Source organism: Amblyomma mixtum, chromosome 5 (assembly GCF_055824585.1).
Source record: "Amblyomma mixtum isolate Tamu chromosome 5, ASM5582458v1, whole genome shotgun sequence".
Taxonomy (NCBI): domain Eukaryota; kingdom Metazoa; phylum Arthropoda; class Arachnida; order Ixodida; family Ixodidae; genus Amblyomma; species Amblyomma mixtum.
In genome coordinates this window covers 190,404,434-190,476,522 of record NC_143016.1, presented here as the reverse complement: position 1 = coordinate 190,476,522, position 72,089 = coordinate 190,404,434, and the positions used below count along the sequence as shown (strand labels likewise).

Below are 72,089 nucleotides of genomic sequence, written 5' to 3'. Positions count from 1 at the left end.
GAGCATAAGACGGCGGCAGACCGGGGGAAGCGGCGCGGGCGCTTTTCTGACGGTGCTGGTCGTGAGAAGTAAAGGAACGGGCCAGTTGACGGCATTCTTCGGCGTACGCAGCGGCTTGAGAGACGGTGGTCAATTCGGACTAATCGGGGCAGTAAGGGAGTATGGTGTCCATGATGGAGGAAGGCTCGCGACCATAGAGAAGAAAATACGGGGAAAAACCAGTAGTGGCTTGCGTTGCAGAATTGTAAGCGTAGGTAACGAAAGGGAGAACTCGGTCCCAGTCTGAGTGATCGGCAGAAATGTACTTGGCCATCATATCGCCGAGGGTCCGGTTAAAGCGCTCGGTCATGCCGTTGGTCTGCGGATGGTACGAAGACGTCGTGCGGTGAACGATATGACATTCCCGAAGTAGGGCTTCCACGACGCCGGACAAGAAGACGCGACCCCGATCGCTGAGCAATTCCTTAGGTGCACCGTGACGAAGAATGATGTTCTGAAGTATGAAACCGGCTACCTCAAAGGCGGTCGCAGCTGGTAACGGTGCAGTTTCCGCATAGCGCGTGAGATGATCAATGGCGACGATGATCCAGCGGTGGCCGGCGGCAGTGAAGGGAAGAGGGCCATAAAGGTCAATTCCAACACGGTCAAATGGCCGGACGGGACACAGTAAAGGTTGCAGAGGAGCAGGTGAGTGCGGTGGTGGGTTCTTGCGACGCTGACATTCCAGGCAAGAGCGTATGTACTGGCGGACAAAACGGTACATGCCCCGCCAATAATACCGAAGGCGTAGGCGGGTAAAAGTTTTTAGCAGACCGGCATGACCGCATTGCGGGTCATCATGATAACTGGCACAAATGGCGGAGCGTAGATGCCTAGGAATCACGAGCAGCCATTTGCGACCATCGGGGAGGTGGTTCCGACGGTACAGCAGCTGGTCACGCACGACAAAGTGATGGGCTTGACGACGGAGCGCTCGAGAAGGGAGGTGCGCTGAGCGGTTGGCTAGGAAATCCACAAGAGAAGTAATCCAAGAATCCTTGCGCTGCTCAGAAGCCATATCAATAGAGTCAAGAGAAGGTGTGAGGCCGGAAATAGATGGTGGGTCAGGCTCAGAGGTCACAGGGGAGCGCGAGAGAGCGTCGGCGTCGGAGTGTTTACGGCCGGAACGATAAATGACCCGAATGTCGTAATCTTGTAAACGCAGAGCCCAACGAGCGAGGCGGCCAGACGGATCTTTGAGTGACGACAGCCAACAAAGGGCATGGTGATCGGTAATGACATCGAACGGGCGCCCATATAAGTAAGGACGAAATTTTGTGATCGCCCAAATAATCGCCAAACATTCTTTTTCTGTGACGGAATAATTAGTCTCCGCTTTTGTGAGCGCACGGCTGGCGTAAGCAACAACGTACTCATTGAAACCGGGTTTCCGCTGAGCTAGAACGGCACCGAGACCAATGCCGCTGGCGTCTGTGTGCAGTTCTGTAGGCGCGGAAGGGTCGAAATGGCGCAAGATCGGAGGAGAGGTGAGGAGCTGGCGCAGCGTTGCAAAAGCTTCGTCGCATGCAAGGGACCAAGCCGACAAGTCGTTGCTACCAGCGAGAAGTTGCGTCAGCGGGGCGATAACGGCAGCAAAATTCTTGATGAACCGGCGAAAGTAGGAGCAAAGGCCAAGAAAGCTTCTGAGTTCTTTCAGGGATGTGGGCTTCGGGAAACCAGCAACTGCGCGGAGCTTGGCAGGGTCCGGGAGTACACCATCCTTGGACACGACGTGGCCTAGGATAGTCAGCTGTCGGGCGCCGAAGCGACACTTTTTCAAGTTTAGCTGCAGTCCAGCGTCACTGAGGCAGCGAAGAACACTCTCGAGGCGAAGAAGATGGGAAGGAAAATTCTGGGAGAAGATGACAACATCGTCCAAGTAGCAGAGGCAGGTCTGCCATTTAAGCCCACGGAGGATGTTGTCCATCATACGCTCAAATGTGGCAGGCGCGTTGCAGAGACCGAAGGGCATCACATTAAATTCATACAGCCCATCAGGTGTGATGAAAGCTGTTTTCGGGCGATCGACTTCGGCCATCGGCACCTGCCAGTACCCAGAGCGCAGATCCAACGAAGAAAAGTACTCTGCTCCCTGCAGGAAATCCAGCGCGTCATCTATACGAGGCAGGGGATAGACGTCCTTCCGAGTAATTTTGTTTAGCCGGCGGTAGTCTACGCAGAATCTAATGGAGCCGTCCTTTTTCTTCACGAGCACGACCGGAGAAGCCCACGGGCTGTGAGAGGGCTGGATCACGCCGCGGTGTAGCATGTCGTTCACCTGTTCATCAATGATGCGGCGCTCGGCGGAGGAGACACGGTAGGGGCGTTGGCGCAAGGGTCCATGGGTGCCAGTGTCGATATGGTGGCGAACCGGTGCTGCACGACCCAACGGTGCTTGAGGGGAGTCGAAGGATGCGCGGAAGCGCTGCAGCAAAGCGATGAGCTGGGCGCGGTGGTGAGGTGGTAGAGCGGCATCGACAGAATGGGAAAACATACCCGAGAAGGACGGGTCGGCGATGTCAGCGGGAGGAGTGAGGGCGTTGATGTCATGGGCGGCAGGCTCATCAAGGACAGGAGAAGCGTCGTCGAGATCGATGACATCAACTGTGCCAAGCGATTCTCCCCGAAGTAAAGTGGTGGGGAAAGGCAACAGGTTCGCGACGTACAGGGCACCACAACCACCAGAAAGTGTGAGCACGGCATGAGGGAGCATGACAGATTTTCGGTGCGCACAAAGAGGAGAGGGTGAATAAAGGACAGTAGCGTCAGAGAGGGCAGCACAAGTCAGCGGCACGAGAACAGATGAGAAAGCTGGCACGTCGACGTCGTCAGCGGCGAGAATAGGCGCGGCGGTAACAGGGGAGGCGTCCAGAAGAGCATCACACAGCGGCGACAAATTAATTTCAGCACGTGCACAGTCAATGATGGCGTGATGCGCGGACAGAAAGTCCCACACGAGGATGATGTCATGAGAGGAGCAGGTGAGAACGAAGAACTCAATGGTTCATTCATTATTACAGCGCAAAGACGGCACAGAACAAGAAGGGGACACAACAGCGCTGTTCAGCGCTGTTGTGTCCCCTTCTTGTTCTGTGCCGTCTTTGCGCTGTAATAATGAATGTAAGTAACCAACTCGCCCAAAATGTTGTATTATGGAACTCAATGGTGTAGGAGAGGCCATGGATGACGAGGCGGGCAGTGCACGCTGCCAGAGGGCGAATGGGGTCAGCGCTGGCGGTGCGAAGCGAAAGGTCCGAAAGCGGCGTCATCACTTTTTTTAGTCTGCGGCACAAGTTGCGACTAATGATGGACACGGCAGCACCAGTGTCAATGAGCGCGTCAACAGTAACACCTTCAACGATCACTTCAATAACATTCGTAGGAGCGGTGATAGGACTTGAGACGGTCGTCGACGGCGCAGTTCTTGCCTCCGGAACTGCGGCGCCTAGTTTTCCGCTTGGAGGGGTGGTGACCGGCGGCGCATAGGAGAGAGCGAACGGCGTCGAGGAGACGGCGACCGATGGCTGCGGTTGTAGGAGTCGGAGCTGGACGGGGAGGGATTCTGAGGAGGCAGAGCAGAAGAGACAGGTACGGAAGGCAACGGAACGTCGTACGTCGGCGGGCGCCCGTAGTCGTGAGAACCGGATCCGCGCGTGCGGCACCAGCGGGCCACGTGACCAGCGAGACCGCAAGCATAGCATATCGGGCGGTTATCTTGGGTACGCCACGGATTCATAGGGCGGGGACCGGTTCGAGGCAGAGGATGCTGAGTGAGTGGCAGTGCAGGGGCGAGCTGCCGCTGAGGGTACACGGTGACAGGTGGCGAATAAGCAGGCACAACTGGCTGAGGTCGTGGCCGGGCGAGTGCTTCTGCATAGGTCAGCGGTGCAGTGACCAGAGGGGGTGGATTAGTGGGCGGCAGGACCTTAGCTACCTGCTCCTGGATGACACGCTGAATAGATGGCGACAGCGATGGCGTTGGGGTGGATTGGCAGGTAACGAGCGATAATTGACGAGCGACTTCCTCCCGCACAAACTGCTTGATGTGCTGAAGAAGTGCCGGCTGATCGTGGGCAGGACTGCCTGCTGTCAAGCTCGAAATGGTGTCGTCCGAGCAATTGGTACGGCGGGTGACATGTCGCTGTTTGCGAAGCTCGTCGTAACTCTGACACAGACACCACGTCGGAAACGGTTTGGGGATCTTTGGACAACAACATTTGAAACGCATCGTCCTCAATCCCTTTCAGAATGTGTCGGATTTTGTCTGCTTCGCTCATAGATGGATTGAGCCGCTTACACAAATCAACGACGTCCTCGATATAGCTCGTGAAGTTCTCGCCGTTCTGCTGGGCACGACTGCGCAACCGTTGTTCAGCACGAAGTTTTCGGACAGCGGGGCGGCCGAAGACGTCAGTCAGGCTGGTTTTTAGAGCCGCCCAGGTAGTAAAATCCGCTTCGTGGTTGCGGAACCACAAATTGGCGACATCGGTCAAGTAGAAGATGACATTCGTGAGCTTTACGACGTCATCCCACTTGTTGTAAGCACTCACGCGTTCGTAGGAGGCCAGCCAATCTTCTACATCGGTGTCGTCAGTGCCGCTGAAAATCGCAGGGTCGCGCTGACGGACGGCACCGGAACAGATGACAGCGGTGGGGACAGGTTGGGTCGTAGTTTCGGTTGTCGTGGTAGAGCCTGGTAGCCTGGGCATCGTGGCGTAGCTCCAGGAGAAGAGCAAGCAGCACCTCCACCAAGTGTAATGAGACGACTCGCACAATTAGTGTGAACGGCCGGTCTTTGTTCAAGCGGTGCTGTTCAGCAGGCCAGCGTTCGCAAGCGCGCTCCCGAGCTTCGTCAGCTTCGTCTTCTATCTTCTTCGTCTCCTTCGTCGGCGCTAGCCGCTGGGGCAGCAAACCCCAACTCTCTTTATTACTGTAAAAACAACCTTAGGCTCATCAGTGGTGGTGATTTTAACATAAACATGTTAGAGGAAAATAACTGTGTTCGTGACTTTAGCACAAAACTGGTTTGATCTGGTTTCATAAATGTGATTAAAACACCAACTCGAATTACATGTTCTAAATCATCCATGCTAGATCTCATTGTTAGGAATCTTGACACTGAAATTTACAATGCAGGCACAGTTGCCTGCGACGTTAGTGATCACTGTCCTACTTTCTTAACATATCGCATTGATTCACTGGACAGGAATGTGAAAAGGGAAACATTTTTTGTTCAGCGCGTTACCGAAGGAAAGCTAATCTCGTTCAAGAATGAAATCATGAACCAAAATTGGTCTGCCGTGCTAAAAAATGTGGATGCGAATGACGCGTATAACGAATTCATAAATCGTTTTGTGTGCATCTATGCTAAACATTTCCCTTTGCAAACTATCGTGCCAACAAAAAAGATCAAGAAACCATGGGTCACTCGAGAACACTTACAAATGATCAAAAATAAAAATAGTCACTTTCATTCTTTCTTGCGTACACGTTCAAAAGGAACTCTAAGGAGTTTAAAATATTGCGGAATAAGCTACACGCTGAGCTTTGGAGAGCCAAATCTTTATACTATGAGCAGTTATTTGCAGATTGCGCTCGACAACGCCCGGATGCTGCATGGAAAGCAATAAACACTGTTTTGGGTCGTAAAAGTAAAAATTCCCTTCCGGATGTTTTAACACATGAAGGTGGTGAATTGAGCGGTAAAGCGCTTCCTGATTACCTTAACAATCATTTTGTGAGTATTGCAAATCCTTGTGACTATCCTCCAGATACAACTGGAATCTCCACTAGTACAATGAAAACAATATACCTTCAGCCTATTGATGAGCACGAGATTTATAACACTTTCATGTTGCTCCGAAACAGTAAGGCGCTTGATATTGAAAACATTCAAATCATGCCGATAAAGTATGTATTGACCTTACTTACATCCGTACTTGCTTACATATTTAATTTAATACTGGATTCGGGCGTCTTTCCTGAAAAAATGAAATGTGCCAGGGTTTCTGTAATCTTCAAGGGCGGCGACCCAAACTTGGCAACAAACTATCGCCCAATTTCAGTCCTCCCTGTATTTTCTAAGGCACTATAAAAAATCATTTTTGCTCGTATAACTTACTTCTTTGACAAAGAAAACATAATAACAAATGCACAGTTCGGTTTTAGGAAGCACAGATCGACGGAAACTGCTTTACTAAACGAAAATATTTTACGAAACATAGAAAGTAATTTGTTCTCGTTGGCTGTTTTCATAGATTTCAGCAAGGCTTTTGACTGCCTGGACCATAGCATTCTTCTATCCAAAAGACAAGCTTACGGGATCCGCGGTACGTGTCTAGCTTTGCTGAAGTCCTACCTCAGCAACAGGTTTCAGAGAGTGTTTGTCAAAAACTGCAGCTCATCCCTTTTTCCGATAAAGAGTGGCGTACCCCAAGGAAGTGTGTTAGGTCCGCTGTTGTTCAATACATACGTTAATGACTTGGTGAATATTGATAATACAGTAAAACTAGTGATACATGCTGATGATAGTACTATTCTTATTTCTGGCCCTAATGCTGATGGTTTAATCATGCAATGTAATGAATTTTTAGCTAAGCTATCTACATGGTCCAAGTTAAACAGACTTCAAATCAATTGGACTAAAACTAAAGCTATTATATTCCGCTCTAAAAACAAATTAGTTGAAATAAATCACACTATAACCTATGATCACCAAGAAATTGAAATCGTTGACAACCATTGTACATTTTTCCTCGCATCTAACCTGGGATGCTCACATTGATCACCTTCGTAAAAAACTTTCCTCGATTACAGGAGTTATATCGCGCTGTCGTACAGTACTTCCACCCAAGATAAAACTTCAAGTATATCATGCTTCGTTTAACTCCCATTTAAGATACTGCAGTCTAGTTTGGTGCACAACCACAAAAACAATTTATATAAACTCCTGGTTTTACAGAAAAAAATCATCCGTTACATAGCAAATATTGAGCCCATGGAAACTACAAAGGGTGCATTTGAATCATTCAGTATCATAAGTGTAGACAAGCTGTATGAATTTCGCCTATTAAAGTCAATCTACTTTTCCTCCCCTGAAGTTACTAACCTTCTAACGTCCTTGGCATCCTTAGAGCGACGAAATATTAGCGTGCAAACAAGAAATGTTCATGCGTGGGCAGTTCCTCATTTTCGTACATTTTATAAATATCAGTCACTTACCCATAACCTCCCTACAATACTAAACAAATATGAACACACAGTGGGCTTGAACAAAAAACAATTACATTCCTATTTTGTGCAGTTGTGATCCATTAATTTTTGTTTGTTGTTTCCGCGTATGTGCTTTTCAGTTGTTTTATTTTGGTTTCAGTTCATTAGTGGTTGCTTTATGTGATTGACATCATTATTACTTGTCACAGTAACTGTTTTATTCTTACCCTATTACTGTCTACCTATGTACTATTCATCTATTATGTTTCTATTCTTTACGCTGCTGCCTTGTAATGGTCTCTTGGGCCTCGTCAAGCTTTTGTGTAGCTTTTAGCCCAAGAGACCATCCAGTTATTTTCTGGAAAATAAAGATGTATTGTATTGTATTATTGTATTGTGTCAATGAGGGGGAGCCAAGTGCATACTGCACTTCTTCGCGGCTGATTTCTGCAAGGTTCGCAACTTCAGACTGTTTGGAAGACGGCAACAGGCGGGGCCGCTCCTCCCGTGCAATGTCGCCGATGACATCCCGCAGGTTGCCTCCGAATGCTGTGCCATCCGAGAGGGTGGTCGATGTCACTTGGGGCTGTCGCGGAAAATGCCGGGCTCATGATTCAAAGTGTTATTCCAAGTGCTCCCGCGACTAACCAGTTTGTTACCGCTGTGGTCTGATCGGTCACATCTCTAGCTTCTGCCATTGCCGGGGTCAATTTTCCTGCTCCCAGCAATAATGGTCGCACCTTGGTCCGAGTTTCAATGCGCCTGTTTACGACTGCGTCTTTACACCATCTCAGCGCCCATCCAGTTACGCGCCACTACAGAACGACTCCCCTGCTCGTGACCGAATGACTCCATGTCCGCACCGCTCGCGCCGCTCGCCTTCTCGCGAACGTCGTTCCCCACCGTCACCGGGACACTAGCGTGTGCGGCCGGTGGAGGTGCGGTCGCTGGGTCATCGATAGTGCCAATTCCTCTGCCCATTGTTATGTTAAGGAACCGCGTTGAAGCTTTAGTGGATGGCATTTGCTTCATGGCCTTAGTGGACACTGGTGCCACGGTGTCAGTAATGAGTTCAGCTTTCAAGAACCGTCTGGGTAGTAAAATAATGTCCGCTTGGGATGCTGTTATATTCCGTGGTGTGGGGGGAGAATCTATAGTTCCGAATGGTATTTGTTTTGTGAAGGTAGTGATCGCTGGCCACGTGTTCCGAACTGAATTCACGGTGCTCCCTCGTTCTACGCATGACATCATCCTAGGTATTGACTTTTTGCACTAATCCAGCGCCACTCTCGACTTCCGCAGTAGTGGCACATGATTAAGTCCTGGCTTTCGGTCAGCTCACATAGAAGACTCGCCGGTGGTCGCCCGAGCATTTTATGTCGCTGAAGATACCGTCGTTCAAGCGATGTCTGTTATATTCGTTCTCGTTGTGTCCTCGAGCACGATTTCTGATGCCTTCGATGCTGTGGTGGAACCTTCTTCTCTTAACTGTACAAAGAAAAGTGTGCTGGAACCCTATATGATTTGGCAGCGGAGGCAGTGGCCTGAGCGGAACCTAACGGCTACCTATTTCACAGGCGTTCAACGTACACCAGTGCTGTGTGCCGTCTTCTGTCCCGGGAAGTGCCCCTGCTTTCCTATCAACCACATCGAGATACCACGCCCTGGCTATCTCGACCCCGGACCACGTGACCTTTCACTGCAGCCTGAACTGGGTTTAAGACAGCGCCGACCGTCATCACCTTCATTTGGCAGCGGAGGCAGTGGCCTGAGCGGAACCTAACGGGTACCTATTTCACAGGTTGGACCTGATTTGTATCATTTTTTCTTTTTTGTTTTTACTTCTGCCACCACTGCCTACTGCTGCCTACTGATCTTTATGTTGTATGGTGCTGCTTTCATTTTCTTTTTTTTTAAATACCTTTTTGCAATCAGTTTTCGATTCTGGGTATGGGGACCGACATAGAAAGTTTCAAGCGCGAACGTCGGAAAGAAATTAGGGAGCTGAAAAGTAGCCTGGAATTTATAAACGACGAGTTTGAAACCCTCAAGACCGAGTGTAGTGATGTGAAGAGGGAAAACTCTGAGTTACAAGCGTCTAACAAGTTACTGATGCAAGAAATTGAAGCTCTGAAAAAACAAGTGCAAGAAAATGCTTTGAAGATCACTGCCCAAGACCAGTATTCAAGAAACAGAAATATAGAATTCAAGGGAATACCACTAAACAAAAATGAAAACTTGATTGATATAATTGGCAAAGTTGGCGACACTCTTGGTGAGCCAATAACGCAGGAGGATGTTGAGGCATGCCATCGCGTACGTGCATGGAATCCATCTGAGGGCCAAAACATTGTTGTGGCTTTCAACCGCAGAGCAAAACGGGATGCGGTTGCCGAGAAGGAAAAAAAGACGAGGTTCACGACTGAAGACTTGGGATTTTCCCCCACCCAATCAGTGTTTGTAAATGAGCACCTGTGCCCGCAACTGAAAAAACTGCTCGGAGAAACTATCAGAAAGAAAAAGGAAATGGGCTGGAAATTTGCCTGGTCGAAGGGCGGAAAGATTTTTGCGCGGAAAACAGAAACTTCCACTGTCGTCCCAATCACATGCGAAGCTGACTTAGCAAAGATATCTTGAAGTGCCACCCTCAAATGTGCTAGCTTATCTTACCGATTTTCGCGATGACCGCAACACGCGATGTCACACTCCCAAACAAAAATGGCTATCTTAGTTTTTTGCAGACTGCAATGCGCAGTCTGCAAAAAATAAGAATGACGAACTGACAGCTTTCTTTGACAGCTTTAGCTTCAAATTTGACGTCATCATGGTAACAGAAACCTGGTTCACTTCACAAGAAGACGTACTTAGCATGGATGGCTTCAACAGCTTCTACTTAAACAGATGCCGACGCCGAGGTGGCGGCGTACTGCAGCTTGTCTCCAACCGCCTTACTTGCAATATGCTCTCCGAATTTTCTGCTATGACAGCTGATTATGAAGTGTTAACACTACAAAGCCAAAACACGGTTTTTTCCGTTATATACCGCCCACCGGACGGTAAACCTGACCTCTTTTTCACGTTTCTAGATAAGTTATTAAGCTTTACATGTTCCAATCAATTGAATCTCATTATTGGTGGCGACTGTAACATAAATTTTCTTGAAGATACTTCCAGCTCCCATGAGTTTCAAACACTTCTAGATTCCTTTCACTGCAGTAACGTCATAACAGAACCCACACGCATCACCTCCTGTTCTGAAAGTCTTCTTGACTTGCTTATCACAAACAAAACAACGGAGTGCGCCAAATCAGGGGTCGTTGCTGCACAGCTAAGTGATCATTTATTTATTTATTTATTTATTTATTTATTTATTTATTTATTTATTTATTTATTTATTTATTTATTTATTTATTTATTTATTTAACAATACTGTCAACCCTCGTGTGAGGGTCCTTACAGAGAGGGTATAAAAATTTCATAGAAAAACAGCACTATTCACAAGCATTGAATACATCAGCATGACACGGTACATCATTCAGTCAAGCATCAAATGGTACTTTCAAGCAGGTGGTTATCCAGAGATCGTTCGAATGCATGCACATCACTCTGTTCCACAACACTCATTGGCAAATCATTCCACATTTCAACTGCATGAGGGAAGAAGGAATGTTTGAAAGTTTCACTACGGGCGTTGTAAGGCTGAATTATCCGACCATGATTTGTTCTAGAACTGCGTTTGCCTGGCGCTTGTATGTATGTTTCCTTCTGAATATTTATCTGTCCTTGGAGCATCTGGAACAATAACTTCAGCCGATTTTTTTGTCGTCGTGTTTCTAATAAATCCAGGTTACAGGAAGAGAGCATATCCGCAACTGAGTCTGTCCTTCGATATCGGCAGCAAATAAAGCGTACTGCGTACCTCTGAACTCTTTCTAATTGTTTCTTTAAATAATTCTGTTTAGGACTCCATACTACTGACGCATACTCAAGGACTGGCCTCACAAAAGCTTTATATGCAATTAGTCTTACATCCCGTGTAGCATGCTCCAATTTTTTTCTCAGAAAATATAACTTCTGGTATGCTTTAGAACAAACCTCTTCTATATGTGTGCCTCAATTTAAGTTTTGTGTTATTGTCATTCCTAGGTACTTAAACTGAGTTACATTTACCAAACATTTGTCACCAATGACATATGGGAACAAAAGAACAGACTTCTTCGTTGTAATGTGCGTGTATGTTGATTTCGAATAATTTATTTCCATGTTCCATTTTTTGCACCATTCGCTTAAAGCCTGTAAAGAGTTGTTAATTCTAAGCTGGTCGTCCTTGCTTCTAACTGTAGAATAAATTAAAGTCATCTGCAAATAGCTTTAGTCGTACATTTGGTTCCAGAACAGCAGAGATATCATTAATATAGACTAAAAATAACAATGGTCCCAGAACAGAACCCTGCGGAACTCCTGAAAGCACTGCTAGTGGGCTGGACACATGACCATCCACTTTGACCACTTGGTTACGATTTGTTAAATAAGCTTTAATCCATTTCACAATATTCAAATTAATTCCAGCTCTTTCCAGTTTAAAAACTAATTTATTGTGCGGCACTTTGTCAAAAGCTTTGGCAAAGTCTACAGCGATTACGTCAATCTGCTGCTTCCCATCAATCGTCATTGCAAAATCATGAATTGTCTCTACAAGTTGTGTAGTGGTGGAAAGGCCTGCTCTGAATCCGTGTTGGTGAGGGTAAAGTAAACCGCTTGTTTCTAGGTGATGAAAGATGTGCTTCGCTATAATATGTTCCATAAGTTTACAAGAAATCGATGTAAGAGATATTGGGCCAATTTATCTGATCTGCAAACAAAATGGTGTTTTTAAAAGCTGTGCCAATCCCCCAATGTCTTTTCTTACACGAAATATTAACCTGAAAACTCTCAATATTTTTCGAAGTCGGGTGGAATGCACAAACTGGACCTCTGTATATGAATGCACAGATGGAAATCTAGCATATGACACGTTTATGACTGTCCTTAAGAATGTTTACGATAGTTGTTTTCATGTGAAAAGAGTAAAGAGTACCAAAAAAATTCGCAAGCCATGGCTCACAGATGAGTGCCTCGAAATGATACGCGACAAAAATGAAATGTACTTTAATTTCGTGAAAACTAGAAATCCTGCAGACTTTTCTGCTTTTAAAAAATACAGAAATAAAGTGACGAAGTTCTTGCGGAAATCTAAGAAAGATTACTACGAACATGTTTTTAATGAGGCATCTGGCCGCAGTGACCTCATATGGCGTGAAATAAATCATTTATTGAAACCAGGTACAAAACAGAATGATAGTCTGAAAATCACAATCAACGATCAGCAATTAACTGGTACGCAATTAGCATCTCATTTTAACGAATACTTCACAACTCTTGCAAATAGCAACTATAATGAAAATGCAAAACTCTTTTTAGGTGCACCTAATGCAAATTCTGCTTTTTTTGAACCTATTACACCACAGGAAATTCACTCAGTTTTTATGTCCTGCAAAAACAGCAAAGCACGAGATATAGACGGGCTGGAAATCAGGCCTACTAAGTTTGTTGTCGACCTCCTGGTAGACGTTATTGCCCATATTTTCAATGTGTGTCTAGACACTGGTGTCTTTCCAGAGAACAAGCAGAGGGCTAAAGTGACTGTCCTGTACAAATCTGGAAACAAAAATGAGCTTTCGAACTACCGCCCAGTTTCGGTGCTGCCAGTTATCTCAAAGGGATTTGAAAAAGTCATCTGTAAAAGGATTATGACATTTTGTAATAAACATAATGTTTTGTCGGAGCGCCAGTTTGGTTTCCGCCAAAATATGTCTACGGAACTGGCTCTTCTAACCCAAAAAGATTTCATTATCAAAGGATTCGAAGAAAGAAAAATAACATTAGGTGTTTACGTTGACTTTTCAAAGGCTTTCGACAGAACTAATCATCAAACTCTTTTCGCTAAGAGCACTACGGTTTTCGTGGCATTGTCCTTGCTCTCCTAAGATCTTATTTAGAAAACAGAAAACAATGCGTTTCTATCGGAGAAGAGCAGTCCACATTACGAAGCATAACATGCGGAGTACCACAGGGCAGTGTCCTCGGACCGGTACTCTTCAATATATACATTAATGATATAACACGGGTATACCCAGAAGACTCTTTGGTAATTTATGCAGATGACACGAGCTTTTTCATTCAATGTGACGATACGACGGAACTAGAGAAATTAGGAAATATTACCCTGAATAAATTGTCAGAATGGAGCAAAATTAATTCTTTAGCAATAAACAACAAAAAAACAAAGGCTGTCATTTTCTCGCCATCACAAAAATTTGTTGACCGTAATCTTAATCTCTATTTAGGATCTGAGAAGATAGAAATGACAAAAGAAGTGAAAACGCTCGGTGTCACTTTTCACGAGAACTTGATCTGGGATATCCATGTAGGCTGTGTGATTAAATGTCTGGCCAGGGCTTGCGGGATACTTTGCCGATTTAGACAAGTTCTTCCACTCAAAATAAAGCTGCTACTTTATAATGCTATTTTCAATCCTCACCTAAACAATTGTAATCTTGTATGGGGAACTACATCACTAACGAACATCAACAAACTCCTTCTTTTACAAAAAAGAGCTCTCCGTCACGTAGCAGATGTTCCATACGACGCTCACACAAGTGACCTGTTCCCCTTACTTGGTGTTGTTCCTGTGACACATATGTACGAGCTGAATGCCCTATTAAAATACAAATATTCCCTGAAATTTAATCGGATGCCTTTTCTACGATTATGCAACTTAACAAAACCACCCGAGGTGCCGTACAATATAAGAACAAGAGAAGTATGGTTGGTGCCGTTTTCCCGCACGAATCATGGTCACAACAGACTACAATACATTATGCCTACATTACTTAACAACTATCATAATTCAAACACGGACATCCACACACTATCGAAACAACACCTTAAGTGTTTGTTCACTCACAATTTAGGGAGGTAACGTCAATGTTTTGAAATCTTGTTTTATTATTGCAGCCTTTTGTGCACGTATTTTTAATGGTGGCTGCATTACAATGTGTGTGGTAAAACTGTGGTCTGTGCTTCTATGCCTGCAAATGTAGCAGGAAATGTTTTTAGTCCTGTATAGCCATATATAAATTTCGCCGTTAGATGTTCTTCAGTGTGCAAAATATTGGTGATTAAGTATTAGTATTCGTCTTATTGAATCCATGTCTATCAGTTACATTGAACCGGTATTATTACTTTGTACTAATATGCAGCATTTTGTGTTTGGAATTACTATGTATTTGATGTATTTTGTGTTTACTATATATTTTGTGTTTATAGTTTCTATGTATACTGCATGCTCTTATCTTCGTACAATTTTAATCGCAGCTTTGTATTATTTCTTCTGTTATCCGTTGCCAAGAGAAAACAAGGGGTAAGAACCGTTGTCAAGCTGCTCGAGAAGCAGCTTTTTGTTCTTATCCTTGTATTTATTTCTGTATTGAAAGAAATGCTAAATAAATTGATTTGATTTGATTGATTTGATTTGAGCCTCGTCCGCGTGACCAAGAGCTATGCCACTCTTTGGACTGCCAATCATTCCAATGAACCTGCAGTATTGCCACGTGGTTTCAACCTTGGCGGCTTTGAAGAACGGCTTTCTGTGCCAGTTGCCGCGCTCCCTGACAACGTGCCTCGTCTAACTAGACGCCGCGACCTGACCGAATCTGAATTCCTAGCCATGGTCAACAAATCCCTACGCACCAGCGACCGCCAGCTACTAGTGGCCGTTCTTATCAAGCATGCGGACGTGTTTGACTTCGGTCGCGACCAGCCACTGCCGATTCCAGCTTTCCGTACCCATCACATAATCAGTACTGGATCTGCACAACCGATTCGACAGAAGCCATACCGCGTCTCGCCTTCCGAACGCCAGAAAATCGATGAACAAGTCCGTAACACTTTGCACCGTGGCATTATTCAGGAATATTCAAGCCCGTGAGCAGCTCCAGTGACCCTCGTCAAAAAAAAAGATGGCTCATGGCGATTTTGTGTAGGCTATCGCCGGCTTAACACTGTCACAAAGAAGGATGCTTACCCGCTTCCACGCGTTGATGATGACATCGACAGCCTCCACTCAGCCTCCTACTTTTCCTCGGTGGATTTACGGTCCGGACACTGGCAGATCCCGATGCACCCGAAAGACGAAGAGAAAACGGCGTTCGTGACCCTTGACGGGTTGTATGAACTTCCTGTTATGCCATTCGGCCTTTGCCACGCTCCTGCCACTTTTGAACGATTCATGAATACGCTTTTACGTGGCCTGAAGTGGCAAGTTTGCATGTGTTATCTGGACGATGATGTTATTTTTGGAAGGACCTTCGCCGGACATAACAGCCGCTTAGCCGTTGTCCTAGGCTGCATAGAGAAATCGGGCCAAGAAGTGTCGCTTCGGTGAACGCTAAATTACTGTGCTTGGTCATCTCGTTGACAAGGATGGCGTCAGGCCCGACCCGCAGAAGGTTGAAGCTGTAAGCAGTGTCAAGGAACGCAAATCAGTGAAAGAGCTTAGGAGTTTCTTAGGACTTTGCTCATATTTTCGGCGTTTCGCTGCCAAGTTTTTTGATTTAGCCTACCCGCTTACAAGTCTCATGCAGAAAGACACTCCTTTCAACTGGACTCCCGAATGCGACCCCGCGTTTCGCCAGCTCACGTTTCTCCTTACCTCGCGGCAAATATTGCGTCATTTGTACCCGACAGCACCCACTGTCGAGCGGCAGAACATTTGCCACAGGCTGGATGCAAGTACTGCAAAAAGTGTCAAGCACGGTTTCATGAGATAAAGATTTTAGGTAAAAAAAAAGACACAAGGGCAAGGGAACTATTGGAAGCATTCCATATAAGGAAGAGAGGTGTATACTGTGTTAGTGATACGTCGGTGAGCCTCTTCAAATCGGAAATGGCGTATCTTGAACGGTTCTGTAGATAGTGTTGTGTGGAAACTGGTATCTCTCTGCATGTGTCCTGGTTTTCCTTATATTTGCTGCGCTGTTAGTGAATAAAGTTAGATGAAGTTTAGCGCAAGTCCTGTGTGGTCCTCTGTTGTGTACGTCTTGGTTGCGCTACAGTTCTTTTCTTACAACATGCACCATCTATCCCAACAAAAAAGTTCTTCTAAACCACTGAACTCCACACTGACGCCTGCGGTATCGGCGTGGGTGCTGTGCTTATCCAACGCCAAGAAGGCAATCAGCACGTTATCGCTTATGCAAGTCGCACCCTCAGCAAGCCGGAACGCAATTCCACTGTAACAGCAAGAGTGTCTCGCCGTTTTTTTCAGCGTACAACGGTTTCGTTCGTACCTTTATGGACATGCTTTTACAGTTGTCGCCGACCATCATTCCCTGTGCTGGCTTTTGAACCTACGTGACCCCTGTGGTCGGTTGGCCCGCTGGGAATTACGCCTGCAAGAGTTGAACTTCAAAGTGTCTTACAAAAGTTGCTGCCAATTAACAAGCCGACGCATATTGCCTCTCGCGGCTGCCGATCACGGCTACTACTTCCGATGATGAAAACTTTGACGACTATCTCGCGGCCGTTTCCCAAGAGTTTCCGGATCATGGCACTTTCCAGACCGAACAACGCAAGGATCAGCACTTGGCACCGCTTTTTGCCGAAGCCCGTGACCCGACATCTTCATGCCCTTTCTGCGTACGCGACGGTTTACTATATAGAACGAGTTACTTGTCCGGAGGTGCGCGCTTTCTCCTCGTAGTTCCGGCTACTCTGTATTCTTCTGTTCTACATGCAATGCACGATGACGTCATGGCTGGGCACTTGGGGTTTGCCAGAACCCTTAACCGCATCAAAGAACGTTTTTACTGGCCAAATATGCATAGCACGGTCCAGCGCTACGTGGCCACCTGCGTGCAGTGTCAGCTGTTCAAGCTTCCCACAACTTCTCCGCCGGGACACTTGCATCCTGTGCGACCTCCAAGCACACCATATGAAAAAGTTGGTCTCGATCTGCTCGGTCCGTTTCCCCGCTCGTCCAACGGTAACCGCTGGGTCGTCGTGTGCGTTACTGTGAAACCACCGCCCTACCTTGCGCCACCGCTGCTGAAGTCTCGCTCTTTCTTCTTCATGCTGTTACCTCTGGCATGGACCTTGTCGAGTCACCAGTGACCGTGGTCGCCAGTTTATAGCAGACGTTGTGGAAGAGCTTCTGCGCCTTTGTTCATGCTATTTTACCCACTCGACGCCGTACCACCCCCAGACGAATGGGCTCGAACGTACCAATCGGACACTTACGAACATGCTTGCCATGTATGTCGATTCCCGCCAGAAGAACTGGGACGACACTCTTCCCTTCATTACATGTGCCTATATCACGTCGAGGCATAAAATAACAGCCCGTTCTTCCTTCTTTATGCCCGTCCGCCATGAAGCTCCCTCGAGAGCATCTTACCTTTCTCTCTCGACACCTAGCCTTCTATTGCATACACCCTATGTCGCACTAAAGAAGCCCGTAGGATTGCCCGAATACGCACTCTGGCATCGCAGGCTCGCTCTAAGCAGCGTTACGACCGCCGGCGCCAGGATGTTTGCTACCTTCCCGGTGACGTTGTATGGACGTGGATGCCTCTCCGCAAGCGTGGCTTATCCCAAAAGCTGCTGTCCCACTACACAGGCCCGTTCATCGTTCTAGCTCGCCTCAATGCCTTGAACTACGAGGTCTCTCCCCAATCTACGCCAGGACGCCGCTCAAGGAAAACCCAAGTCGTGCATGTCGCACGGCTAAAGCCCTTCCACTCTCGCGACCCAGATTGATTGACTGGCCCAGAGGGCTTCGCCTGCGAATGGGGAAGTGTCACGTGCTATGTATGGGCCCTGAGGAACAACGAAGAAGTGCGCACGCAGGAAAAGAGGAAGACCAGCATCCTGCCGCTGGCGCACCAGGCTCGGGTCGACCTGCCTTGAAAATAGCCCTTGCGAATAGAACCTGTAACAAAAGGTTTTCTCAATGGTGTCCGCTTCGGTAGTGAATTCAGCGACGGTCCTAGGTGGATTGCGGGTCAGACGACCAATAAAGGGCCTCTTTAGCACCTCGCACCAATGATCCACCTTCTCCCGTCATGTCAGGATCGGCACGTCGAAAAAGCCGCTGCATGTCTTCTACGTTTGCAATCAACGTGCCATTCAGGTTCTGGTTGCGTGACCGTAGAAGAGCTTGCACTCTTTCTTTCCTGATGATGCTTGTGAATGCCTTCAGGAACTCTCGCTTGATGGATTCCCACGTGGCCAGAGAACCTTCGCGGTTATTAACCAAACAGTAGCTGTTGAATGCAGCGACACGCTGAAATTTTTCCAGGCATTCTTCAGGATCATCACCCAGTGAACCGTTGAACGTGGGCGGCAGTCGCGGCAGGTGCAAAATAATGGAGGATGGTGTCGTAGCCATGGTTGACTTCAGCGCTGAGGAGTCCTTCTGTACTCGCGTGTGGTCCGTTAAAACCCTTCTGTTGTCCAAGTTCTTCGTTGTTCATGTTGTTTGCGCTTGTACGTGTCTGCAATGCACCAACTAGCCCAAAGGTCTGCGCTCTTGGTCCGTTTATAGTCCGTATTCAGGTTAATGCCTTAGGAGGCGACGGCAACTACGCATTTCGTCTTCGGTTGGGACAGCTTCTGTGGCTAACTCGTGATCTGCTTCTTCGGACGGCTGGAGCTTCTTTGGTGGCTCCCATGGGTTAAGGGCGACAAGGGTATACGTTAGCACCTCTACCAGACATCACGTAGTGGGGGCGAAAGTCTGAAAAAAAGCAGCGGAAAGAACTTCTGAGTGAAACTTTATTTCGCATACATGTAACTACAAAGAACTGAATGACTTGGCGGCAATGTAACAACAAGCGAGCTCGGCGGTCGTCGAACAGAATGCGAGCTGTTCTTGGCCGCGGCTAATTTAAAGGTGGAAAGGAGCCTTGGAGATAAGAAACCAAAAACAACCACAACCGTCTGAAAAGACGAAGAAGCAGTTGCGCGTGGCCACAATCAATAAATGTAAGTCTTGCAGCCGCGTCTCTCGTCACAAACAATATGATCAAGCCGCCTACCGTAGGCTTGGTGCGTCACCGAACAACAGTACATGCGCGGCAATAAATTGATGGCTCCTCATAGTGTGGAAGAGGCGGAAACAGGAAAGCCGTAGGACAGAGGTGCCCTTGTCGCCACTGCTGCTCATGAGTTTAATAGCGACTATGTAACGCATGCTCGAGGAAAGAAGTGCACTGTTTTCGTTAGCGTATAGCCGACCAGGGCTAACATTAGCCCAGTGTCTTCCGAATTTACTGTACGCAAATGATGTGGTGCTTTTTGCTGCTAGCCAGATCGAGCTGCAGCCCCTCTCAGATATCTGTGGGAAGGAAGCAGCAGGCACTGGATTCGAATCATTCAGTGTTGAAAAAATCGGGCGTTATGGCATTTAACGATAGCTAAACATGGGCAGATGAGTGGATGGACAGGACACGCTGCGCCTAGGTATGTGCACATATTTAGGGAAGGGGGAATTGTTGAATAAAGTGAATATTTGAAGACCCACAAAGGACACCTCAAAGTGAAAGAAAAAAGAAGAAAAGAACGAGACCATAATAAAGCAGAGAGTACAGTTGTTTACATTAGATATGAAGTAATACGATGACTGCGTAGGGGTGTAATGGATCCGGGGCTGGCTTCTCTAAACGCCGTACAGTGCTTAAAAACACATGTAGTACAAAGAGAAGACATTAACCAAAGAACGGCCGGCAGATTATATCTATGGCCTGACGGAAAGACAAAAGGCGAAGCTGTAGAGGGCCGTATGGGATGGTCGTCCTTGGAAGCACACGAATCACGGACAAAAACATCGTTTAAGGGGAGACCAGGAAATATGGATGACAAGAGGTTGCCAGCCAATGTCTTCAGTTATTCATGCAGTGAAAGCGAACTAGCGATGGAGCAAAATGACCAGAAAGCTTATGAGAAAAGTCATTCTATTCTTCAAGAAAGGTAACCGATCTTCACCACTTACCTATAGGCCAAATTCATTAACCAGTGTTTGTTGTAAAATCATGGGGCATATAATATAATCGCATACTGCTGAGTTTTTGTCATCGAATAACTTCTTTCATCCGAACCAACACGGCTTCCGTAAAGGTCTTTCCTGTGACACCCAACTTGTTCTCTTTCTTCATGATATACATGCATGCCTCGATCGTAACACTCCCACGGATTCCATATTCCTAGATTTTGAATAAGATTTTGATAAAGTCCCCCATGGGCGCCTAACACATGCTCTCACGCCTAAATTTGCATCCATAATTAAATTCAAAGGCGCCAAACCATACCCACACACACACACAGGAGAAGAAAGAAAGACGAGACAGAGCGCCACTCACAACTGATTTAATGTGCAGAAAGACATGTACATATATGTCAGTGTCGGCGCATGCGCAAGGAAGACATTCAGCTTCGTGAAGATAAGCAGCGATCAAAAAACGCTTTTTCAGCCTTATACAGGTTTATCGACGTTTCGCTGACGCACAAGTTGCCCCTCTTTTCTTCCCCTCTTATCTTCACGAAGCTGAATGTCTTCCTTGCGCATGCGCCGACAGTGACATATATGTACATGTCTTTCTGCACATTAAATCAGTTGTGAGTGGCGCTCTGTCTCGTCTTTCTTTCTTCTCCTGTGTGTGTGTGTGGGTATGGTTTGGCGCCTTTGAATTTAATTATGAATAACTACCAACTAGCCCAACAACAAGTTCTTCTAAATTTGCATCCCTCGGTTCTGAATTGGATTCGAGCTTCGTTAACCAACCGCCATCAATTCGTCCACGCTAATTCATACTCGTCATCCCTCCCTTCTGTCTTGTCTGGCGTTCCCCAGGATACCGTTCTAGGACCACTTCTATTTCTAATCTACATAAATGATTTACTATCTAACGTCATGTCTAGTGTTCGACTATTTGCTGATGATTGTGTTATTTACCGCAAATTTAATGATCAGACTGACATTACCATCCTCCAAGAAGATCTTGTTCGTAACAAAGATTGGTGTCGCACTTTGCTCATGTCTCTAAATAGTACTAAAACGTCCCTTCTTTTTTCTCCATCGCCGCCGCAACCACCAGGATAATATTTACACAATTAGCACTATTCCAATCGTATCAGTTGACTCCTACAAGTACCTTGGCATCCACTTAAGTAATGATACCGTCACATTTTCATCACAAAGGTCCCATCACATTCATCACGTTACTAATTCAGCAAATTAAGTTCTGGGACACTTACGGCGTAATTTATCTTTAGCTCCCCGTTCCATAAAACTTCTTGCTTATTTAACTTTTATACGCCCAAGGGCGCTATGCCGGAAGGCCCGAGTTTGGCGCTCGCCCGAGTTTCATCCGAGTTCGCGATGACGGCAGTCAGTGAATGAAGATAGCGCGGAACATGCCCACGCAGCGGAGAATAAAATGTAGAGATAAAGCCAGGTAAAGGCGATACAAGCGCACCCTGCGTGCCTCTTTCACACTTCAAACACAATACACTGCGCAATACCAGGCCGCAGCGCTACCTGAAGTTATCAGCGCCATATCAGCAATCGCGAAATCGTGACTTCTCTGCTATCTATCTGCACACTCGCCGCTAGCTGTTTGACACGCCTTTTCGGGCGCGTCAAAGGCGTGCATAAGGCGTGTCTTCTCTTTCAGGCTTTATCTGTCTCTCCATTTCCGAAGACGAACAGTGCGCACTAGGTGCACTCTTGTACCAACCCTTTCTCTTCTCTCGAATACGTTAAAAGGCAACAGATAATATTATAAACGTTTTGTTCATTTCCAAATGTATTTTTAAAATCTGAATCCAATGAAGCGTTGTTGAAAAGCATAGCTTTAGGAAATTAACAAAGATTTGACACTTTCTGCCGCTAGTGGCGATAGTGAGGCCATTGCTTGCAGCGTGGCTTGCATACGAACTAGAGCGGCAGCCCACCTTGCCGAAAACGAGAGAGCTCCTGCGTTGACACGCCGCCGGTAGCGCTACCTTCGACTGGAATGATTGGGCAACTACTACACGCTGAATCTGTCTTATTTTTCGGCCATTGCGATAATATATTTTATTCTGTCGTATATCAAAATATAACAGTCATGCATCTTCCGGCTTGCATAATACACAAAAGCAAAAAACTGAATACACTGCATCCCCGCGTCACTGCTGCTCTCTGCAGTGACCTCAGCTGGAGTTCTCCGCTGCTACAGCCGCTGCCGCACCCCGCTATGGCCAACCATTGCTTTTAGTACGCTTTTGGCGAATCTCAGCGGTAGAAATTGGCCGTGCGAGCGGCTGTGATGCGGTGTGAGAAAAAAATTGCTGTCTGGCTGTATTCAATGATTCATTACGTATGCCTGTTGCGTGTGACACCTCTTTAGTGCACTGCGGATGCGAAGAGCGTGCTACCCAGCGACACAACTCATCCTATGTCATCAGACGCTGACTAAAAGCTGCGAAGGTGGTGGCGCGCGTATCTGCGTAGTATTTGTTTACGTCGCGTACTTCAAGGTTTTGAGGACTGGTTTTGTCACTAACGTCGATCGCCGTTGTATACCGCAGTGACATCGCAATAATATCGTTCGGGCAGGTGAGGGATCCTGTTTGAAATAATGGAATCGGACTTATAACAGAGAAAGGTGTTACGGTTGTGAAGTACGCAGTGCTTGCGTGCTGGAAATTACAAACTCTTTATTGCACTGGGTCTGGAGCAGCGACCGTTTGTCGATCCCGGATGTTTTGACACATTGATGCTGAGCTTTATCACCGATGAATGGGCGGCCAAGCCAAACACCTGGGATGTGATGTTGGAGTAGGACGTGCTCCAAGCACCGTTTCGTCGTCGTGCTCCGTGTTTGACGCCTTGCAAGCGGGTGTGACGCGCCGTCAGCGTTGTGCTGTGTCTTACGTGGTTGCAGCAGGCTATAATGTTGTGCAATCTTGGTATGCGAGCGAACAAATCGGCGGCTGTCGCCACGTTGCGTGTCCTTCGCAGAGGAGCTTAGATTAATCAGTGAAGACGTCCGTTTTGCCAGTTATACTTCGATGGTCAACATCGTCGATGTCTGTCAGCAATCAGCACAGCCGCGCAGCATACCTGTAGCCGGCAGGGATGTTGGGAGTGGCCCACCCATAGCGCGTACGCCTATAACTTATGTACGGCACGCCGGGGGCGTGACCAATGGTTTTGATTGACAGGTGAACTCGGAGCTAAACTCGTGAACGGTGAAGTGCCCCGAATTCATCTCGGGACTGTCATGGCGGCAGCAGCAGCAGCCTGGGTCATCGCTTCCTCTGACGGCAAATGTCAGTACGGCTGGCTGGACCCGTTTACTGCCATGGCCGACGGCGAATTCCAGCGACATTTTCTCCTCTCCAAAACATCGGTACGATGGTTGTGTAAAGAGTTAGGCGACGACCCACGCCTGCGGAGAGTGCGTACCGGGCCTCATTCGCATTCGGCCGAAGAGCAAGTCCTCTGCGCCCTCCGGTTCTTGGCAATCGGGAGCTTCCATGGGAGCGTCGGTGCAGACCGCTTTATTGGACGCCACCAAAGCAATGTCAGCCGCTGTGTCAGGGACGTCTCTGACGCGCTTATCGACGCGGCTGTGCAGAAGCGGTGGCTCGCTTTCCCCACAACTGCGGCCGAGCGTGCGTATGTTAAGGAGCACTTCCTTCTGCGCGGCGGCATCACAGACGTCGTGGGATGCGTCCACGGGCCCTACATTGGCGTAAAGGCCCCTTCGAAGTCCAGCCCTGACATGGTAAAGGCCAACTATTTCACGAGGAAGGCACATTATGCATTGAACACAATGGTTGTAAGAATGCTCTGTTTTTGCTTTCATGCATGTCATGGTTAATAGAATGTTCTCCCATTGATTAGTGATAGTGGTCCGTGTACTGTGCAGTGTCAGTGGATGTTAACGAACACCATATGGTCGAAGTTATTGGCAGCCCTTCACCATGGCATGCCTCATCGCTTGAGTTACTTTGGGGCATTAAACCTCAAAAACCGCTTCCGTTTATCAGTAACTGAGCAGTTTTACACACAGTGTAGATAATTTTTTGTTTTACCTCATGTGTGCGCATGTAATCAGTGCATGGATTTTTCCAGCTATTTCATGCATGCATTTTAATGGGTTTTTAAACGGTAGCTTTTGTGTCACTTGGCAGATTGCATTCTTATGCAATATTCATAGTCGCAATAAACGTTTCACTTTGGCTGAAGTGGAAAAGCTCCTGCCGGAAGCACTGGCGTCTGTAAGCCAGGAAAACTGGCAAAACTGTTGTGTTCATGTGGAGCAAGTTGAGGCTGAAGCATGGCAACGCGATATGATTGTTGACGCTGAAATTGAACCGGTTGTCTTCAGCATTTCTGACTCGTGCAACTCCTCCTCTGATGAGTCGAGCACTGATTCCAGTGATGAAGATTTGAGTGATTTGATTTGAGTGATTCCAGTGATGAAGATTTGAGGTTTTCGTTTTATCAAATAGTGTTGTTCGATGGCTCCACATTTTTTTTTTCAATTTTGGAGCACTTGAATGATTGTGTGTTGGTGTACATCCCTGCACGTGTCCTTTAATTTGTATGCACTGTGATCCATGCCACTGGCTGTTTCCAGAATAAACCATTTCTCTCAAACACTGCGGGGTCAGCATTCTTTATTGTCCTGTCTCATTTATTGTTTGCTCTTTCGAAATATTTTTTTCCTAGCGTTGTACAACTTTTTCTGCATTCTTAGTTGACGCTCCCACAGTTTGGAACTCTTTTTACCTGGCTGCATGAAAATACTGCCTGAGCAGCTTCTGCTCTTCTAGGAGAGCAGGGAAATCGAGCCAAGCTGACTCTTGAGGCAGTACTATTTTCTGTCTCTGTGTGACTCAACACTATGTTCAAAATTTAACACTTAACACGGGAAAACAGGCCTTATCGAGGTGGTGTGTGTAAAAATAATTTGACCAATCGGTTTAAATATACTGCTCTTTTGCCGCATATAATAGCCAAGTTATAGAGCTCTCTTCAATGACAAAGGAAAACGCGCTTTGCTTAAGAACGAGAGATATCTTAACAAAACAAGAGAATTGCAGATATGCACAAGAATGTGACACATATACAGTGAGAAAATAGGCGATTAAGAAGTCTAGAACATGTTTTCTGCGCTCCTGCATGATAAACCAGCATTCTAAATTAACAGACATCTTGTTTCTGAACTTAGCGATCAGTAAAAAATAATTGTTGTCGCCAAGTCCTTTGGGCTATTCTACAGCACAGTGCCAAAGTCGGTCCCAGACTATTTTGACGAAGACTGGATCAGCCGCTAACCGGTTGCACAGAACAATTCATAACATGCCAGGTACCTTAAGAAAGGCTCAAAAAAAAAAGTGGGCTCCTCGGCAACGGCGAAATCGAAAGTTGCAGACGGCCACTTTTTAATGGGGCAACTGCAGAGCACTCACCACGGTGCTAATTAATTAAACCCGACGAATGAATGTCATCTTCCGCACAAACCTCTCGCCTGCATCTAAAGAGTATGATCACAGTGCTGCAGAATCGGGAAGAAAACCGCCACTGCTGACCAAAAGCCGGTGCGAGCTCATTGACAACGAATTTCGGACAGCTCACATTAACGCGGTATGCATCAAATGAACAGATGCATGCAGTTCATTTCAGAACACGGAATAATATTAAAGCGATTGTGAACAAAACGAGTTTTCTCATTCAGGTCACGCGAAATTCAACTTGCGATGAAAAAAAAATCTGCGAAAAAATAAGTTTCACCCTGCGGGATTTGAACCCACGCACTCCCATTGCCTGTCGGCTCTACGGAGCGACGCGTTAGACCACACGGCCACAGAACAGCGCGGAGTAATACACCTCTCTTTATTTTTTTTTTTTGCGGACTACTTCCGTAGCCTTCACAGCGTTGCACATGTGCCTCGTCGCCATTGGCAAGTCAGCTGATGACGGGACCGTAGCGTTGGTAGCGTTCCATCACGGTACAAAGCAAAATTTAATAATGCATGAATCACTCTAAAGAGCTTTAAATCCAAATCTTACACACTATAAAATGCGTATAAAGATGTACGAAGTGCATGATAAATTTCAACAAACCTTGTTTGTCTAATTGCACACGCAATGCACTTGGTGGAGCGACACACAAATGAAAACTGCACCGGCGGTTGGCTCACGTGACCCGTTCTTTGTAGACTGCCCAAGAAGCCCATGAGGTGGCGCCGATGTGATGATAAAGCACGGAATATATCCAGATAACCCAATGAAGTTGGAGGCGTGACGGGGGTGGGATTTTGTCTTACTACCATTAGTTCACTCATCAGAGGGTGTCGCCAGAGCTCGGGAAGATTCCGAGTTTCAGCAAACTCGGGCCTTCCAGCATAGCACCCCAAGACTTGAGTTTGCATGTGCAGCGTATGATACTTTCTATGCTAACCTTATCACTATGCTCGAATCTGTCCAGAACCGCGCTGTCAGATTCATTTGTTCCGATTAGCTCTTACCACACTGGCGTTTCTGCACTAAAATCCCAGCTCGATCTACCCACGCTAGCCTGCCGTTGCATAATCGCCCGTCTTTTCTTGTATCACAGATTTTATCACACCTTTAACCACGATGCGCCCGGTATCACACGCGCTCATCGGATATCCCGTAACTCCCACGCAAACGCCGTCTACTCCGAGCAATCTTGCACTGTAACATATCAGCAGTCCTTCTTCCTTAGAACAGCCAAGGACTGGAATGGCCTTCCATCCGAGGTGGCGATCATCAATCCAGTTCATTTCAAATCCGCCATCGAAGATCATCTGTGTCCAAAATATTACAATTTTGTCAATAATAAATAAATTGGCAGTCTACAAGAGCAGCGACCAGGGAAAGTGGTCTATAACGAAAATTAAAAAAAGTCCGCTAAACAGAGAGGGAACAGCTAAAAAAAGGTGGACAAAATAATCATTGTGTGAATACAGGGCTGGAATTAATGAAATAAGGAAGGAAGCGATGCATGATAATGCAATTGGCAGTGCTCTTCTATTCGATTTTCTGATGTTTCCCAAGAACCAGACAACACAGTATCGTTAACGGGGAGATAGTATTTGTGTAGCATACGGCAGTGTAGAAGGCGTCCGGCATGCTCTGGTACACATCCACGGTATCAAAGAGGGAATGGTGAGCTTTCCAGTAGCCATTTGCTTTTAGGGATCATAAAAGAAAAATTGGTAAAACGAAAAAGTTGCCAGAAACGACACAGAAAATTAATATGACATGAAAAATCGCCTCCAATTTATAGAAAAAACTAGTAGGTTGGTAGGTTGGTTGGCTGGCAAAGAAACCACTTTATTTACTAAGTCAAAACGGAACTCACCACCGCACCGAAACCAAGATCGTAGTAATTTTTATTTCCTCCTTTCTTTCTTTCTTTCTTTCTTTCTTTCTTTCTTTCTTTCTTTCTTTCTTTCTTTCTTTCTTTCTTTCTTTCTTTCTTTCTTTCTTTCTTTCTTTCTTTCTTTCTTTCTTTCTTTCTTTCTTTCTTTCTTTCTTTCTTTCTTTCTTTCTTTCTTTCTTTCTTTCTTTCTTTCCTTTCTTTCTTTCTTTCTGTCTTCATGTCTGCCAGACAGACTGCCTGCCTGTATGTCTTTCTGTCTCTCATAGGCCCCCATGCAGCGCCAGTGACTATGCGCGAATTTGTGAAATTACCAGTAGTTACTTTCAAACTCGTATTTTTCACAGATGGCGAAGGAAACAACCACGCGAGAGTGTTTTCCGTAACCAACTTTATCTGGCGATAATGAACGCGCTAGCGACATAGTAAGAACCAAGGGCATTGATTATCATAGCAGTCTTGCCATCTGCTTGCTATTTACGTTTTTCAAGTTGCACTAAAAAACTGTCCCTTTGTCCCTCGCACATCAGCGCATTGTCACTGCCGCCGCGCTGCCTTCGCGGCAGGAGGCCCCACCTTCTTCGAGGCAGGCGCCGCCACCCTCTTGGAAGCAGGCGTTGCCACCGTCTTGGAAGCAGGCAGCGCCGCCCTCCTAGAAGCAGGCAGCGCCGCCATCTTGGAAGTGTGCGGTGACACAGACTTCGAAGCAGGCGATGCCACCGTCTTAGGAGCAGACGGTGCCGCAGTGTTGGAAGCAGGCAGCGCCGCCGCCTTGGAAGAGGCGGCCTCCTTGATGAGGCGCAGCTCCTCGGGGCTCCAGGTGGGCAAAGCCGACGCGTCCCAGCGCAAACGGGCGTCGCTCACGTTGTGCCGCCGGAGCCCGTACGTGGTCAGCACGCGAGTGAAGTACTCGTAGAGGGGCACCTCCAGCCACCACGACACGCGCACCAGGACGAACGTCGGGCTCACGCACTGCTGCACCTGCGAGCATCGCGTGGCGGGACAGCATTTCAGCGCCCACTGCTCGGCTTGTTGGTGCATTTCTTGAGCCTACTAATGAAGCCACTGGAACTAAAACAGCGCTGGCGCTCAATTGCAACTGATTATTTAATGACTGAATGCTTCTGTAATGAGATATGGCTCAACTTTAACGTGATAACGTTAAGGCTGCCATTAAACGGAAATCAGGATTGGTCAACAGAGTCGTGACATGGCATTGAGTTTGAAATTCAAACACCCTGCTGCCGTTGAATCCCGTGTTTTAAAGTAATAACGATCGTGTCAGATTCTTGCCCAGTGTTCTAGTTTGCTTGAGTTCACCCACGAGCGATCGAAGGGCAACAGATTGCAGACTTTATTTTTAGTGCTAATATTCTGGATAACCGACGTGAGCTGGTACTACCACGGGGGGGGGGGGGGGGGGGGGTGCGTTATTCATCCTACCACACCAAGCCTCTCAACAGGGCAAAAGTGAACATGTGCTTCACTAGCGCCACGAATAAAGTCAGGTCCCCTCTTGATGCCCCTCAACCTCAGCTAGCAAGCAAGCTAGTTGCCTTGCTTCGGGTAGTTCTATGAAGGATGTGCTTGTTTATTGAAAAAGTGTAGAAAGAGGCGTCCCGAGCAGTGCACCGAAAGAAAGTCTGCGCTTATTCCTTATATGAACTTTCACAGCAGCGGAAAAGGGTTTGGTTGGTTGGTTTATGGGGTTTAACGTCCCAAAGCGACTGAGGCCATGAGAGACGCCGTAGTGAAGGGCTCCGGAAATTTCGACCACCTGGGGTTCTTTAGCGTGCACAGGAAAAGGGTTTCGAAGTTGCTTTTGTCTGTCCTAAACACGTTGCTTACAGTTTCTAGGATGAATCCTGGCCGCTCTACGGGAGGTAAAAAGAAATATGGGATTAAGTTCATGGAGTGCACACAAGTGCACACAAGGGGTGGTATGCCGTATTAGATTGGTCGGGATACATAGGCCTGATGAGGAGATGCCTAAATTAAAGACTAGAAAAATAAAATTCACTTTGGCAGTACCAAAAACGATCACCTGTTGGAGCATTGTCATCAGTGTCCCACTGAAACGTGAACACATTGCTTAGACAGGGCACATTTGAAGCCACATTCATTAGATAATCTCACATGAGCGAGATAACAAAACACTTGTTATTCACAAGGCAGCCGAGTCGACAATATACCACCAGTTAATCTCTGGGAGAACAAAATGGCTCGCGCATATGTTGTGTTTTTGCCCTCTTTGACCTGGTAACATTCCTTCGGTATGTATATGCCATCGAGTCGTCAACAAAATTCAGCTTAGAGTTAGCGCTGCATCCTGCCTCTGTCAGCGTCACCGTTTTTTAGGCACGCTTAAGTTTTCCTCAGTACGACGTGAAAGCTGATGGTGTATCTTAGAGCTGTCTATGTAGAAGATTAGGTTTTACACACCGCTCGTGTTTAATACTAGCACTCAGTTTTTTGAGCGCGCAGATAATATCGAGCAGAGAAAGGCACCTATGAAAATGAAATTCAGTGCATGTATTCTATTCTCAGCTGCACTTTCACATTTAACTATTTGTTTCCATGCACGTGATAATATAGCGTCAGAATATAACCAATTCTATATATAGCATTCATTGATTACGAGAAAGCATTTGAGTCAGTTGAAACCTCAGCAGTCATGCAGGCATTACGGAATCAGGATGTAGAAGAGTCTTATGTGGAAATACTTCAAGATATTTATAACAGCTCCACAGTTAAAACAGTACATCATAAAGTGAGAAAATTAATTCCAATAACGAAGGTTGTCAGGCAGGAACACACGACTTCGCCAGTGCAATTCACCACCTGTTTACAGGAGGTGTTCCGAGGCCTGGATTGGGAACAGTTGGGGATAAGACTTAATTGAGAATACGTAGCTAATTTTCCATTCGCTGATGACATTGCCTTGCTAAGTTACTCTGGAGATGAGCTGAGAACCATCATCAGTATGTTAGACAGGCAGAACAGAACGGCAGGCATGTGTAGCCGAGAGCAAAAAAACCGTGGATCACAAGGAACTGCATAAAAGAAATGCGCAGGAAAAGTAAATTGTACCACGTGTTTTTGAAGAATAAAAACGATAACACGCTCAAAGAGTTCAAAGCACAAAGAAACAAAGTAAACAGCCTACTGCGCTACGAAAAAATAAGGTATTTCCACAACTTATTCAATAGTGAAGTAATAAAAAAACCTGGCCTCGCTTGGCAGCACCTTAATCGCGTTCTCAATCGTAGCCCTGAATGTGCAAGCAAAACACACTCGATTACTTTAGAAGGCGAAGTAATATCAAACGCACGTTTGGCAAATTCATTCAATGAATATTTTGTATCGCTATCAAGCAGTACTCACGAGTCAAGCTGCGTGCAATATTTAGGTGCAGGGACGAGCGACAGTGCGTTTTTAGCGCCAGCTGATACAAATGAAGTTTTCAGCACTTTCATGTCAGTCAAAAACAGCAACTGCTGTGACATTGACGGGCTTCAAATACGACCGGTCAAACATGTCTTAGACCTAATCTCCCCTATACTCGAACATATTTTTAACCTCGTTTTTCAGCATGGGATTTTTCCGAAACAGTTGCAGCTTGGAAAGGTTTTGCACAAAGGCAGTGACAAAAACGAACTCACAAATTGCAGGCCTATTTCAATTTTACTAGTTTTTTCAAAAGGTGTGGAAAAAATAATCCATTCTCGCGTAATGTCACTCGCAACAAAACATAAACTAATCACAGATGCGCAATTTGGGTTTATGAAAGGGCTGTCTACCGAGACGGCACTTTTGACACAGAAGGAAATAATATTAGACGCTTTCGAGCGAGAAATGTGCGCATTAGGCATATTTATAGATTATTCTAAGGCCTTCGACACCATTAACCACGATACCCTGTTATTAAAGTTGCAACATTATGGCTTCCGGGGCGTTTTTCTTCAGTTGCTAAAATCCTATCTTCAATACCGACGCCAGCAGTTGTTATCAATAATCATTTGTCTGATGTACGAGCAGTTCACGCACGAGTACCTCAGGGAAGTATTTTGGGGCCTCTGCTGTTCTCTTTTTACATCAAGGATCTGGTAAACATTGACAACACAGCAAAATTAATCATATACGCTGATGATACCAGCGTATTTTTGATAGGGTCTGATGCTGAGCTTCTTATTTCACGCACAAATGTACTTCTAAATAAACTACATTCCTGGAGTATCGTTCATTCGCTTGCCATAAACAACAGTAAGACAAAAGCTGTTTTTTTCAGGCCGAAAAAACCGTAACATAGACACGCAGGCCATACTCCATCTCGGCACTGCAAATATTCAGATAGCGTCGCAAGTTAAATGTCTTGGTGTTCTGTTCGAAAAAAATATGTCCTGGAATGCTCACACAGATGCAGTTGCAACTAAAATTTCTGGCATTACAGGGATCCTGTGGAAATTGCGATATTTTGCTCCTGTTTGCATTAAACGCCTTACTTTATTTTCAGTGCCCTTTTTACTTCACATATCAACTACTGTCACCTAGTATGGGGTACAACTACTTTGTCAAATATTACTAATCTTCACCTCCTACAAAAAAATGCAATTCGTATAGTTGCTAACGCTGCATACGATAGTCACACTGCCCCTCTCTTCAGGGAACTAAACATTATCACACTTCCTGACATTTATAAAAAAATGCTCCTTAAGCGTTATTCTAAGGGAATTAAACAGAATAAAAACATTTTAGGTGGCATAGCAAGCCTAACACCTAAACGAAAAACACGGAATACCCGCAGTACTGAACTGTGGGAAATACCTCGAGCACGCACTAACTATGGTTACCAGATGGTAGGTAATAATGTATGCTCCCGTCGCTTCTAAACAAACGAGTTTTTTCATAGCCACAATGCTGTTTTTTTGTAAATATATCATAGCCACAATAAATGCACTTTCTACTTTTTTCTGTATTGCATCGTACATTGTATACTTCATTAAAGACTCTACTAATCTTGTAATTGTCTTTGCTTATGTCTTGATTTTGTGCCACATCCTCCCATGTCTGATGCGTTGTGTTTGTATTCTAGTTTTGTTGCCTATGCCATGATTTTTTTAGGGGCCGTGAACCCCGTCAAGCCCAGCTAGAGGCTTTTTGTTCACGGTCCTCAGCATCTGTAATGTTGATGTTGGAATAAAAATGATGATGATGATGGGTTCCTGAGCATGCTTCGATCCCAGGTAATCAGCGCGTTGATGTGCTGGCTCGAGAGCTATCCCTCCAGACCCGGAAGATCGGAACCCAAGCTCACGTAGTAAACCTCGAGGCCTCTGCTCATGCATGCCATCAAATATGACCACTCATTGCAAAAAGAGCCGCTCACAATCCCACCCACTCACCATGAATTAGATTCAAAATGCAGTGCGGTCTGCCGGCAACTGCAGATAGACTGCCACATCTCGCCGTACCTCACTCATCGCTGCCTTCATACATTGACTTGCCCACTCTGCTAAGCATGTGGGGCGACAAAAGCAATCCTCATGCACCAGGTGTGAGAATGCTCCCAACCCATGCCAGTTTGCCCCCGCATCCAACCAAACAACCTCCTGACGGGAGGCCGCTCTGCGAGCTCCTCAACCAGCTGTCCAAACATGGCTAGTGGACAGAGCTCTTAATGAGGACCAGGCCCGTGGACTCTTGGACAGGTTGGAGCCACCGTTGGGGACCTTTTGTGCTTTTCTTAAAATAAAGTTGTTCCTCTTCCTCAGCTTTTTCGAGAGAAATGCTTGGAAATCTTTCACCCCAGCTTGCGAAAAGAAAATACTTTACGCCTTGGCGGTTTTGGGCCGGAGCTGCCATTGCTCCACTGAAATTTATTTCCACCATAATAGTAAATAAATAGACGAGAGAACGACCACTTCTATGTGTTTCCTTCTCGTGTAGACAGTTTAATTTTCGCTGCGATTTTCCGAGGTGATAGCAGCTTTTCACCTGAGCGATCAAGTATATGCCATTGCACTGAAGTAAGTAGATGTAGGGGAGCCGGGTTAAAGGCCTCTGCATGTCATTAATGTGACTCTGAAGACAATTCTGTGCCACGTGTTACTTTTACTACTAATTATTCAAGCTTTTCATTAAGGGACCACTTGGTAAAGCATCACCATTTCAGCAGCATCGGTGCAAATGCGCCGCGACTCACCGGCAAATTAGTGAAGGCATTTCTGAAGGGAAGCTGTCCTGCCTCAAGGGGCGTGTCGAAGAAGCGTGCGCAGCCCCGCTCGTCTCTGCTGTCCATCACCTTGACGCCTGCCGAGTACGCGCACCTGCAGATAGGTGGCGCAAAAGTTCAGGTGAACGCTCTGCGAACCCATGCTGTCCTTTCATCCGTTACTGTGGTTGGGAAATATACTGTGGTTGGGACAGATGCAGCCAACACGACTCGACGCCTTCAAAACGTATGATTGACATTTACTGTTATCGCGTCATTTTTAAAAACCCTACCCAGACACAAACGCAAAGCACCAGTCTCTCTGGAGCATAAAAGTTTCAATACGGCTCGAAGCAGCGCCTGCTTGTGCGACTGGCGCAGCTATCATACCTACCATGCGCGTCTTCATCGAAGCTGGGCTGACTTGGCTGGTGCTTTGCGTCACCACTTGCAGAAGATCCAGCTGTCTTCGTTTCCTATGAACGCAAGCTACCAACGCAGGGAGAAGCGTAGCCAGGGGGGGTTAGGTGTCATATCACCCCCCGAAATGTTTTGAGCGCTAGATAGCTCTCCTCCCCGCCTCCTCTTCGGCTTTTTTTTTCGCGCATGGTATTTACACACCGCATCGATATAATAAAATGTAAAAACGGAAATAAGAAGAGTGTCGGTTTATTCTCGAGAAAATTGATGTGTGTTGTTGCGGCTCTATAATAGGCCGTGAAATAAGTTATTGCAAAAAAGAGCCACTCTTCTTCGCCATCGCGCGAGGTATGATAATCATTTTAATTCTAGGCGCAGTTCAACGAATTAAACGCACCTTTTCATGTAAGCCTACGTTCTCATCGTTTTCATTACCCTCAAATGATCATAAACTATTTAGACTACCACGAAAAAAACGAGTGCTTTTCTTTATAAAAAAAGCGCCCCTGCGGGCTGGAGCATGTTCATTTACATGTGGTAGAACTTTTGGCAATTGCCGCTCATTCGCAGTTGCTGATTTTATCGTAGAGCAAAAGCTCTTGCGTTGTTGTATTTGATGTGTAAATATTGTAAATAGCCAAGATTGTTCGTACGAGTGTTTTTTTGCGAGGAAATAAATGTTTAGGAATCAAGCCCTTGGGGTACTGTGTGCTCTCGTATTTTTATGTAGATATTGCCGCGAACAAAACCAACCCTTCAGCGTTAATAAAGAAGAAAAATGACTAAGATACTGTTTGCGTGCAGGCTCTTTTTCTTTTTATTCTTTTTGACTGGCGGCGTATAACACCCCCGAAAAATATTTCTGCCTACGCCACTGGCCGGGAGGTCATTCCAGCACTGTGAAAATCATTTCAAGCATTGCTGTGTGTCATCTTTGCACAGCATTCTACTGACGCTGCTGCCAGACTCTATACTTATGAGCATATGGTCGGGTGTAGTGCTGAGTAACGTGGCGCTGCGTGCTATTGCTGGCGCGGGGAGCCTAATTGTCTGGCAACGCATGAACACGCCCATTCTCGGGTCTTTCCTCTTAATGAGAAGGTGGGAGGTTGGAGAATATTGATGCGAGGTGGCAAACAAAGGAACATAAGGACATAATGACCGATGAGTGTTGTGTTGTGTTGGGTTTAATGGCACATAGGCAACTAAGGCCATCATGCGCCAAGCACAAGGTATAGGAAATAATTTCTGTGCGATTTAATGAAAATTTGAAAGGTGATCAGTGGTGTAAAGGGCCTAAAAGTTTACGTACCTGCTAATAACGGAGAAAAAGAGATTTAAGAATGGCTAAAGGTAAAAACTTTGAAAAGGTCAGGTAGCCTCAGCGTCCATCCTTGGATGGGCAAGGATGTCGAGGATCCCAACCAATCAAATAAAAGCCTCAGTCTTTTTTCTCAAGAATGAGAAAGTGGCTGAGGGACATCACGTGAATCACGGGGTCATGATTTATAGCTTGCTGAGACAACCTGCTTCTGTTAACAATGTTAACAATCTAAAAACACAGGACATATCGACGATTGCATTATCACCTATGAGTAACGCGGGATGAAAAGGAATGCATTGATTTTAAAACAGCGAAAAGCACGTTTTCCTCAGCTTTTCGAGTCTAGAGCATTGAAATAAAATATGATTTACCGTCAGTTCATCTCCACATGCACAAACTGATTTCTCTTGTTTAGTCAGCAGAAAGTTGTGTGTGAGGTGTGTACGGCCTATACGGAGACGACATATAACGACTTCCTTAAAACGTTCCTGGTGCACACATGACTTCAATTCTCCTAAGACTGGCTTTACCAAGTGTAGTTTATTATTTATTTCGTTGTTCCAAACGGACTGCCATTCTTTTCGAGCTTTAAGATGTACTAAGTTTACGCAATCTTTATGTGACATATTTACATTCTTAATTTGCTTGTCACGAGCTTGGGCAGGGCAGAAATCTGCTCTTTCGTTGCCTTTTATGCCGACATGACTTGGTACCCAGCATAGCCTCATGTTTTTTCCTTGAGCGATGGCTGTTGTTATATTGTGTATGATGTCGCCAAGCAGCGGAGTGGTTGCATTTCTATAGTGAAGGGCTGTAAGGACACTTAGCGAGTCAGTGTAAATAATACTGTTTGCTAGGTTCTTGTTTACTATTTTTTATATGGCTACACAGATCGCGTAACATTCGGCAGTGAAGACGGATGCACACGGTGGAAGCCTTACTATTTTACTCCAATTACATTGCACTACTGCGCTTCCGACGTAAGCATCAGTTTTTGAGCCATCTGTATAAAAGGCAGTGAAATTACTGTAATTTTACTGGAGTGTAAGGAATTCCTGTATTATATGTTCTTGTGGAATTTGTTTTTTATGGAACTGTGTAAGACTGAGATCGCAGATTGCAGGGAAGTTGTACCAAGGCGGCAGTGGATCTCGCCTTCTAGGAATGCTTGGCAGTGTGTTTAGTGCACCGAAATTTTGGTACATCTCTTCAAATCGCAAAAGTAGTGGCCGGGTAGCTTGCGGTTTGTTATTAAACAGTGTTCTAGATGGACACTTTGTGGCGACTGAATAACGTATATGCTTCTGCAGTGAACGGATCTTAAGAATGTACGAGCATGTGAGCATGGCTCTTCTGTCTGTAAGTGATGGTTCGTTGGCTTCTACATAGAGACTGGTTATCTGTATGCACCTGTGGAGAAACGCAAACCTAAATTATGGACTGGATCCAGTCGTTTAAGGTACGATGGTCTGGCTGACCCATAAACTATACATCCATAATCTAAGGTAGAGCGTACTACAGTGCGGTAAATTTGTAAGAGACATGGCCTATCGGAGCCCCAGTGTTTTCATGCGAGTATTTTTAGTATATTCAGGGATCGGGAAGTTTTCTTTTTGAGGTCGTTTATGTGTGGCAGGAATGTGAGTTTTTTGTCAAATGTTATTCCTAAAAATTTGTGCTCGTCTTTTACTGGCAATGTGACGTCGTTCAGGAAAAGGCTGGGATCAGTGAGTAGTCCTCTTCTAAGCGAGAAGAGAACAGCTACCGACTTTTGCGTGGAAAACTTGAAACCATTTTTATCTGCCCATGTTGTTAGTTTGTTTACTGTCAACTGTATTTGTCTTTCGCATGTTACTATGTTTGAGGATGTGCAGGCTATTTGGAGATCACCAACGTAGACTGAATACATGATGGACTTGGGGATTATTTTAGTTATGGAATTCATTTTTACAATAAATAAGGTCGTGCTTAATATACAACCTTGAGGTACCCCATTCTCCTGAATGAAGTTTCTTGAGAGGGTGAGACCTAGTCGTACATGAAAAGAACGGTTAGAGAGGAAGTCATTAAGGCAGTTTAACATCCTACCGCGGATGCCTAGGTCCCCCAGGTCGCGGAGGATCCCGAACCTCCACGTTGCATCATACACTTTCTCCATATCGAAGAAGACTGCTAGAAAGTGCTGTTTGTGTATAAAAGGTTCTCTGATTGTGTTTTCAAGGCGAATTAGATGGTCAGTTGTTGAGCATGTCTTTTTAAAGCCGCATTGATGGATGTCGAGAAGTTCACGGGATTCAAGGACAAAAGTTAGTCTGATATTGAGGACACTTTCAAAAGATTTAGCGAGACAGCTTGTAAGGGCTATTGGCCTATAGCTACTGGGGGAAGTTGGTGATTTTTCTGGTTTCAGGAATGGCACTATGACGGCTCTTTTCCACTCTTTAGGTATTGTTCCTTCTATGAATATTTTGTTAAAGAAGTTCAAGAGTGCTTGTATGGCAGGTTTGGAAAGTTGTGCAAGCATGTCGTAGTGTATCTGCTCATGCCCTGGAGCAGTTTTTTTTCCGGCAGACAGTACTGTATTAATTTCTTGGAGGGTAATTAAATTGTTGTATTGTTGGTTTCCACCCCCACTTATCGGAACTCTTTGCTTTTCGGGTATATTATTGTGTTTGAGAAATGACTGCGTATAGTGTGATGAACTGGAAACTGCAGCGAAGTGTTCCCCCAAAATGTCTGCTTGTTCTCTTATGCTTGTTTGTGTGCCAGGTGTTGTCAAAAGAGGAACAGTGAACGGTGAAAAGTTGCCATTTAATTTCCAAATCTGCTACCACATTTTTTAGATGCAATTTGTTTATAGAAAAGATATAACGCTGCCATGCTGCTTTCTCGGCACTGCGACAGACGTACCGGGCTTTGGCTCTTGCCTTTTTAAAATTCACGAAGTTCTCCTGTGTTGGGTACCGGCGAAATTTACCCCATGCTCTATTTTGTTGTTTTTTTTGCTTCTTTGCAGTCTTTTGTCCACCACACTTTGTGGTTCTGTCGCACCACTCCTGACGAGTGAGGAATAGCTGTGAGTGCGGTACTTATTATACAATCTGTGAACTTTTCATTTATCTCATCGATGGTGAGGTTTTCTAAAACTATATCTTCTAAAGTTGCGTGAGCTCTAAAAAGTGACCAGTCGGCGAGATGAAGCTTCCATCGTCGCGGTTTTGTTGGGATGATTTGTGGTGCAGATGTTAAACTAATTCGTACTGGAAGGTGATCACTGCCATATGGGTTGTCAATGACATCCCATTTAAAATCGTTAAAAACGGATGGCGATGAGAAAGCCAGATCGAGGGAACTTATCCCTCATGAGCTTGGGCAGCAATATGTGGCTTTTCCTGTATTTAAAAGACAGATATTATTTGAGAGGATAAAATCTTCGATTATTGGCCTCTCGAGTCACAGCGTTCGCTTCCCCAGAACGGTGAGTGAGCGTTAAAATCGCCAACTACCAGGAATGGCTCCGGTAGTTCATTTATCAGGCCTTCTAAATCTTGTATTGTTAATGTCATGTGCGGGGGAAGATATACAAAACATATCGTTATGGTTGTGTAGCTAACGACGCTAACCGCAACCGCTTCCAGGTTTGTGTTAAGACTGAGTTTTTGAGCAGGGACGCCGCTCTGAGTGACAATTGCGACGCCTCCTGAGAGTCTGTTTGTATGCTCGCGATTGCGTCGGAATGTTTTGTAATGTCTCAGGATATTCGTATATTGTGGACCGAGGTTGGTTCCCTGAAGACACAAAGCTACAGGAAACATTGACCCAAGAAAATGTGTTATGTCATTGTAATTCCTAAGCAATCCTCTACAGTTCCATTGAAGTAGGAAAGTCATGTTTATGTTTTTGGGTGAGAACTGAAGGGATTTACTTTTTTTCTGGGCCCGTTATCGGGGTCCTGTCTTTTCTTCGCTCAAGAGAGCGTTTCCGCCGCTGCAAAGCGGGCGGATTGGGAGTTACCTCCATCATCTCACTGGAGGTGCTGGAAGAGCGCGAGGAAGGCGCGGATGTGCTGGTGTCCGGCCTCCCCCGACGGGGGGAAGTCCTGCGGGGTGCCGACCCGTGAGCCGGCGCTCCCTGCTTTGGGGATGGCAGAGCAGCGTTCGATGTCCCTGCCTGGGGCGCGGATGGCCCTGCCATAGGCTCGGTGGAAGTGGCCTGGGCATATGCCGGAGTGCTGTGTGGTGCGCCGCCCCTGCGCACCACATCAGCAAAGTTTGTTTTTGTAGAAAAGTTGAAGCTGTTCTTTGCGTAAAACAGTCGTCGCGCTTGCTTAAATGTGATATTCTGTTTTGTTTTCATTGTAACGATTTCTTTTTCATTTTTCCACGAGGGACATGACCTTGAATAGGCGGGATGATCGCCTTCACAGTTTGCGCAGCGAGGTGCTGCTCCTTCACAGTTGTCGGAAGCCTGTTCTTTTGATTCACATTTAGCGCAAGTTTCGCGGCCACGGCAGCTTTGAGACCCATGACCGTACTTTTGACATTTGAAGCACCTGCGTGGATTTGGAATGTAATGCCTGACATTTATTTTGAGGTAGCCAGCTTCTATGGATTCGGGGAGTGTGCTTGAGTTGAAAGTCAGTACTAGGTGCTTTGTAGGTATCTCTTTGTTGTCTTTCCTTATTTTGATACGATACACACTTATGACATTCTGTTCTCTGAGGCTTTCAAGCATATCTTCCTCGGTGAGGTGAATGAAATCTGATCCGGATATCACACCACGGACGGTGTTCAGAGATCGGTGTGCTGTAACTGATACAGGGATTTCCCCGATGGACACTAGGCTGGAAAGTTTTGAGTATTGGGCAATGTCTCTGAGTTGAAGGAGCAGGTCACCACTGGGCATTTTAGACAGTTTGTACCCGGAACCCAAGGCATCAGTTAGACTTTTTGCAACTAAGAATGTGGACACATGGTTCTTTCTGTTTTTTCTTTTTCTTCACTATGAAGAACATGGAATTTGGGAAATGGTTTCGGTTTTTCGAAAAACTCTGCAGTTGCCTCGTTCCGCCCTCTTTTATGAGGGCGATCTGGTTTGGAAAAGGGGGGAGCGATGAAAAATATGCGTTGTTCGGCCGTGGTGCCAGCCACCCACCATGGAGCCCAACGAGGGGACGGGACAGGAACTTGCGAGCAAGCCCTGCCCACGCCAGCTGTACACCCCAACTATAACCCAATATGACGCAACTCAGGGTAGTTGGCCACACAAGGTTAACCCTAGCCGCCAGGAAAAAAGGAAGATCTAAGAAGAGGAGAAAGGATAGTAGCAAGAAAGAGATAGGAAAGTGAAAGATGGAGGGGAGGAAAGGAAAAGGCGACTGCAGATTTCCCCCGGTCGGGTCAGGCCGGAGGTGCCGTCTACGGGAACCTGGGGCCAAAGTGGTGTGTTGCCTCCGCCGAGGGGCCTTAAAGGTCCAAACGCTCGGTATCGGCTCAACCACCAGGATCCCCTTTTCCCCGGACACGGCGATGCCACGCATGGCTAAGCGCGGGTGCTGGGGTCCGTGGTGGCGCACTGCTCACCATCATCCCCCTACGGGGATGTCCCTGCGGATGCTCAGGTACCCGTGGTGTCGCAACTCACCATCGTCTGCATGAATCAGACGCCCCTGCGGGGATAATGACCGATGAAATATGATTTTTAATGGCTGTGGGCCTAGCGCGAGCACTCCGTCCCTCTCCACAGCCCGCTTTTTCGTCATCTGCTTCGTTACAATATTAAGGCGAAAGGCTTCAATGCCTCATCGTTGTCGACAAAATGTTGTCAGCAGAGTTGTCAGGCTTTTTCTAGTCAGACCAGAGAAAAAAATCTTTGTGCGCAATGGGATTCGAACAACCATCCCTCCCTTCCGCAGCCGAGCGTGCTAATGGCTACGCTACTTCCTGCCAACGCATATGTAGTTCTCTTTGTCTGGGACGCTGCAGAGTGTTTGCAGAAAGGCGTTAAATCAGACGGCTGCCTCCCGAATGCACTCCAGTGTCTCCAGCATTTAAGATTCACAAATAACTGTGCACTTAATTAACATCTTAACCACACATAAGTCACACAAGCAGTATTGAGAATGAAGGTTCGGGGTCGTGGCTCGACGGAACCACGGTCAAGACGACGCCCGTTCCCACAACTAGGACAGGAGTGCCGCTGGGCGAAGGGGTTAAGAGGTGGCAAAAGAATGCGGAATTTATTTACATATTGCCACATTCCTGGACATTCTCGTGGCGCCGTCTCCTGGCCGAACTGTCTCAACCGCCATCCTGGCTAGCCTTAGCCATGGTGGCGGGCGGTTCTTCTTCGTCGTCTCTTCTTCGGGTTCCGCTCGGGAGTTCGCTGCTACCTGGCGCTGTTCAGTAAAACGTGACCTGGCTGTCCCGACTGTATAGCCGTGACAATATTTACAAGCAGCAGCGAAAAGCACGCTCCGTGCCAAGATGGAACACAGCAGGGAATGACACGAACAAATAAGACGGGAGCCCTTAAACAGAATCGGCACAGACTCCCGCCCCCTTTCGTCCAGTCAGGAGCGTCTTGGAGACCGATTGGCCTGCCAGGCTTGGACGCCATTCCTGGGGCTGTCCCAGTAGCTGACCGGCCCGAACGCACAACACGCTCCATGTCGACGAGAGATGCAGGCCTGGACGCCATCCCCGACAGCGTCCCAGTGTTGGAAATCTCGTTTTCACGACTTGAGGCAACCGTCGCCGAATGAATGAAATTAATGAAAAACTTTATTGCACTACAAGGGTTCTTTCTCGCAGCGTAGGTGGAGCCCTCAGTCCAGGGCACCAGCGGCCTTTGCAGTCTTGCGAGCCCTGTCGATCAGCTTGAGCTGCTCTTCAGGCTTGGAGCTGGACAGCGCAGCCTCCCGCTGCTCCGGTGTTGGTGTGTTGTTTATCGGCGCTGCCTGCATTTTCTGACAGGCCCATGTAACGTGGTAAAGCGTTGGGTGTTCACCGCATAGCGGGCATTTGTTGTGATATGTGGAAGGATAGATTTTGCAGAGTAAACTGGGATTGGTGTATGTATTAGTCTGCAGTTGTCTCCAGGCAACCGACTGCTCTCTGCTAAGGTCTTTGTGGGGAGGAGGGTAGGTCCTCCGGAGGGCTCGTTGGTGTTCTAAGATGGCTCCATATCGTCTAGTGACTGCGTCCAGTTCCCCTTCTGTGCGCGCCTCCCGGTTGGCGTATGCTCGGGCGTTGGCATCCGCACATTGGTTCCCTTTGATAGCCTCATGGTCTGGTGTCCAGGTGATGAAGCATCTCGTAAAGGTCGAGTCGATAGGGGTTTTTCGGGATCTGTTGGCGCCGTACTTAACAGCAGCAACATCGCGCTAAAGGCTTTCGCCTCACCGCATATTAGGTACACAAAGTGCCCTCCTGAATTTTTTTTAGCAACGCATAGTGGGAGGGTTGTTGTTTGTTTTATGGTTTGGTTTATGGGGTTTAACGCCCCAAAGCGACTCAGGCTATGAGTGAACATGCATCTTCGCTTCATCAGCAAACTGATGAGCACTTGCCAAAGCATTGCAAGAGCTGCCCAGGTTCCTTTCCCTCTTTGAACCACACGAAGATCTTAGGAAGGGGTAAAGATCAATTGGCGAGGGAAATCTTTAGAAGAACTGCAGATTGATGTAGATTCATAGTGATGGTTCAACAGCGCAAACACACACAGACCAGGAGGGAGACAAGACACACACAGCGCTGAACTTACAACTGTAAGTTGTAAGTTCAGCGCTGTGTGTGTCTTGTCTCCCTCTTGGTCTGTGTGTGTTTGCGCTGTTGGACCATCATCACGAAGGAAATCTTGGAAGCTCATGAAATATCACAACGCAGTAGTGACTTGTGCATTAGCACACCATCTATTTACCTAACGGAAAAAGAAAGAAAGTTTCTAAGACGCACTTAATGTTTGTAAAACAGCCTTCATCAGCGGTTGCTATTCCTCCCCTTTTCATCTTTTTTATTTTTTCTTTTATCGGATTTTTCTTGATTATCACAGTTTTGCCATTCTTTCAAGCTTGCGCATGCGTGTCTCTGCTCGAGAAGGGATGTGTCTTTTGTCGATCGATTTCATTCGGTTGTAAGTTGTAGCCCCGTCCTGTCCTCATCTTTCTGTGTCCTGTTTCAACGCTACGTTTTTTCGTTCAGATTATGAGAGACGCCATAGTAACGGGCTCCGAAAATTTCGACCACCCAAGGTTCTTTAACGTGCACTGACAATGCACAGTACTCGGGCCTCTAGAATTTCGCTTGCATCGAAATTCGACCGCCGCGGCCGGGATCGAACACGCGTGTTTCGGGTCAGCAGCCGATTGGCATAACCACTGAGCCACCGCGGCGACTTTAGGGTTGCTTGTACAAATTATCTGTATATTTTTGTGAATATTTGCAGCAGATTGTGGCGTGGTGTGTTCGTAGTGTGCGAAGGCGAGACTGTTGGTTATACATTCGGCCTCTCGATCTCCCGCTGGAGAGGCCCGGCCAATGGGCCGCGCCGCCGTGGCGCTGGTTCTCCGTGAAGGAGTAGAAACGCTCGCACTTATACTCCGATGATGTAACCGCATTATCACCACCAGTTTCGAGGTAGGCACTGCGATTAGGAACACACTTATTTCAGAGCACGCTATATCTCGAATTGCCAGCATTAAATTTAGCGTGGCTGAGAGCACTGAGGACTGTTCGTTTTATTGCTATCGCCGCCGCCTAGTTGTTCAGTTCTTCGTGGGTGCACGCCAACCAAATAAAAGTTTTTTTGGAAGCCTTTCACTGTTTTCTTAACTGCTAGACTATTGCCATCTCATCGCAACACCTGGTGGGGGTGCCGGACCCCGGACCTGAAATAGGGGACTAGAAGGATTATGATTATGGCGTCCTTCCTTTAAGACTTGTTTCTGCTGGCGATACGATGGATGGCGTGTATGATATGGGCAACGTGTTTCACATAATGTGTTTGGTATGCGTGGCTTTCCTCTCTCGCTCGATGTGCACTCCTATTATTCGTAGTTAGCGGACGGAAGTTTAGTTACGTGTATGAATATTATGAGATCTGGGCTATGCGGTGGTCGCATTTCGATGTAGGTGAAATGCTAGACACGCCCAGATCATGTTCTAGAGAAGCGTACGAACGGCACGAAACCACTCTGGTGCCACCTATGAGTGTCTGGCGACACTCCCGTTCTCTCAGTTACGCCCACGGCGGATGCGGCGACGCGGATCAACAAAAAAATTGGCGCTTTAGATCTACGCTATGAGTTAGTTCAGCTCATAGTGATGGGAACGTACCGAGCTATGGAAATGAAAATAATATATGTAACGGTAAGAGACATGGAGAGGGCAGAGCGGGTCGGGCAGAAAACGCGGCTTAAAGAAATTCTAATCGAAATCGACAGGGGAAAAGCGACGTTGGGAAGGCTATGAGTGCGAAGGTAAAGTAGCCGACGGTCTTTAAGGGTAATAGTCTGGATTCAAAAAGAAGGGAAGCATGCGAGTACGTTTTTGCAGGCTAGTTGGTGCCTAAGCACTCTGGATTTTTTGCGCAAAAGACACGACACAAAGAATCGAGGTGGAGAGGACAAGCGCTTCCTTTAGGACAAGCGTAGCATAGGGCGGCAGAATGTTAGGTGGGCGGACGAGAAGTTTACGGGGTAGCATGGCCCCAGCTGGCACAGGACAGGGCTAATTTGAGAGGTATTAGAGAGGTCTGTGCCCTGGAGTGGGCGTAGTAGAGCAGATGATGATGATGATGATATAGCATATAGACCTTAGAACCATAGCGCTCTAATACACGAGGGAAGCAAACAAAGAAACGCAAATCGTTCAACGGGCACCGCATCACTGGGAGGACCGGGGGATTATGATGCGGCTGTCCCGAAGACTGGTGCACGCTCCCACTCTACTCATAGTGATGGTTCAACAGCGCAAACACACACAGACCAAGAAGGAGACAAGACATACACAGAGCTGTGTGTCTTGTCTCCTTCTTGGTCTGTGTGTGTTTGCGCTGTTGAACCATCACTATGAATCTACACCAACTAGCCCAATCTGCAGTTCTTCCACTCTACTCCATGGCTGGGCGTCAGTGGCGTTGAACTGGGAGTCGTACGAAAGCGCTTCATCGAAGTTAAAACTATGGAACGGGCTGACTGACGTGTTTATTGTTGCTACTGCAAGAATGAAAAGGAACAGCCCTGTTGACTAGCTCGAGCTGAACCATAATCACCACGATGTGCAGGTAGGACAGTTGAAAGATTTGAGAGGTACATGGAAAGATGAGACGCGCGTTGCATCAGCCGCGTCTGCCAAAGCAATGTCCAGGATCTTATCAACAGATTACCCCCCTCCACTCTGTGGCAGGGAACCACTGCCACAATCGGCGACAGCCTCTATATCTCTGCTTCCATTGGCAAGGAAGCAGACGCATACGGCCACCTGTGGTAGAGAACCTTCGACACGATTGGTGAAAGCTTCTATATCCCTGCCTGCATGGGCCAGAAAGCGGCCGTACACGGCCCCCTATGGCAGGGAACCTTCGCCACAATTGGTGAAAGCTTCGATTATCCTGCCTGAATGGGCCAGTAAGCGGCCTCACACGGCCCCCTGTAGCAGGGAACCCTCATCACAATCAGCGAAAGCCACCATATCCCCGCCTGCGTTGACAGCGAAGGGGATGCACACGGGCCCCTGTGGCAGGGAACAGTCGCCACAATCGCCGAAAAGCTCTATAGCCCTCGCTGTACGGGCCAGGAAGTGACGCACACGGCCCCCTGTGGCAGGGAACCGCCGCCACAATCGGCGAAAACCTCTCTATCTCTGCCTGCATGGGCCAGGAAGCGACTGCACACGGCCCCCTGTCTCGGGAGCCTTGGCCCTCGCCACAATCGCCGAAAACCTCTATTTCCCTGCCTGCATGGGTCAAGAAGCAGGCGCACACGGCCCCCTGTGGCAGGGAACCTACACCACATTTCGTGAAAGCTTCTATTATATATGTCAGTAAGCCTCACACGGCCCCCTGTAACATGGAACCGTCGCAAAAATCGGCGAAAGCCTCTGTATCCCTGCCTATATTCCCAAGGGAGCGGCCGCACACTCCCCCTGCGACAGGGAGCGCTCGCCACGATCGGCGAAAAGCTCTATATCCCGCCAGCATGGGCCAGGACAGGCCCTCTGCAGCAGGGATATAGAGCTTTTCGCCGATCGTGGCGAGGGTTCCCTGTCACAGGGGGGAGTGTGCCCCCTGTAATATGGAATGCAGTGGGCGGAGTCAGGCTGATGATGATGATTGCGAGAACAGCAACAGGCCGGCTCTTACATTTAAAGGGAGCTTCTATTATGTAGCGCTGTTGTTCCACCATGCTTCTATTATGCTTCGAATTTTGGAAAGCATGTAAAATGGGAATTGAAATTGAGGAGTCGTACGAAAAATGGGTCATATTTTGGGAAGATGACCAGCGACGGAGAGAGGCGATGATCAATCGTGCGTGCCGGTCAGCGTAACCACCCTGGTTGCGTGCCCAGCCTGATGTCGCGTTGCAGTTGTAAGACGCGTGATGGGCTTGTGCTTTGAGCAGAGCGTTATTTGGAATAATAATGTGGGAGGAGCAATATCCTAACTGAAAGCCACAAGAAGAAAAGAGTATGGGCAGGCCCTCTAGTGCGAAGAGACGATGACCGGTGGTCCCTAATGGTAAAGTAGTAAATTTCAAGACATGCCAAGCGTGGAATGGGGGGGGGAGGGGGGGAAGAGGGTCTGGAGGCTGACTGAATTAAGAAATTTTCGGGAACAAGCTGGTTGTAGCTTCCTCAAGACAACGTTAACTGAAAGGGTCAGGCTGATGCCTTTGTAGTTAGGCTGATGATGTCGAGCGAAGGGTGCACACTGCACTCGTGGGACACGCACTTCTCAGGGAGGCAGTAATTTGCGGTAGCTGCGCGCTCTGGCCGTGAGCTCACCTGGACATTGTTCTGAAAGAAGAGCAGTTGGAGTGTGCAATCTTGACCAAGGCTGCCCAGTTGAGAGCGAAGGAGGCGTTGCTGCCCGGACGCAGGCTGTGTGAACCGGGCCACATGGGCCCCAGATAGACGGGCTCCGAGTCACCGATGGAACCCGCCAGATGCCTGCGGGGAAGGACACGAACAGGCGGGGACCGCGCTTCCATACAGTGCAGCAGCTAGAGGAATGCTGCCTTCGTAGACACTGTGAGACTTAGTGCGCATATCCGTTTCAACGCCATGACCTCCTGCACGTGATCGCGTTTTACTACTGAGATGACAATGGGCGCAATGTATGTAGACTGCATCGTCCTTATGGAGCGCCCACTCTCTCAGCAGGGGCCGCCATGCTGGCTCAGTGGTTATGGTACATGGCTGCTTACCCGAAAGACGTGGGTTCGGTCCCGGCCATGGCGGTCGCATCTCGATGGAGGCGAAATGCTAGAGGCCCGTGTGCTGTGCGGTGTCAGTGCACGTTAAAGAACCCCATGAGGTCGAAATTCCCTGCAGCCCTCCACTATGGCGTTCCGCATAGCCTGAGTCGCTTTGGGACGATAAACACCATGAACCCCAAAACTCCCTCACCAGGTTTCCGCGCTATGACAGCTATCATCATCGCCCACCTAACCAAACACACAGCAGTACAGCAGCACACTTTACCACGAGCCAGCTGCGGCCACCTTTCCACACAAACGTCCTAATCTCACCCGCTCACTACCCCTGCCACGCTTTACACTTACTCCCTTTAGGAATAAACTGTGTTAGATTAAGGGTCCGTCAGTTATCTTCCCCTCACGTTATATGCCATGACCTAGCCCATTTCTTCTTGCTTTGGACTCAGAAATTACGAACCCGTTTTCCCTCTCCCAGTATGCTTTCTTCGTGTCCCTTAACGTTACAGATATCATTTTACTTTGCATATTTCGCATTGTTTCTCCATACGGGAGTACCGGTAAAGTACAGCTGTTGTATAATTTCCTCTTGATAATTGCTAAGAAGCAGTCGCGCATACAAATAGGACGGTCACAGGAACGACGATGTAGACAGAAAGAGCGTCTCCATCCGTCTGTTTACATCGTCTTTCCTGTGTTAGTCCTTTTTGTCTGCGCAACTGCCTCCCTAACAATAGCCGTGCATCAACTGGCCCGGCAAGAAGGTCTAAGCGTACTCTTGATTAATGCTCGGAAACTGCCATTGATGATCTGGCACTACCAGTGAACACACCGTATTATTCAGCTCGTTACTTCATTCATTCGGTTGCCAGCAGAGCACCGCAAAGAGACAACCCGCCAATACGGAAACAGAAAGTAAAGAAAGGTTAGGAGCAATACAAAGATAGAAAGCGGCTGCGGTGGATCAAGTAACAGCAGATGGAAAGGCTCAGGAGAGATTGCAGTAAAAAAAAAGTAACCAACGAGTACACACAGTGCCTTAAGACCACGAGCGTACCAGAAGCTTGCAAGAACGCTGATATTTGAATTCATAAAAAGGAGACGTCAAGAACTTGAAACATTACAGGCCGATCAGGTTATAGAGTCCGCCGCCGTGATGGCTCAGTGGTTACGGCGCTCGGCTGCTGACCCGAAAGACGCGGGTTCGATGCGGGCCGCGGCGGTCGAATTACGATGGGGGCGAAATTCTAGAGGCCCGTGTACAGTGCGAAGTCAGTGCAGGTGAAAGATCCCCAGGTGGTCGGTATTTCCGGAGCCCTTCACTACGGAGTCCTTAGCAGCCTGAGTTGCTTTGGGAAGCTAAACCCCACAAACCAAATCAAATAGACTCAGGGCGACCATATATCTCCGTCGACCAAAAGATCAGGCAGGCTTTCCATCAGGTGATAGGGAAACGCGCAGAATGGAACCAACCCCCGCATATAGACTTCGTTGATTACGAGAAAGTATTTGACTCAGTGGAGACCTTGCTAGTCATGCAGACACTGCGAAAACAGGGTGTAGAATAGTCTTCTCTGAAAATACCGGAAGATATCTATAACAAACGCACAGCTACCATAGTCCTCCATAAAATCTGCAATAAAATATCAACAAGAACGGTGTCAGGCAGGGAGACACGATCTCGAGGTGTTCCGACGCATGGATTGCGGACAGTTGAGGATAAAGAGTTCATGCAGAATACAGAGTAGTCCGCGATTCGCTGATGATGTTTCCTTGATATGTCACTAAGGAGATGAACTGCACAGCTCGGTCAATGTGTTAGACAAAGGAGCAGAACGATGGGTCTAAAAATTAGAGTGCAAAAAACGAAAGTAATATTCATAATTCTCGCAAGGAAACAGCAGTTTCACAATTGGTACCAAGGTTCTGCAAGTTGTAAGGAAATACATCTGCTTTCGGTAGGTAGAGAGCACTAATTCAAATCATGAGAGCCAAATAAGTAGAAGAATAAGAATGGGGTGGAGCACATAAGGCAGGCCCTCTCAGACCATGACCAGTTTATCATTATCCCTCAAAAGAAAAGTATACAAAAGCTGTATCTCACCGGTACTCACTTCAATTAAGCTTAAATTAAGGACAGGAAGAATTAAGGAAGTAAAGCTTAAATTAAGGACAACGCTGCTAGCTAGGTAAAGAAAAATGATAGCTCGAACGTTAAGAGATCAGGAAGCGGGCAGCCTGAGTGACGAAAAAAACTCCGGTTAATCTCATCTTTGTCGAAATCAGGAGGAAGAAATGGGTTAGGGAAGGCATGTGATGCGAAGGAAAGTTAACCGATGGTCTTTCAGAGTGACTCAGTGGATTCAAATAGAAGGCAAGCGTAGCAGGAATTGGGAGAATGCAGGGGACACCTTTGGCTTCTCAGTGAGGCATGTCGTAGCATCTAAATGAAGGCGATCGGTCTCCCGTCTAGTGTTTATCTGATATCTTAATGACGAGGGCAGAGGGGCATAGTTTCTGGAAATTGGTAGAAGAAAGGCTTCAGCCGCAGCTGTTCTGTCGCTATCGCCGCTGCCAGTGAAGAAGCTGTGTGCTCGTATATTGCTTAAATAGGGCTGCATCTAGGAGACAGCTTTGACTTCTCAGTGATGCAGGTCGTAACATTTAAATGAAGGCGATCCGTCTCCCGTCCAGTGTTTATCTGATATCTTAATGACGAGGGCAGAGGGCCATACTTTCTGGAAGTTGGTAGAAGAAAGGCTTCAGCCGCAGCTGTTCTGTCGCTATCGCCGCTGCTAGTGAAGAAGCTGTGTGCTCGTATCTTGCTTAAATAGGGCTGCATCTAGGAGACAGCTTTGACTTCTCAGTGATGCAGGTCGTAACATTTAAATGAAGGCGACCTGTCCCCCGTCCAGTGTTTAGCAATGACGAGTGCAGATGGCGATACGCTCTGCAAGTTCGTAGACGAAACGTTTTGAGCCAGAGCTGCTGCGTCGCTATCGCCGCTGCTAGTGAAGAAGCTGTGTGCTTGTATTTTGCATAAATAGGGCTGCACCTAGAGGCAAGGGCGTCCGTAGAATTTTTTGCAGGGGGGGCCCCATTGGTTGTTGGCGCCGGAGGGGGGGGGGGCATGTTCGTAGCAAAAAGGCACTATTTGCGGTATGAATTTATTTATTTATATATAAATAAAAAATAAGTGAAATACACACATGAAATAAAAATTACAAACAGCAAATTAAAGTGTGGCTAGGAGAGATACATTGCAGTTTATCAACGAAGAAACAATTAAAATTAATAAAAAATCCAAAAATATACTGTCACTTCGTGGAGAAGAGTGCTCAGTATTGCTGCATACGGGTTCTCGACTCACCCGGATTGATGACCAGCACACAGCACAATATGGTCACAAACACGCAACTACAGTCACTCAGTCAGTCTTTCTTGAACAGCAACTGTAGACTCCACGGATTTTTCTGGGCGAATTGCGTGATTACACGGGTGATAAATTCATTTATGTGCTTCATTACACGCTCTCGGTGCACACTCGTCACACACATTGATTGGAAAAACGGTTGAAGGCGCACGTTGAAAACAAAAGATGTCTATACATACAACGAAAACTTATTTACAAGATAAATGCACGCTCGCAGCTTCATACACCTCGCTCCATCTTGCTCGCGCATCCGCACAGTCGAGCAACCGCACGCACACTGCTCGCCGCTCGTAGTTTTCTCGTCCACTGTCTTGGTTGTTCTCAGCTTCGTTGACAAACGGCCACTAAAAACACCGAAGCACAAATACAGAGGCGCGCACACGTGCAAGGGCTTACTTCCGTGCGACTTCCAAGGGGAAGGGACACTCGCCACTCCGGTAGGAAAATTTGTTTTGTGTGTTTTTATGGGGTTCAGAGCCCCAAAACGACTCAGGTTATGAGGAACGGAGTAGTACAGAGCTCCGGATAATGTCGACCACCTGGGTCTCTTTACCGGGCACTGACCTCGCACAGTACACGGGCGCTGTTGTCATTTGAGGCCCAGCCAGAGGTGACAGGCGAGCCAGGCAGGCGCCATCGGGCTGCGTTGACCAAAGGCGCTGGTTTTCGGAGAAGACGCAAGGGACGCTGGTGTGGGGGCGCCTCTGGAGACTGCGTCGCCGTGAACAAAAGATGCTAATCTCCTTTGCCGAAGATTCTGATAGCGGCGCTTCTACCGCACTGCGCTCTCCCGTGGATCGGAGGCACAGCGAGCGGCGGCGGCGCCAACTGATCGCCCGCTTGCCCATGAGCAGCCCGACAAAGCGGGGGTGGACACGGCTGATTTGTCTTTCCCTCCTGAAGAATTCATCGGTGGCCGGCATAACGAAGGCGAAAACAAGATGCACTGTGCACTGTCTGCCTCCGTGTCGCTATCTGTCTAGAGATCAAAGAAACAGGCACCCATTTCAAGACGGCTTGAAACACATGCTCGCCGGTGCCGCTGTATGTCTGCAGCAGGTCGGCCCTCAACAGAGCTAACGATGGCGTGGTTTGAAAACGGCATAAAGACGCGTGCCCGGACGCGGCATTTCGCAGATGTGACCCAAAGCGTGGAAGCGGGGCTGCTTTTACCCTTTTGGCTGAGCCCACCACGGCCCCTGGCGTGCGGCCATCACTCACGGTTCGAGGGAGTGATTTTCCAGGGGGGTGCAGCCGCCCCCCCTTGCCCCCCCCTCCGGACGCCCATGCCTAGAGGACAGCTTCGGCTTCTCAGTGATGCAGGTCGTAACATCCAAATGAAGGCGATCCGTCTGCCCTCCGGTGTATAGCTGAAATCTTAATGACGAGGTTAGAGGGCCATAGTTTCTGGAAGTTAATTGAAAAAATGTTTCAGGTACAGCTTCTCGGTCGCTATAACCGCTGCCAGTGAAGACGCTGGGTGCTCGCGTCTTGCTTAAAGAGCGCTGCACTTAGTCCAGGCTTCCAAATGGAGGCAATATGTCGTTGTCCGGCGTATAGCTGGAATCGTAACGATGCATTGATTTGCAAGCTGGTGATACGTTCTGCAAGTTATTAGAAAAAAGTCCTCAGCTGGAGCTGCTCGGTCGCTGTCCCCAATGCTAGTGAATTCACTAGCAACGGCGTCAAAGTGTCAAACTACGCTACATTGCAGGAATTTAGGATGAGAACGAAGTTCGTTGTTTGAGGCGGCACGCCGGGTGTCATGGCGCGGTGTGTTTCGCATTGAATCATAAATGAGAGCGTTGCATTTTTTATTTTTGTTTCTAAAGCAGCCCGGTGACAAACTGTTTTTTGTCAGACAGTATGCTCTACTGGAAGCAATTTACAACGCGTTCGCCGGCCGTGCTGGTCAGGATCACAAATTGCGCAGTTAACGAAAGCGTGTTATGGCGCGCACCTGCGGTTTCGGCATAGTTAGTTTCGATTTGACTGTACACTGAGTGATTTTTTTCAGTTCGTATGTTGACAGTCGGGCAAAGTGTGGCTGTTTTGCAAAAACAGCCCGAAGTGCCATAGAGAAAGATTCTCTCAATGACAACTCGGGAGGGCCTTTCTCAAAACGGCGAGGATAAAATCCAGCACGTAGGACGAAAAGCTCTAAAACCAGGACCTCTTGCGCCGAAAAATTCGTCCACTGCGCTCCTCAAGAACCCGCATTGCACCGCATTTATATCCACAATGCTGGGTATACAGGGCGCATGCGATAATGTAACTCACTAGGCTATTTTGAATGCTCTGGACGCTGCCACGCTTGGTGGTCGCGTGTTCTGCTGGATACGCAGTTATTTGTCCAACAGATCTCTCTTTGCGCAAACTGACGATCGCCCAACTTCTCATTTCACTTCCCGTAGAGTACCGCAGGGTGGTGTACTTAGCCATAACGCGGTTCAGTCTTACACTTGTCGGGCTCGTCGACATACTACCACAGTCGGCGCAAGTCACAATCTATGCGGACATCTGTCTTTGGGCAGCCGGAGTTACCCACCCACAAGTTCGAGCGAGACTTCAAAAGGCGTCAAGCATTCCCGCGGCCTACTTCCACCTGCAGAACCCACAGATATTTACCGAAAATTGCTCGCTTGTTGCCTTTACACGCAAGAACATGTTTCATTACACCGTATGCATAAACGGCACAGTAATGCCCTATGCAAAGAACCATCGGTTTATGGGAGTAATCATCGACCGAAATCTATCTTGGGCCCCGGATATGTCATACACGAAAAAGAGACAGCAATTCCTCACGTTCACGCCTTTCTTCGGGGAAAGTCAAGCGCCACTGCGGTAGATGGTACAGCTCTCCAACGCCTTTTTCATGGGATTTCTTTGCTACGGCCTCTCTTTGCTTGGAAAGATTCATACAGCAAATATACGAAGTTTTCAAAGCATTCAAGCTCCAGCTCTCCGGACTTGCCTAGGATTGCCGAAATGTTCCTCTACAGCCACATCTGTACTCATCGTCCAGGGGTCTTCAATCCCTACCTACCTAACATTTGACGCACTGAGGGAACATTTTCGACTCATATCCGGGGTTCTTTGCAAACATCTCGCCAGTCTTCCTATTACCAGGCTGCGCACATCGTTTACAAACACCATTGATGCACATCGCGCCTTTCGGCCGTCCCAGTTTACACCCGCCTCTAGACCGTCCTCGCCATTTTGGAGCCTGCACAATCACCGTGTGCTTCTTTCAATACCTGGCATTAGGAAGAATAACGATTGATCGCCGATAGAACTAAAACAAGTCACTCTTGAATATTTCCATGAGCACCATGGAAACCGGGTGCACATCTACACCGACGGCACAGTGAACCATAACAGTTCTTCGGGCTCCGTGGTCATCCCCGCAAGGACTACAGAAATTAGAGTTAGGATGGTTTACCGGACTTCTTCGACGGGTGCAGAACTCACCGCTCTTCGTGTCGCCATTGGATACATCAATCAGCAGCGCCCTCAGTAGTGGTCGATTTTCACCAATTCTAAAGCTGCACTCCAAGGCTTACAAGCGGCTCTTCGCCCTGGAGCCCATGAACAACTGGTCGCAGGAATTCGACAACTACATCACTCTGCAATTAATACAGGGGATGAGATTATCTACCAATGGCTACCGGCGCTCAGCGGCATAGCAGCCAATCACCGCACGGAGGAGGTCGCGCGAACTGCTCACCACGACAGCGATTTTGTGTCGGTCCCCATTTCGAGATGAGACGCGGCGGTCAGGCTTAGCGCACTTGCGCGGGACATCACGCTTGCGGCATGGAATTTCGGCCGATTTTCCAATTCAATTTTAAAATCCTTGGATCGATATCTGAAGCTCCAGCTTCTATCCGACCTACTACGACGTGAAGAAACTTTGCTGTGTCGCCTGTGGCCTAGATATCCGGTATAGATTTCACCAACCATTACTCTTTCTTAATCGGCGCGGCTGATAGATAGCCCTGCATGTGCCATCTCGGGTATGACGATACTATATCCCACATTCTATGTGACTGCCCGGCCTGCAGCGCCGAAAGGCAGTCTCTCAGCCGTGCGCTGGAGCGCCTAGATCCACGCCCACTGACGGAAATGAAGATTCTAGGCCACTGTCCGCGGCGATCGTCGGCGGTGCAGGACTCCAAGGCACTGCTCCGCTTCTTTCGAACTTCTGGCCGGCGTGATAGGCTGTGACTTTAACGACCGTTGACTTTTCATAGTGACTTCAATTTTCTGCTACTCTACTTGTTCTTTAATATTTTATCCCCTAACCCCTTTCCCCCCGTGTAGGGAAGAAAACGGATATTTCTTCCGGTTAACCTCCCTGCATTTCCTCTTATTCCTCCTCCTCCTCCTGTGAATGTTTGGCTGGGAGCCTCTGTTGTGGCCACCCACATACCAAACGATTTCTTTTACAAATCGCTCAGACAGACGTGTATTCAGGCTTTTAGGGAGCACAGAAGATGACTTAGAGGAATAGCGGGATGCTTGAAAATCATTGAGAAGAGTTTCCGCCATGTAGAATTTTATGTAGTTCATCAACCTTCCCCATGTAAGCTTCATAAAAGTGTCATAGTGATGGTTCAACAGCGCAAACACACACAGACCAAGAAGGAGACAAGACACACACAGCGCTGTGTGTGTCTTGTCTCCTTCTTGGTCTGTGTGTGTTTGCGCTGTTGAACCATCACTATGAATCTACACCAACTAGCCCAATCTGCAGTTCTTCTACATAAAAGTGTGCCGTGGCTGGTCTTAATTTCTCCCTTTCGCCGCTTTCGCACGTTTCTTCTCTTCATAACTTTATCAGAGTGACACATGCTCGTACTTTGAGTTTTTCAGCTAATGCTACTTGATGAGAGCGGCAGCCAGATCCGTGTACCATGGAGCCATTTTATTGGCAGACAGAGGGGGAGGGAAAACGAAGAGAGCATGGAAGGTCACGGTGGTGGCTGGGAAAGTGAGCAGAGGCAAATCCACCTGTACGTTTAAGAGAAAAGGCGGAGGGAGACCAAAGAGTGAACGTAAAAAGGAAGTCGGTGGCACAGTAGAGAGAGGGAACTCCATCTGTCCTCTTTCAGGGAAGAGAAAGTGGGAGAAGGAAAGCAAAGATACAGTGGCGGTTGGGAAGACTGGACAGGTTGATGGCCTGTCACATCAAGGTTATTCGATTGAATCGGAAGTGAGGAGGGGCACGACACGTCACACGGTGATTGACAGAATTTATCACGTCACCCGTATGTGTGGTGTGAACCCGTCAGCAGCAGCGCCTATCATTTTTTACGGAGATGGCATGATGTTGTGTTGTTTTGGCAGTTCCAGTTTCAGTGTTGGCAATATAGTATAGGGTGGTCAGCGCCAATAGCAGTTCCTTTTTGTTTGCCGTGAGAGGTGTTCTTTTCTCGCTCGTTTTCGTCGCTATACAACAGAGGTGAGCTCACCTTAGATTTTCCACGATGACGAACGAGCTGACCGGTGCCCACAGAACCCACTGCGCGACGGCGGCGCCCCGCTGGCGCAAGTGGCGGAGGACCCTCTGGCATGCGCGCACGTGGTCGGGCTCGTCCACGAACGTGGTCAGCCCCAGCCGCACAGACTCCGGGTCAGTGCTGACGAAGAGCAAGTGGTCGCAGTGTCGCCCCCAGGTGTCGTTGACGACAAGGTCAAGGTCCGCGTACTGATCGTGGACCATGTAGACCAGGCAGAAGATGGTGGCGCTGGACTGCGGCGCTTCTTCTTCCAGTGCTGAGATTTAAGAAAACAATTCATTTTATGCCGTATACCAGCGAAGGTGACTCTACAGCAGCCGTGTGATCGGTAAAAGAATGGGGTGTACCACCCTGCTGAAAAGAAGTTCTATGATTCAATAACCTCATAGATCATTCATCATAGAATATCATACAATCTGTATAACATATCATACAATAAATCCCTGAGAGCGACTGCAGCTCAACAGTAGCGGCAGCGGTTGCGGCATCGAAGGACAGCGCACTGGACTAGCATTCATGCGTACAGATTCTGGTTTCTCTGGATAGCGGCAGTCATGGATTTCGCAGAACCTTGAAAGCGATTTCCCTTGCTGCGTGGCCCCTGCTACGATCGTTGGAGCTACGATTTTTTGGGTTGAAATGCGTAGCCAACCGGACCTTAAGTTTGCGATAAAAGCAAATGACAGCGACTACATCTCAGCAGTAGCGACAGCGGTTGCGGCATCGAAGCACAGCTCACTGGTTTGGTGTCTCTGCCTGTGTCCTTCTTTTTGTCCCGCTCGTTGCACTGTAGTCATGGAATCACTGGACTAGACCTCATGCCTACAGATTCTGGTTTCTCCGAGTAGTGGCAGTCATGGATTTCGCTGAACCATGAAGGGATTTTGTCTTTCTGTGTGGCCCCTGCTATCATCGTCGCAGTTAGGATTTCGTTTGTTCTACTGCGCATCCGGGCGGACCTTCACCTCGTGATCAAGGCCCCCGACAGCGACTACAGCTGAACAGTAGCGGCAGCGGCATCGAAGTGCAGCTCACTGGAATAAAGTTCATGTGTACAGATTCTGGTTTCTCCATGTAGTGGCAGTCATGGATTTCGCTGAACCTTGAAGGCAACTTGTCTTTCTGTGTCACCCCTGCTATCATCGTCAGAGTTAGGATTTCGTGTGTTCTACTGCGCATCCAGGCGGACCTACACCTCGGGATAAAGGCCCCCGACAGCGACTACAGCTGAACATTAGCGGCAGCGGCATCGAAGGACAGTAGAGTTCATGCGTACAGATTGTGGTTTCTTCTTGTAGTGGCAGTGATGGATTTCACTGAACCTTGAAGGGAACTTGTCTTTCTGTGTCACCCCTGCTATCATCGTCAGAGATAAGATTTCATGAGTTCTACTGCGCATCCGGGCGGACCTTCACCTCGTGATCAAGGCCCCCGACAGCGACTACAGCTGAACAGTAGCGGCAGCGGCATCGAAGTGCAGCTCACTGGAATAAAGTTCATGTGTACAGATTCTGGTTTCTCCATGTAGTGGCAGTCATGGATTTCGCTGAACCTTGAAGGCAACTTGTCTTTCTGTGTCACCCCTGCTATCATCGTCAGAGTTAGGATTTCGTGTGTTCTACTGCGCATCCAGGCGGACCTACACCTCGGGATAAAGGCCCCCGACAGCGACTACAGCTGAACATTAGCGGCAGCGGCATCGAAGGACAGTAGAGTTCATGCGTACAGATTGTGGTTTCTTCTTGTAGTGGCAGTGATGGATTTCACTGAACCTTGAAGGGAACTTGTCTTTCTGTGTCACCCCTGCTATCATCGTCAGAGATAAGATTTCATGAGTTCTACTGCGCATCCGGGCGGACCTTCACCTCGTGATCAAGGCCCCCGACAGCGACTACAGCTGAACAGTAGCGGCAGCGGCATCGAAGTGCAGCTCACTGGAATAAAGTTCATGTGTACAGATTCTGGTTTCTCCATGTAGTGGCAGTCATGGATTTCGCTGAACCTTGAAGGCAACTTGTCTTTCTGTGTCACCCCTGCTATCATCGTCAGAGTTAGGATTTCGTGTGTTCTACTGCGCATCCAGGCGGACCTACACCTCGGGATAAAGGCCCCCGACAGCGACTACAGCTGAACATTAGCGGCAGCGGCATCGAAGGACAGTAGAGTTCATGCGTACAGATTGTGGTTTCTTCTTGTAGTGGCAGTGATGGATTTCACTGAACCTTGAAGGGAACTTGTCTTTCTGTGTCACCCCTGCTATCATCGTCAGAGATAAGATTTCATGAGTTCTACTGCGCATCCGGGCGGACCTTCACCTCGGGATAAAGGCCCCCGACAGCGACTACAGCTGAACAGTAGCGGCAGCGGCATCGATGGACAGCTCACTGGACTAGAGTTCATGCGTACAGATTCTGGTTTCTCCTTGTAGTGGCAGTCATGGATTTCGCTGAACCTTGAAGGCAACTTGTCTTTCTGTGTCACCCCTGCTATCATCGTCAGAGTTAGGATTTCGTGTGTTCTACTGCGCATCCAGGCGGACCTACACCTCGGGATAAAGGCCCCCGACAGCGACTACAGCTGAACATTAGCGGCAGCGGCATCGAAGGACAGTAGAGTTCATGCGTACAGATTGTGGTTTCTTCTTGTAGTGGCAGTGATGGATTTCACTGAACCTTGAAGGGAACTTGTCTTTCTGTGTCACCCCTGCTATCATCGTCAGAGATAAGATTTCATGAGTTCTACTGCGCATCCGGGCGGACCTTCACCTCGGGATAAAGGCCCCCGACAGCGACTACAGCTGAACAGTAGCGGCAGCGGCATCGATGGACAGCTCACTGGACTAGAGTTCATGCGTACAGATTCTGGTTTCTCCTTGTAGTGGCAGTCATGGATTTCGCTGAACCTTGAAGGGAACTTGTCTTTCTGTGTCACCCCTGCTATCATCGTCAGAGTTAGGATTTCGTGGGTTCTACTGCGCATCCGAGCGGACCTTCACCTCGGGATAAAGGCCCCCGACAGCGGCTACAACTGAACAGTAGCGGCGGTGGCATCGAAGGACAGCTCACTGGTCTACAGATCATGCGTACAGATTCTGGTTTCCCCGGGTTCTGGCAGTCATGGATTTCGCTTAAACATCACGAGGACTTGTCTTTCCATATGGCCCCTGCTACGATCGTCGGAGCTATTATTTATTGGTTTGTACTGCGCATCCGGACGGACCTTCACCTCAGCATAAATTTCCTTATAGCGACTACAGCTCAACAGTAGCGACAGCGGTTGCGGCATCGAAGGACAGCGCAATGGACTAGCAATCATGCATCCAGATTCTGGTTTCTCTGGATATCGGCAGTCATGGATTTCGCAAAGCCTTGAAGGCGACTTGTCTTGCTGCGTGGCCATGCTACGATCGTTGGAGCTACGATTTCTTGGGTTCCAATGTCCAACCGTCCGGACCTTCACTTTGCGTTAAAAGCCAATATCAGCGACTACAGCTCAACACTAGCAGCAGTGGTTGCGGCATGGAAGCACAGCGCACTGGACTAGCGTTCATGCATAGAGATTCTGATTTCTTCGGATGGCGGCAGTCATGGATTTCGCAGAACCTAGAAGGCGACTTTTCTTGCTACGTCAACCTTGCTGCGATTGTTGGAGCTATTATTTCTTGGATTGTACTGCGCATCCGGACAGACCTTCGCCTCGGGAGAAAAGCCTCTGACACCGACTACAGCTCAGCAGTAGCGGCAGCGGTTGCGGCATCGAAGGACAGCACACTGGACTAGCGTTCATGCATACAGATTGTAATTTCTCCTGATAGCAGAACTCCTGCATTTCGCTAAACTTTGAAGGCGACTTGACTTGCTGCGTGTCCTCTGCTATGATTGTCGGAGCTAGGATTTCTTGTCTTGTAGTGCGCTTCAAGACGGACCTTTATCTCGGATAAAAAGCTTGTGACAGCAACTGCAGCTCAACCGTAGCGGCAGCGGTTGCGGCTGCAAAAGACAGTATACTGAGCTTTGTTTGATTCTTACAGTTTGGAATTTTCAATTGTTTACTGCTCCTTAGTGTGTAGGGTTTCTTTCTGCGATTGCTGCTGCCGCTGCCAATGTTTTGGTATTCTGTGAACGTATAGCAATGCCAACCAACACTGAGCTTTCAGAGTGGTTTGTTACTCTGGGAAATGCCTTTAGTGAGAAGCTGGCAGAAGTTACCAAAGAAGTTGTTGAGTTTCATGCTGAAATTGAACACCGAATCTTGCACAATTATCAATTCTTTGAAGAGTAATTTGCAAGAGTATTGTCAAGGCCTGGGCTTTTTAAACGAAACAGTTGAAGGCTTGAAGAAAGCAAACATGTAACTGCCAGCGTCGAGGTATGCGTTGGCAAATCATCACAAGGAACTTGATGCTTGACTTGCGGAGCTTGAGTGGTAGTTCCGGAAAAAATAACATTGAGTTGATGGGTGCTCCATGGAAGTATGGTTAACACTGCTTCAAAATCATTGATTCCATTGGCACCAAATTGAATTGACATTGCCTAAAAATTTTCATCGATATCGTTCACTTCATCCTTCCAGCATTTTCTTAAAAACATTACACATCTAAGTAATAGTCCAAAAACCTCATGCGAAAAGGAGGTGGATTTCATAACCTAGGCTAGAAAGGCGTGGCTGACGACTAAAGATATTGGCTTCCCGGAACCTGACCGAAACTCGTGTACGCCAATGACCATCTCACGTCCGATAATAAACGATTGTTCACAAAGTACTGAAACTGAGGAATGAAAAAGGATTCTTCCTCGTGACAACGAACTGTCAAAAACGAGAAACGACGACCAGCCATGTCTTCCGAATTAAGAATGAAGGTGACCACAGCGTTTTTTCTCTTGAATCGCAATATCAGCCTACCAAAAATGCGTACGTCGAACATCGCAAATTTCACTAATTGCCATGTAACTGATCCCTTTGTATATGCCTTTTTAACGCTAGCAGCCCTCGCAAACATTTTCAGGAATTTCAAAGATTTCCACTGCCGTTCATCCTTTCGCTCCCATTTGGGCGAGTTGGCAATGATTAATTGTTAAACAGTACGAGAAGGCGGGACACACGAACGCTGGTGTTGCGGGTTTCACGTGTCGTTTTCCCGCGCTGCTCAAGCACGAATCCTTTTGCTCTCATATGCATTACAGAAACATGGTGGAATGCCCATGATAAATATCTGTATTGTTTTCCTTAATATTCAGCATAATACGGTCTTCGCAGATCAACCAACCATGTTTCAGTCATTTTTAGAAAATCTGGCATTAAATAGAAAAGCACAATAGAGTTAAATTTAAGTACTGAAGATAAGCCAACCTACCAACACCGAATTTTCTTCAATTATAAGTACTTGCACGTCATCATCCTAGTGTGTAGTTCTTTATCTAAAGAACAACTCGTTGCCGTATAATTCTTGGTTAGCGCCATCTTTATCAAGAAACCTGAGGAGGAAAGAAAGCCTGCACCGCAATACTAAGAAACAACCATTTGCTTGGTTGTTACATAATATATTCAAATATGCTTTATAAACGACGTAAACGCGTTCAAAGGAACGACTACAATGCGAGTCGTAGTCGGGAAGGAGTGCCCAATGGCCCCGTCTATCGCGCACACCTTTGTCGAGCTTCCCGATGACGAGCGGGCTTCTGAGGGCGGCGGACAGCCCTGCGTTGCTCTTGGTGGCCGCCAGATGGGGGTGCAGAAGACTCGGTGCTTGAGCCGGGGGCCGACCGGCGTTAGGTGGCTCGGCTGCTGGGCTCCGCCAGAGGAGACCCAGTGCGACACCCACGGCAAAGCCCAGCGCCCCGGAGCGGACGCCATGGGGAGACATACGTGCAGCCACTGCAGGTTTCCGACACGGGCCGCGTTACAGCCAATTCATGCTTCTGTTCACCACTGCGTTATTTTCTTACTTCTTATTTCTGATGCACAGGTCTCCCATTGGTGTCGCTACTCGACCGGGTGCACAGAAAATTCGCCCTGAATGGCAGTTGGCTATTCTTTAGAGCCACAACAAAAATAAGGAGTGACACCAGCAAGAAACAAATACAGAGAAAGAATTACTCAGCAGAAAAAATGGCTGCTCTATCAGTAAACTAAAGAAATCTGCCAAATTATCGCTGCAAAGCCCAACCTGCATGTATGCAGTTGCATAACATAAGAGTAGCGCAAAACCAGGACGACGGACACAAGGGGAGAGAACACACACCAACAACACAGGCGCTGTGTTGTTGGTGCGTGTTCTCTTCCCTTGTGTCCGTCGTCCTGGTTTCGCGCTACTCTTACTTTATGGATCAATACCGACTTGCCCAAATTTCCACCCTGGTGAATCGTATGCAGTTCATTCATAGTTTGGGCAGGGTGTCGAAATATGAGGACCAAAAATAATTATTATTGCAGCGAAATTCCCATGGTGCAGTGATATGCATACAAGGTGTTCAAAGCTAGACTTTAGGCTCATCTATGCCACCTGCACCAATGTTAGCGTTCGACGCTCTTTGATTTAGTTCCCCACACATTGTGGCTCTTTATTGAATCGTCCGAAGCTATTTGCTTTAATATTAACCAAGAAAAAACTTCGCGTCACGTGACAGCCCTTTTACTTACTAGAACGGCCATTTTTGAGCGACGCGTGCACGTTTCTTTTGTTCTCATGCTGTGCCTTGCAATTCTCATGTCATGCCTTTCCTTCATCTATATATCCCAGGTTTTATGAATAAAGCCTTACTTCAGAGTCAGAGCTCGTCCTGTGCATTTCTTTTGGTATTTATTTATTTATTTATTTATCATCATACCCACAGCGCCATTGTCTGGCATTACAGTGGGGGGGGGGGGGTTGAACAAAAAGTACACAAATGCTACCTCATGCAGGTGGTTACAAAAAAGATAACAATGAGTTAGAAAGAACACGGAATTATTATACATAAAAAATGTCACAGCATGGAAGGAAATGAATCATTTGATAATATGGACACTACTTGCTCAGGCAACTTGTTCCATTCCGAAACCGTTTTAGGGAAAAAAGACATTTTAAAAAGGTCAGTCCGGCATCTGTATTCTTTAACTTTAAGTGGATGATCTCTTCGTAAAGACACGTAATCAGGGCTGGCTATATATTTGGTTTTGTCTATTCCAGTCCTAGAATGAAATATGTTATGAAATAATTTTAAACGCAGAACTTTCCTACGTTTTTGAAGGGAGTCCCAACCTAAAGATTTTTTCGCGCTCGTTACACTAAAATATCGCCCATAGTTATTGAAAACAAAACGAACGGCCAAATTCTGAACTCTTTCTAGCTTTTGAACGTCAAGAAAGGATTTCGGATCCCAGACTGTGCAAGCATACTCAAGTATGCTTCTAACGTTTGTATTATACAGCAGTTCTTTAGTCTTTAAGGGGAAAAGTTTAGCGTTACGTCGCAGGAAGCCTAACACACGACAGGCTTTGGCAGTAACGAAATCCACGTGACGATGCCAAGACATTGAACTTGTTAAATATACACCAAGATATTTTTAAATTCCAACACTGAAAGCAGTTTGCTATTATTTATGTTATATGTGAAAATATGGGGAACCTTCTTTTTAGTGAAACACATATGTACAGATTTTTGTAAGTTAATATGCATTCCCCAGTTCTCACACCACTGGGCCACTTTACACAAATCCTGTTGTAATGCATGACAGTCACTTTGATCGTTAATAATTCTATACAATACACAATCGTCCGCAAAAAGACGCATGTATGAAGAAATACCTGAAAAGATGTCATTCATGTAAATTATGAACAGTAATGGGCCCAAGACGGATCCCTGGGGCACCCCTGATGTTACAGCCACCTCATGCGACTGTTTCCCGTTGACAACAACACACTGACGCCTAAAGCTCAAATATTCCTTTATCCACCTAATAACGTTCTCATTTATGTTGTACCAGTATAGTTTTTGTATTAACAAGGAATGTGATACGACGTCAAAGGCCTTCTTAAAATCTAGAAAAATACAGTCAACAGAATATCCCTTATCCAAAGCACTTGAGAGGTCATGTACAAATTCGGTAAGCTGGGTAACACACGAGTAACCACTGCGAAAGCCATGCTGATTAGTATTTAATAATGAATGTATACTAAGATGATTCATAATATTAGTATAAAACACGTGCTCTAAAACTTTGCATAATACACTGGTCAAGGACAGTGGTCGATAATTTGAAACAACATTCCTAGGTCCCGATTTACGTATAGGTACAACATTAGCAAGCCTCCATTCATCAGGCAAAGAGCCGTCCTGTAATGACTTTGTGAAAAGAATTTGAAGGTACCTTGACAAAGAAAAAGCGCAAGAAGAGAGCAGGACCGTGGGTAAGCCGTCCGGACCGGTGGCACTGTTATCTTTTAAGCGTTCTGAGAGCGACACAATTCCTCGCTGATCAAATTCAATGTTCTCCATAGGTTCCGTACAGTTCAAGGCCAGGCAAAAACCGGCAGGGCTATTGCTGTCCTTAGCAGAAAACACTGAGCTGAAAAATGTGTTAGTGTTCTGTCTTTTGCGGGCTGTTTTTTCTTCAATACGAAAATCCCTGCGATACTTTCAGGCTAGTGCAAAACTAGGTCTCCCTAAAAAAATTCATAATAAGTGTTTACGTCCTTTTTTCCCCGAAAATTTTTTGCTGACACTGTATATGATTTGAAGTTTTCTATCATGTGCACAACATTACACCACGAGGTTTTTGTTTTTGTAGTTTGTTTTTTAGATAAAAATACATTTTGGAACATTTTATAAAGGTCTACGCGACATTCTTAAGCGATTTAAAACTTTTCACTGGCTCGCCATCTGATGTGCTGCACGGAAAAAATGTTTACACCAAAATTAACCTGAACAACGGCCAGGAAAAAAAATGGCAAACGTGGAAAAAAGTACATTGTACTGCGTATTCACACCAAAATATTATACTGAGATGTCACTGCGGAAATTCAAAACACTATTCCTCTAATAGCACCTGTTATTCTAATTTTGCTCAGCAATGTTTACTGAAGTTGAGCAAGAGGTGTTGTCTGGCTGGTTGGCTTGATACTTGTAATGCCATGAAACGTTATGCGCGAAAAAGACGACACGAAGACAGAAGACACGACAGGACGGGAGCAAACTAACAACTAGTTTACTCAGAAGTTGACCCCTCTAAATGTACAACAACAGGTGCAAGCGCGGCGGCAACACCCACAGCATGCTTGGTAAACGTGACAACACCATCACAATTTTGTTTTAGGCGATTTTTTTTTTTTGAAGTTGAGTGCTGCAGGGCCGGTTAAGGTTGCCGCGTACTGTCACTTCACTGCAGAACACAACCTTGGCGCTGTTCAGACTGCTCTCTTTCAGTGCAGCACACGTGCTCAGGCGGTGCACATCTGCCCTTAGAGAACCTGGCATCACTGTTCGCGCGGGCTATGTTCACGAAAGGCATTCTCTGCGAGGTTAGATGATGTAATCGAGCGCCGCGAAGGGGCATCCACAAAAGCGAATATGGTCGCGTGGGGTGCCCGAAGCCTCGCCTGACGTCTCTCTGCTTGTTCTATTTTCCAATAAGCTCTGTACCGGATTCAACGCATCTCGCCGGACTCCCGAGTTTTGTGATGGCAACAGACCTGATATTACAGATATTGAATCAGGCCTTTTTGCTGAAACACGGATGCATCCAGAGAATTAAGGTGTGTTGTTCTAGTGAAGGTGCTAATCAAAAAAGATTATCTCTTCTTAGCTTCATCCGCAGGTTTGAATTCGAGGAGGCACCAGTAAATGGCATGAAATACATAATGAGAAAAATAACATGAGGCAAAATAACACACTTCTTAATATTTATTGTGAGTCCGTTAGTGCTTAAGCGTAACGGAGCCCTTAGGGTAACGAAGCAGCCAATGCAAAAAACTGCACACCAGCCTTTGAAAGAACGGCCGTTCTACGCAATTGCCACGACACCGCCACGAGGGCGATAGTAGAAGCTAAGGCAATTTCAAGATTCTCTGATAAATCTTTCAAAAACCATCCGTGCACCTGAGCAAAAAAGAGCTGATCTTTCTAAGCTCCCACGATCATGCGTATGACTGGAGGGAAGGTTACGGACCAACGAGATAATTGTGCCACGAGAACGTGAGTTGTTGTTTTCCTGTGTTGTCACGAGAAAGGGCTTATATAAGCCAGTTCAAGGCAATAAACGATATTGTCCGTCAGCGCCTGTTATTGTGTCAATCTTTCTTGTCCGTGTTCCGATCGCGCTGTAGTCGTCAAGATGTGTGACCAACAAACCAGCCACTACATATTTACGGAGTGGATTCCAAGACAAGGAAAGCGCCACCGGGGGCGGCAGAAAGTTAGGTGGCCGGATGAGATTAAGAAGTTTACGGGGACACGATGGGCGCAGCTGGAAAAGAACAGTGTTAATTGAAGAGACATGAGAGAGGTCTTCGCCCTACAGCGGACGCAGTGAGGCTGATGATGATGACGATGATTGTTAGTATTTATGTACGTTTTACAAGAACAATAAATTAAAATTACTGCAGCTGCGTCTTCTGTCGTTCGTGCTTCGTACGTTGATAAAATGGATGCTTTACTAACTTCGAAATAGAAACTGCACTTGTGCTTTCTTTGGGTGTTTCCGAATTTCTGGGTGGCGAGATGAAATCTGCTAGGCTTTAGTATTTGAAACTCCTCTGTTTTTGAGAAGGATGCGAGTCTAACAAGAACAGTACTGAGAGGCGGCTTTAACAAAAGTAAATAATAAATTTTATATTGGTGCAATGTCATGTTAGATATACGGGCCCGCTCAAGCTAACAGAGAGCATGTGGGGCACTGCCCGGCAGCATGGGTGAAGTCAGAGCACAGGTCACTTCGAATTCACATCGCAAAACAAGTTGGCTAAAAACTAAGGAATAGGTAGGAAAAAAGGAGAGAGGAATGAGAGAAAGAAAGAAAAAATACAGCGCTTTTTAAAAACCAGGCTCCTTAAAGGGAAAACATCATTTGGCAAGTTGTGTTGTGTTGGGTCTATGGCACATAGGCAGCTAAGGCCATCATGCGCCAAGCTCAGTTTAGGAAGTTGTTCAACACACTTGGAATATAGAAAACAAGTACACGCTCACCATATCCTGGCCGTACTCTGGGAAAAATAAAACAATCGAGTACGTAATGCAGAGTAGGAACATTAGGGAGGCAGAATTCCTTACGCCATGGATAGTTGTGAATAAAAGCTTCTTCCAATAAGGACGTGAATGAAGGCACATGCGAGCACAAGAAAAGACTAGAATTGTTGGCAATTGGCACACCATACATCACAGAACGAATCGTAGATTGCAGTAAGCAGTCACCGTTGCTGCGCCAACACACTCAGAAGAAGTCAAAAGAACAAATGCCATATCGCAGCGCACTGTATGCCAATGCATGCGCTATTATTTTCTTTATTTGGTTTGGTTTATTGCGGTTTAACGTCCCAAAGCGAGTCAGGCTATGAGGGACGCCGCAGTGAAGGGCTCCAGAAATTTCGACCACCTGGGGTTCTTTAACGTGCACTGACATCGCACAGCACACGGGCCTCTAGAATTTCGCCTTCATCGAAATTCAGCCGCCGCAGCCGGGATCGAACCCGCGTCTTTCGGGTCAGCAGCCGAGCGCCGCAACCACTGAGCCACCGCGGCGGGTATTTTCCTTATTTAAACTGAGCATAATGCTTCAGCAGAGTAGAGCATACAAGCTATTTTGCACAGCCTTTCACAGGACTGTTCCAGCCCATGATGGAATTGAGATGAACCCCAAGATAATATACACGCGAAAGGTGTGGAATAGGAGAGCAGGCAGTAGTTGCTACACAGAAGAGAATGAAGATGTAGCGGAGCGGTGAGAGGAACAACTTTTCAGAGGATCGTGAGGACAAACCAATTTAGTTTTCTCCTCGTTAATACAAATTACGTTATTGCAATACCAACTCACAACATTTACACAGTCAATATTTAATCCAGCCACGGCCTGATTGTAATTAGTACAACGGGATACTAAAACGTGTCATGTGAGCACTGAAAGACCGGGCAGTGAAGAATGGTCTGACTGAAGCCGTTAACATCAAAGTTGAATAAAAGGGGGGATGAAATTCATCCCCGAGCAACTCTAGCGGCCAGCTGTCTGGACTTGCTTGTAATATTTCTGATAACTACTACTTCGGTTCGGCCCCGCCGCGGTGGTTCAGTGGTTACGGCGCTCGGCTGCTGACCCGAAAGACGCGGGTTCGATCCCGGCCGCGGCGGCTGAATTTCTTGAAGGCGAAATTCTAGAGGCCCGTGTGCTGTGCGATGTCAGTGCACGTTAAAGAACCCCTGGTGGTCGAAATTTCCGGAGCCCTCCACTACGGCGTCTCTCATAGCCTGGGTCGCTTTGGGACGTTAAACCGCATAAACCAACCAACCTTTCTTAAGTGGTCGGACCTATATTGGCCAAACGGGCCGTTGCCTAAATATGCGACTTCAAGAACACTTTTTGTCCCTAAAAAAGCCACCCTCATGCAATCTTTCTAAGTACTGCTCTAAATGCACAGGCTGTAAGACTTTGCTTGATAAAACCACCAACTTGCTTCGCGATCCAGAAAAGTTGACTAGAAGAATTGCTGAGGGACATATCCGCAAGAATGAGCAATCGTGTGTGGCTGATCCTATGGTGGTCAATGCATGAGCGAGGGTTTTTATATCTAGATGCACCTTCCTGATCACCTTCTACGTGCCTGCGTGATTGCTTGTTTTGTTGTTGGCGTTCTTCTTTCTCTTTACATTCTGCATTTTTGAAATTAACGCCCAGCTGCGAGTAAGCGCCTGTGTTGTCTTGTCTATCTTGTCGTTTGTCGTGAGTGCGCTAAAGTTTTTCATAATGCAAAAGAAGGTGCACGAAAGTTAAGGAGGGCCTTCGAAAGCCATAGCTATGGTGTTTACGAAGTAATACACCATGGCTCACTAAGTGAAAAGGTTTTTTATACGTCTGAAAATATTGCACAAGCAAATTCAGTGTTTTCCAGAGTATTGTTAAGGTAATCAGGTAATTTCTCTAATGCTAACCTAGTACCACGCCCGCAAGTAAACCCATATTGGTTAGGCGATCATATGTGATGTGCATCTATGAACATTTGCATTACATGGAAAATATGTTTTTCAAGTATGAGAGCAATGCACAAAAGTATCGAAATACGTCTATAGTTTGCGACAGCACTAACTTCTCCGCGTTTGTAAAAAAGAGGAGCGACAAGGGCTTCTTTGAGGACAGGCGGCACAATGTGTGTTGCTTAATGTTATTTATAATTGTTAAAAGAACATTCTCTAGGGACTCGAAGTTCCTGGGAAGAACAGCCGTAGACAAGCGATCTGTTCACACTGACGTGGGCTGTTGGAATCTAAATTAGACATGACGAATATAATCTTTAATGTTCTCAGGAAAAATGTCATACTCTACCCCCGATTACGGCACACGATAGCTAGCCGTATTACTAGACGAGCTTGCTGTGGCAGACGACAAATAGGAATTGAATTGGTCAGTTAACATTTTAGATAGTGGTTCAAAATTCCTAGCAATTCTTTCATACGCAGCTTTCCGGGCATGGCCTCATAATTCGTTAGCGACAGACCAAGCCTTAGAACGTTTATTTCTAGGTTCAGAAAATATACTTTAGAAATCTTCAACTCTAAGCAAAGCAGCTACTTTGTGGCGAGCTATCTTACAGGCTGCACAAAGATGCTGATTTTTAGGGGAAAGACGACAACGCGCCCAAGCCAGTTGTTTTTCAGCTGATAGAACGTTTCCATTTATCCAAGGGCATCCCGACTTTCTTTGCTTTATGACGACAGCGCAAAATCCGTGTGCCTTTTACCAGAACAGCCATTCCAAAATTGTGATCAAGTGGGGGTCCTTTTTTCCTTTTTTCTTGAACAGCGCTTTCTGGAACCCAGAGGATTTCAATACTCTTTATGGTAACATCTGCCCACTTGAAAAGCTGACGAGGGGCCATGATGTGGCCTTCATTTGTCGGCTTGCCCTTGATGCTAGGCGACTGATCGTGCAACCAACGCCATCGCAAGCGCCCTTCCCATGAGAAGTTGCAAAAAAGTTTCACTAAGCCGACATGCCAAAATTATTTTCTTGGTAGCAAAGTTTAAGAAAGCCCTTTTTAAAAAAACTCTTGTGTTGGGAGGCAGACCCATCCGAGAATTTTTCGCACTTGCGGAAAATATCTCCAATATTTTCAAGACATGAGCTTGAAACGTTGCCGCAGAAGCAGCGCTGTGTTCGAGCATGGCGGCGAAGAGCACGCGGAGAAGCAGCCGTAGGGTTGGTGAGGAAGTCAAGAAGAGAAGAGGTCCATGGGTCGGCACGCTGCGCCGAAGGCATGGCGCTGATGTGAAGCATCGGTGAGGAGGCGTCTAAGGTTGAAAGGCTCGAAGTGGGCAGTGCGATAGAGCACCGGCGTATTGATGTTTGCGGCCAGTACGATACACGACGCGGATATTGTATTCCTGTAGCTGAAGGGCCCACCTCACGGTGCGACCGGATGGGTCTTTCAGAGAGGAAAGCCAGCATAGCGCGTGGTGGTCGGTCACAACTTCAAATGGGCGGCCGTAGAGGTAAGGGCGGAACTTGGTAAGGGCCCAAACTATCGCCAGACGCTCTTTTTCAGTGACCGAGTAATTAGATTCAGCCGGTGTGATCGTGCGGCTGGCATAGGCAACGACGTATTCGGCGAAGCCAGATTTGCGTTGTGCGAGTACGGCGCCGAGGCCTACCCCACTGGCGTCAGTATGGACCTCGGTACGTGCGGTCGGGTCGAAATGGCGCAGTATCAGTGGGGCGGTGAAGATACAGCGCAAGGAATCAAAGGCGTTGTCACACACTTGGGACCATTGTGAAAGATCGGAACTGCCAGACAGAAGCTGTGTCAAAGGTGCAG

At 47.0% G+C, this 72,089-nt stretch overlaps 1 protein-coding gene across 1 annotated transcript; it reads right to left on the bottom strand.

The window, feature by feature from the left end:
* Positions 1 to 28,289: 28,289 nt before the first annotated feature.
* On the bottom strand, positions 28,290 to 62,958 carry LOC149345249 (glycoprotein-N-acetylgalactosamine 3-beta-galactosyltransferase 1-B-like). Its single transcript, XM_089547395.1, has 5 exons — positions 62,742 to 62,958; positions 57,048 to 57,351; positions 47,710 to 47,874; positions 33,955 to 34,078; positions 28,290 to 28,733 (listed from the first exon to the last, which is right to left on the bottom strand). Exons 1-5 carry the CDS (start codon positions 62,956 to 62,958, stop codon positions 28,290 to 28,292), a joined length of 1,254 nt encoding a protein of 417 aa, XP_089403521.1.
* Positions 62,959 to 72,089: the final 9,131 nt, after the last annotated feature.

Bases quoted from the DNA above. Each gene is read 5' to 3' on its own strand.
- LOC149345249 (XM_089547395.1), bottom strand. From the start codon at position 62,958: ATGTCTCCCCATGGCGTCCGCTCCGGGGCGCTGGGCTTTGCCGTGGGT. The intron at 47,875-57,047 runs GTGAGCTCACCT...CCTTCCCCGCAG, and splicing joins GTCATCGTGGAAAATCTAAG to GCATCTGGCGGGTTCCATCG. The intron at 28,734-33,954 runs GTGAGTCGCGGC...CGATGCTCGCAG, and splicing joins ATGCCTTCACTAATTTGCCG to GTGCAGCAGTGCGTGAGCCC.